This window comes from Falco biarmicus, chromosome 2, assembly GCF_023638135.1.
Source record: "Falco biarmicus isolate bFalBia1 chromosome 2, bFalBia1.pri, whole genome shotgun sequence".
In the NCBI taxonomy this organism is placed as follows: domain Eukaryota; kingdom Metazoa; phylum Chordata; class Aves; order Falconiformes; family Falconidae; genus Falco; species Falco biarmicus.
The window spans coordinates 82,975,667-83,047,755 of NC_079289.1; the positions used below are offsets into that span (position 1 = coordinate 82,975,667).

Here is a 72,089-nt window from a genome sequence, read left to right on the forward strand (position 1 = left end):
CTAGCTAAGTGACCTTTCCCTGAGCAAGATCACAGGAGGGATCATGCTGTTACTCTGCATCCTGGAGCTCAGTGAAATATGCTTTTATTGTATGAGAGGACACAATCATCAACACTTCATCTTAGTTTGCAAATAATTCCACCTCTTATGTGCAACTTTCTCTGATGCTACGGTAACTGTTGACGTGCAACTTGGCAGTTTGCACAATGGAAAGCAACAAAGACTTACTGCTAGATTTGGATGCAAAGTTTGTATTGTATGTACTGTATAGTGAAACAAACAGAAGGTTCTTTAAGTGCTGTTTTCTTTTGTTCTATGAGGTCTTGAACCACAGTACTGAATGCTAAAGAACCCAAACAGTTTGTGTGCAAGATGTGTTACAAGTTTATTTATACTGGGTAAATGTGGGGTGCTTTTGCAGTTACTTGTAGTTATTTCATTTTTCTGTATACCAAGGCATCTGTAAATATAGCAGCTCACCTACATTGGGCAGACTGGCAAGAGCAAGGTGATCTTCCATTCAGGGTATCTGATGGCTTTTTTGCTCAAATACCCCTGCAGCCTACTGGAATGTAAGCTTGGCTGGTAATCATGCTCATTCCCAGCAGAGGAGATGCTGTGGAAGAGCTTTGTTGCTAGCAGCATTAGTTAGCAATGCTGTCTTGTAGTCTCTTCCCTAAGGCTCAGGCTCCCTTTCATTATGCCCCACCACATACCTTCTTGAAAATCCTGGTTGTGCTACTGTTGATTACTTATTCTGAATGAGCCAAAGTGAAGCCACTGGCCAAGGGGGAAGCCCATGTTCCTGGAGTCAGGGGTCCTGAGGCTAAACATCCCAGCAGTGCATAGGCTGATGACAAGAGGCCTGTCTGGCATGGACACAGCCTTGGATTATTCCTCATTTATGTCAAATCTGTTCCAAGAGATGGCTGGCTCCCCCACCATGCTCTGGGAGCCAGCCACTTCTTGGAAAGTAATTTCAATAAAGCCACCATCATCTCTTTTGAGGGGAATATTCCAGCTCATTGGCCTTTTGATTTGAGAATTCAGCTGTTACTTCTGGATTCTCTGCCTTCAAAGAGCTATGCAAGAGGGGCTGGTACATCACATATAGAGACAAAAAGGGGGCATTCATATTCTTCAGCTGTAAGTCTTTTAATAAATCACATGCTTTCATATTACTTTGCTGGTTTTGTCCTATTTTCTGCTTCTTATGTATGTAGCTAATTGCCAAAGCCCCAGAAAAAATAGTTCACTTATATCAAATCTGATCCTCCCATGTGCTGAGCACTTATTAGCTTACAGGCATTTTTCCAATATCACAAAAAGAGATTAATGTAGGGATATTAGTCTGAGGTGTTTTAGTAGCAGCTATCACTGTAATTTCCAAGGCTCCAATAATGAAGACATTACAGGTGAAGCAGGTAGTAACTCTTTGACTTAAGCTCACTTGACACCTCCCACTGTAACATTTTTCAGACCTTTTAACCAAACTTTAATGGTTGGGGTTGCAATTTTCCATTCTACATAGCCTAAGTTGCTTATAACTTCTTTGTGAGAGGGAGACAGGGATGATGAGGTATCATATAAGATAATTCAGCCATTTATGAAAAGGAGTCTGGCCAGGGACACAGTATTAAATGGGGGAGATCCTTCCTGTGGCAAGGTGCACTTTTTTATTTTGCTGTAACAGAGTCATATTTTGCCAACTTATGAGGCCCTAAGTATTTTCTGTTTCTGATCTGGGATGTTCTGGAGTGTGAAAGGAGATGCAAAGCTGGATTTTTCATGTAAAATGTTCTGTGAAATTACTTTGCTTTTTCTATGGTTGGGGGAAGTAAAATGTTTTTTCTTCCTGCTGGAAACTCTGAGCCTCCAACGTCCAGCTGATAAGGTGAGAATTAGAGGAGAATGTAGAATATGGAGATGTTAAATTTCTAACTTACATCTGGATCAATACTTGAAATCAGTTTTTGAATATATAAGTGATGTAATATTAAAAAATAAGGTGTCATTTAATATTTATTGGTTAAAAATATGAAGGATTTTACTGCTTTTCGAGGATGGAATATACCCCACTGGATTAGTGGTAGATCTGAAAAAAATAAAACCAAAGGTGGTATTATGATGAATTACAGTTTATCAAATACCTGGGAAGAAAGTGCTCAAGATACCCAGCACTGACTGATCAACTAGAAAGATGCCTGCAGCTGAATGTTTTTAGGGCTATCCAGGGAGAAAGGAAAAGAGAAGAGTAGAGGTCATTAAAAGTCCTCTTTATAGTTACTTCATTTGCAAATACAAGCAAAACCCCAGGTTGCATCAGGCTGGGCTTTGTCCCATCTGCCCCTCCACCAAAGAGGAATTCATTGCATTACATGGAGGCATTCCTCTTGGTCACTAACCAAAAAGATAATTCTGTCTGAATTTATCATCTTTCACTGCTTTTTCTACTGCTTTCCATCTCCATTGTCAATCACATTTCCAAAAGAAAGATCAGCGCCCTTTAGCTTCCGCAGGTGGGACTGGTTCATTGTGAGATGAGCCCCCTTCAGAGGCCAGGAGCTGCTTCTTCAGTTGCTGCCTGCCATCCTCCATGTGCGAAATGCCAGAGTTCATGCACAGCCATCCAGCTGAAATTTGCTTAATGATTCAATCTGTGCATGAACATTTCTGGTGTAGTTGTAAAGGCTGTCTTTGCAAATGTGTGGTATGTATTTGTTTACTTGGCACAATGCAAGGCCACACAAAGACACCCAAAGTGGTTTCCAGTGGGGCTAATTGGGCCAGGTGGAGCCGTGTAGTAATGTAGCTACGCTTCCCCTGCTACCGCGCTGGCTCTCTTAAAACTAGTTCGGTAGCTCTGCGGGGCATCCTGTTGTGCAGCTCACTCAGGCCCCTGGTGTCCACAGGGTGCCTGGATTAGCAAGAAACAGACCTTTAAAAGACTCATGACCTCCTGCAGGTGTTGGGGAGTGTGAGGGTACCTCCTTCTGCCAGAAAAGTTCAGCTCTCTCCTGGCAGGCTCAACCTGGATGGGGGAAGAGTGGAAATGTTGCCTGGCAAAGCCCTGTGTGGAGAGAAGCAGCTTTTGTTTCTGCTGAGCACTCCAGGAGAGGCTGTCTGATAAAAGTCATTGAGGCAGGGAGGGGGGGTTACCCTGGGGAGCTGTAGGCTGTCATTGTATCTGCTGGCCACCTTCAGCATGCCCGCCTCCTCCCTGGTTAGCTTTGGTCACTTTGCAGGTTGTTGCTTGCCGATCCTTTGTTAGATCCCTGGTGGCTGCTAGGCTGGGGTTCATGTGGATGGAGAGCAACCTCAGTGGGATTTCAGCACGTGCTGTGCAAGGCTGCTCTTTAACACAGACAGATGTTGCAGTGGGGAAGGCTGGAAGATAATCTGCCTGTTAACCTCCTGCACACTCTCACTGTGCTGTCTGAGGTCTGAGACAACTAGTAGACAAGTCCCGCATTTCACATGGGAATTACTCTTTTCTTATGGGAAACAGGCAGTTTTCTGGCAATCAAATGCAGCCTGACATTTTCACTTCCTCTTTTACTGCTTTAGTGTGAGAAAAGATCATTCTGGCTGAAGGCTACACCATGAAAGAGAGTTGCACTCTCCCCAGTTTTGCAGCCTAACAGTTAAAACTGAGTTATAGGTTTTTTAAATAAAACAGATGCCACTATAAGGTTGAAAACAGAAGCTGATTTAGATGCATGCTTCCTCAGATAACAAACTGCTCCTCTGTAGATGTCTGTCTCTGGTACCTGAAGCTGGGACTCTCAGAATGAATCATATGCATCGGAAACTTGGCAAGGTAAAAGTAATGCTTCTCCTGGACTCTATACTCACAAATGGTACTTTCAGTATATTGTAGCTTTTTTTATTTCTATGTTTTTAAAACTGATTTGTTCATAATATTTTGTGTCTTAAGCTATTACCCCTCCCTTTAATTCCACATGCATTGCTCCCCTGAAAATAAGAAAATGTAAAAGTCAATGCTGTGCTATATAGAGAAGTGTTAACTGAGTGTTAATGAGCTGCCACATCGGCTCCAAGCCATCTCTGTAAGCCAGCACAGTAAAACAGAATTTAAAGGCTATCAAGTCCATTTCATGGCTACAAATCCTGACCATGTTTTGCAGTGAAGTAGATGTGCTTATTATCTGGGTGCCAGTTAAACACTGCCAGCTTAATGTGTGCATGGCGTAAGTTGCCTTTCTGTGTCTGGAGTGATTATTTTACTGTACACACCTCAGCTAGATACTGGTCCTCATCCAGACCACATCTGCAAACTGAAGAATAGGAAAAGCTTTTGGATCAAGAGGAGAGCAGCAAGTGCAGAGACCGCTGGTGCTTGATGTGAAGTAGCTACAGAACACAAGGAGAGAAGGGCTGGCACATGATGGTGGCTAACAGCCTTCAAACACATCTAAAAAGCTCTTTTAGCTCCATGTGGCAGAAACATCTCTTCAACTAAAAGTGAGCCATGGAAATTCTGGAAACAATAGTGAAATCAGAAAGAAGTTCCATTTACAAGCAGTGCTCCCTCCACATTACGCTGCTGACTGCCACGTTCACGAGCACAGCCATTCCACAAAGCACTATTGAAGGCAACCATGTGTATATTCTGGTGAATATCTTTTCTATTTGCCTTTTTTATCGAAGTGGGAAGGGTGGAAGTTGTAACTTCACCAGACAGTAGAAGAGCAATGGAAGGAAAGATGGTAAAAGAAAGGAGGGCCAAACAAGTTGCTGTTCCTGGCAGCAGGAATTAGTCAGTCAGTGAGCAGGATGGTAGTAATCAACCTTGGATTTCTTTGCAATAGCTCCTCTTCCTTTTTTCTGGATGGTGCTCAGCTAACAGTGATAAACATGTTTGAGGAACCTACATAGGATAAAATTCTCTCTCTTTCATGAGTTAGAAAAAGATGACGAAATCATCTGTTTGGACTCTTCTTTCTGGGGAAGACTAACCAAAATACAGGCACTTGGTGAATTTGATGTAGAGAGCTGTCAAATCTCAGTTTTGTTGTGGTCATCAGGTGGGCATCACTCATAACTGCATCACTGCATTGGGTGGACTGTGGGTACGTGGTGGTGCAGACATAATCTGCTTCCACCCATACCCATTCTAGTAGAGGAAGATCAGGTGAAGATACGTGAGTCAGCCCTATCTGTGCCAGCTTGTTTCCAGAAGCTGTACTGTCTCAGTGAGAGAGGAAGGAAATATTGTATTGGTTCTCTGTGTTAGGATACAGCACATTGTAACTTCTCTGGTCCTTAGCATCTTGGAGATTGCTGTCCTGTGCTTTGTTGCACTGGGTGAGTAAGACTATTGAAGTACCAGGGAGAGCTGAAGGAATTTGTATTTGGACAGTAAGTTGAATGGATCAGGAGCTGAGCTGTAACACGTGTGAGCTGACTTCTCCAACCCACTTAAAGTAAGCAGATGTGGGATGTCTGCTGAGACTCCATGACTCTGTAAATAGCTCTTACGGCTCCATGTCTAATTTAGTTGGCAAATTTTATTCTGGAGGTAGTTTTTTTCTTAGTTCACCTTATGTAGCCAGCAGAAAACTTGTCACTTAACACACCTTTGATGCTACACTGCTAGTTTTACCTCTCTTCAAACTTATTCAGAAATACTTATTCAAACCTTGTTATAAAGCTTGGTTTTTTCTCAGTTTCTTGCTGCATATACAGCAAGAAAATAATACAGATTCAAACACTTTGAGTACGCTTCCATGGAGGTGAGATTTAAAAGAAGAGTTGCAAAATCTGAGATGTAAAATCCTAGATAAATGCAATTGCTGAAATTAACAGGTAGGGTGCTTTACCAGTTTGAGTTGAGAAAACAACACTCCATTAAGAAGTCTTCCCAGAAAATGAAGGGTTAATCTTCTTTTCACCTTCTAAGGAAAAAATAATTCCAGCCTGAAGAACCAGTTTTTAATTCTGTGTCAATCAGAGATTTCCTAACAGAAAACAATGATTGAAGATTTCTTGTACACACACTGGAGAAACTGGTATCATCTAGAGAACAGTAAATAAAACACAGTTATCTGCCTTTTAGCCCTTTGGGCTATGATTTTTTCTTAGCATCAAACTATAATTCTCAAATAGTTTAAGAATACAAAATAGTTAAGAGAAAATATTTAAGAACCTTTGTGCATCTTATTGAAAACAGCTGATTTCAAGGGTATGTTTTTATGAATAGGGATAGTTTTATACCTGTGCTTGGACACAGTTCTGAATTAGGACCTCAGGCTCATTTACATAGGAGATTCAACTTAATTAGTCCAAATTCACTTAAAGTGTAAATTGAAAATGGATTAAGCTTTATACAAAGCTGAATTAAGACTACTTTAATTTTGAAAAGTCTTTACAGGGTTAAATATGCTTTAACTAATCTGCTTTAAATTAAGCCTTTAGTTAATTTGGATTAATTTTCCTGAATATCTTTGTGAAGACCAGCTCAGAGTTAGGATCCAGTCCTGCAAATACTCACAGAAATATTTCATATTAAATTAATTATTCCCATGCTTAAAATTAAGAATGTGCGTAATGCTAGGTATGCAGGTAAGGTCAGCACATGCTTAAAGAGCCCTGCGCATCTTTGCAGCAATCTCAAACACCTGATTATGAATGAGTTTTCACCGCGATTGATCAGCTTGTCTAGTATCAGCAAAGAATATATAGTCAGATTCCTTGCTTGCTTTACTGTTTGAATGCATGTACAAATACTTGAGGGACACAGCCCATTTGGTATCGTCTCCAACCTCATTCAGACTGGACCTGGAAAGCTATACTAGAGTATTTGCTGTGTGTTGATTTTGCATTTCCTTCTGATGTTTGTGATAATAGAACGTTTTGTTTCCATATCCTTACTAGTGATGAGTTTATTTAAAATTATTTTTAAAAAAGCAACCTTGTGCCCATGCTCTTGAAATGGTTGATATGTTCTTGGCCTGTTTAATTAGTTGGATGGAAAGGATGAGGTCTGCTTCCATTCCAGTCAAATATGAAGTGTTTCTGTTGAAAATGTCCCAACAGAAGGATTCCTGTGAATAATTTTTGGTCCACAGTTTGTCAGTGAGAAGCTGACGTCAAAGAATTTGTTTCTGGTTAGTTCTGCTTTGAACGTTAGTAGACATTTTCATGCTTAGGCTTAAAAGGAATGTAAGTTCTGCAGTCAGGTGTCCTAGGAAAATAATTATTTCCCAATTCCAACAGGTGACATAGGAGTCCAGTAAATTAATTTGCTTGCTGGAACAGGGCGAAGCTTCCCTTTCGCTCCTTCAGAAACAGTGGAGAACACGAGGATTCATTCTCTGTGCCCATCTGAAGAGCCCCATGCCTTGAGAAGGGAGAATGTGTACCTGTTCTCAGCAATGCATGTCCCTGACTTTCAGGTTTGGGCTTGTCAATGTTCTCCACATGTTCCTCATATATGCTGGGGAAGTGGGAAGCTCATAGCTGTCTTTAGGACAACCCTGCTCTCCAGGTGGTACGGAGCTGCTGCACTAACCTCAAGGCAAGGAAATTTGCTATCCCAAGCTTTTGGTTGCTCTTGATATTTGTGACAAAGTGGACTCCGGCTTTCTTGCTTGAGGCTACACAGCCTTGCAGTGCACACGCTGCAAAGCAATTAGTGCCCACAAGTAGATACGAGGAGGGAGCTATGGGAAGGACCTGGCAGGCCCCAGTGCCTCCCAGCAGCGAGCTCTGTCAGGGTGGTGAGCTCGGTGCCAAACTGGGCAAGGTGCATACTGCATGGCCTCTGGACTCACTATGTATATCTTTTCTGCCTCTTGAAAGGGACCCTGTGCAAGCTCACCTGGTCAGATCTACCTATCAGTGCGGAGGGTTAAGCTGGAAATATAGCCTCTGGAGGGGTGGGAGGATGCCCTGCAGCACTGTATCCCCAGGTGTTGGAGGCCTGTTACCCTGGTGGACATATCCCAGGCAGGCTGCCTCTGGGCTGCCTGCAGTGCTCTGCACATCTCCCATGGTTTGCCCGTGACACAGACCCACACGGGGCAAGCAGAGGCTGGGAGAGCACACCATGCTCGCGGCCACGCTTGGGGGCAGCCACCAACAGCTGTGGTCCTGTAGACTCCGGGAAGGGGAGAAGGACAGGTCAGGCCTTGCAGGCTGATGGTTTCCTGCAGGTTCTGGCAGTGATGCTGTCTCAGTTTGCATTCAGCTTACAGGTTTTCAGTTCTCCTCACAATGAAAAGGCTAGAAGCCCAGCTAAATGGAGATGCCAGAGTATAGTTGCATAGGAACGATTTTCACAACTATGGGACTGCAGGAGATATATATATTTATTTTTATATATATATTACTCATTATAATGAAATTGTAGCTAGCTGTAGTCTCAGTGAAGCTATCTGGAGTATTTAAAGTCCTGTTCTGGCTGACAAACGCAGTGCAACACTGGCTCTCCAGCGCTTGATGCACTTGATGTGCTGCATGGGAGGGACTCTTGCTGGAGGCTGCTATCCCTTTTGGTTGTTTGGGTAGTTCTTTGCTTTTCTGCCTGCAGTTTTAGTGAGCTGAACGCAGCGTGGACAATACAGAGGTCATATGCAGAGAAACTCGTGCAGGGCAACCAGGAGCAAAGGGTAACAGAGAGAAGGAAAAGTCATTACCATCTGTTTGAGGTAAAAGGGAGGAGGATCTGTGGTGCCTCACTGTCTAGTAAAAGACACGATTTGGCTCTGGTTGATCTTCGTTGTGTGGCTGCCAATGCTGCACCAACTGTGACAGGTAAGATCTTGCCTTCACTCCTGAAATGAGGAGACAGGCCTGCTACTGATGCAGTGAAGCTCAGTGTTTTCTCTCTGGGGTGAGGAGGGAACGAGGAGAGCAAAAGGCAGTTTGCTGCAGCGTGTCTTATGTATGGCCTAATTACTGAGAGCCAGCATCACCAGCACCTCCTTCTGTCATTGTTCACAGCTGCAGAGGCAGACAACCCCAACTATTACTTCTAATACCTGACAGATCACAGACCTACCCAATTTTGCACAAAGTGCATAATAATGTCATAGGCGGATATTGGCAGGAAAGGTATTATGGGATGTTTCAGTTTATGCTTTCTCAACAAAAACACAGATATATATTTGTATACATGCTTATGGTGCTGACTGATAAACAGCATGCATTGTTTCAAAGTAAAGGTTCTCAGGGTGTGTAACAAAATCTGAAGCTGCTCTTTGAGAGTCTATTGATAAGCCACTTAGTGCTGAAAAAATGTGGTGTGATATCCCACTTACAGGTGATAGTAAGGAGATTGTAATGTTTCTGACTTTCTAGAGCCTATGAAATTCCCTTACCGCAACCTTGTAGGCCATATGTATTTAACTTGGCTTACTTAAATGGAGTTATACAAGGCTACAATTTGCTACATTACTGCCTTTAAAAAGCCTGAAATGCTCACACACTTTTTTTTTTCTCTCTCTCTGTGAGTGAGAAACAGTGTTAGTCTTATGGATTTTGAAGGCCTTTTATGAAATTGATGATACAGGAGAAAAGATTATTTTCATAAAGCTAGGGTCCCTTGTGTTGCTCTGGTTTTGATTAGCCTGTGTGCTTTGAGACAGACTTCATGGTGAGTGACTCGTTTAAATGCTACTTAGTTTTTAATATTTCATTTGTTGCCTTTAGAGAAAGTGAGATGTCCATAGGAACTACCATTAACATCCTTTACTGTGTTCCCGAAGGTTGCCTTCTACAAGAGAGATTATTGATTGTGACTCTTTGAAGGAGAATTGGCCAAAATTAATCCTTCTTGACAGGATTTCTTCTTGGGATAGGACCTGAGAGGGGGCAGTTTAACAAAAATAGCAAACACAGTTACAAACGAAACAGAATTTATTTCAATCTCATGAAGGAATTTCGTGAATTTCTCTGGTTCTAATAATACATCACCTTGCTGTGCAAGTCTGCTTCCCACCACAGGGCAGTAGAGGAAAAGCTGCTTTTTTCATACCAGGAGCCTTTTATGTCAGCAAATGGGCAATAATATGTTCCTTAAGAATTAGTGTTTCAGTCGGTTGGCACAGGGAAGAGAGGAATTAGAGTTCTGTGTCTAAGGACAAGGTCTACTTTTGTGAATCACAAATTGTAGTAGATTGGCAGAATTGGCCTATGAAGCAGAGGCACAGCGTTCAGAGCATTACATTCATTTTCATATGTCACTATGTGTCTGCACTGGAGATTGTCTTTGGGGATCTGTTCAATGTAGACAGAGTTCTTCCTTCAAAAACACACACTAAAAATAGTGACAGGTATGAGAGGGTTTTTTAATTTGAAGGACAGAGAGGGCTGCCAGAATGGTGAACAAAGCCAAATCCCTTGAGACAAAAGGAGACACAGCTTCCTAATTTCTTAACATGATATGCATTTCTGAAACAGCAAAATCAGGAGACGCTGTGGAATTAAAATTCTGACCTCTGGGTCCAAGAGGTGGCTGGTCCTGAGCTAGATTAGCACCGTTATAATGATTTCCCTAGGCTTATAAATACTACCTCAGATCTTAACCTCCCTCCCTCTACCCTTTTCAAATATCTGCAATAGATACAGGAAAAGTGCCGCAAGTCACAAGCTATTTTAAGCTTTTTGTGACACCCACAGGGAGGAAGAGAGGAGGAAATCCAGGCAAATGTGGAGGTGTAGTTTCCTCAAGTTCAGTTTATGCAGCTTCTGTGAGAATTAAATGTTGCTGGGAGGGGAAGAACGGACAGCTCAAAATCTCAGTCCTGAGCCCTGGACAGGATTTGGTCTCTGCATTTGACTCCGTGGTCCTGTATATAGGTGAACTTGGGCACCACTGGAGTTGTGCTGCAGGAATCAGTGTTTTCTCAGAGCAGATCACAAAAAGGTAGTAATAACAGTGGCAAGCAATTGGTTATAGACTCTGAGCTCGAGAGTTTGCAAGGATTATCCTCCCAGTCCAAAAGACCCTGAGTGAAAAAGCTGTGCCACGTGGGTTCCTCACATTGCCCTCCCCATGTAAGGATCAGTTCCCAGGAGTTCCCTGAATGTTACAAAGAAATACATAATTCAGAGAGCTTGAGAGATAAGATGTGTGGCATCTTTTTCATAAGCCAGTGTTTATTACTAGGACTGTATACCATTAATTTATTTATTGCAGTCCTACCTATTGCAGGCTCTGCTAAAGCAGTTTTTTTGATAAAAAAGCATTTTTCTGGGCACATGTGTTTTAGGTAAGAAACTGTCCAGTGAACATCACTGAGTAGTTACCATAAAAATGAGTCATTTCCATAGATCTAGTAAGTGCAGAGATTTCCAAGCCCAGGCCTGCAGACAGGGTTTTTGTAAAGGTAAATGTTTGCCTCTCGTTTGCATCGAGTTTGGTTAATTGTTTACTCTCCCATTGCATCTGAGCACAACGCGGGGAAGCAGATGCTGTGCATGTATCCCAGGTCATTTTATTCCAAGCACACCAAAGAGAAAAAAAGAAATCATTAATATTAAAAAGGACAGCTCACTTCTAGCAAAGGCTTCAGCATGCCATCGTGTCCCTGTTCTTGCTCAGGAAATACTTGCTTCACCTGCCTCACATAATCCGTTTTTAAGTTGTTTCATGAAATCTTGGATCTTACTTCTTTCTGATTCTTTGCTATTTCCCCAACTCATTCCTTCAGTAACTCACAGTGCTTTTCATCCAAGGTAATTTTGTTTATTTTGGATAAATAACTTTCAGCTATTCTGCTCCCAAAGCTTTGTCCCATGTAACCTTTTATGGCTCCGTGATAACTTCCTCCTATTCAGCTTTAAATTGCTCCCTGAATCTCGTGGTAAAGTCTGTTGCAAAGAGGAAAAAAGAACAGTTTGTTCACCAGCTCTGGGCTGGGGCAGACAGGATGTAAGGGTTTGAAACCGCAGCAGAGACTTCCTCCCAGCCTCATGGTAAGGAAGCGTTAATGGTAGATTACTTAGGGAGGTAGGTCTTAAAAGAGAGAATAAAAAAAAAAAAAGTCAGAGATGTTTGTAGTTTTGCCTCCTGGACTTTTCCTCAGTCCTATTTTCTGTAAATCCATAATTCATCCAGAGATTCTTCTCAACTTCTTCTCACCTGCTGTAACTTCTTTTTTTGGTGGCTTCTCCCCCAATACTCTGTTGACTGTTCAGTGTATGTTCATGGCGTAGCAACTGTATCTATATAGTCATATGGATTTATTATTAGAAATCCTTATATAGCATTAATAATTGCGATACAAACCATTTATATCTGTGAGTAGTAGACTTTTGATCAAGACAATGGCAAGATATGTTATAGAAAGAAGAAAGTCTTTTGGTGGAGATATTTCTGGTTTTTTATAATATATTTGAGACTTTCTGTCACTGGCAACAACAGTCAAATGTATTTGTTTGTTTAAAAAGCATTTTTAAAAGGCCAAATTAACAAAAGCCTTTTTTACCTTCCACTGACAACCAATCCCTTTACATACACTTTTCTTGAAATTAAGTTATTGCTTCAACATTTCTCATATTCTGGAGTCTTCCCCTAAAGCTACTTCATAATGTTTATGATTAAAATAATACTAGGATTATACTTAAGTATCAGAGGAGCAGGTCGTGAATATTTTATATGCATATGTGCAATTTTTAAATTGTTATGTGTACATTGTATGACAATATGGCATGATGATATATTGTATAGCAATTGTTAAAGTTATTATATGTTGCTATGGTATTTTATTTCATTTACAGGAGATTTGTGTAAAAATGATACCTGTTTGATCCTTGTATTTTCGTCCTCTTTGTGCATTGTATATTGTGCAAACCCTACTTGTCTTTGATATCATTTATACATGGTATAAATATAATCCTTACTTCACTGAAAATAAGACTTTTTGCTCAGTTTTATTCAGATGTTTAAAATCTTTTCATTTGGACTCAGGTTGAAAACTGAACTGAAATTGATTTCTCTATGAGATGGAATGTCCTAAAATATTTCAATTTGTAATGTTTAATTTCAAAAATTCCTCTCAAAAAGTTTGGATATTCCTGATCTGAAATGCTTGGTTTGCACTTGGTGAAGGAGGAGGACCCGTTGCCACTTAGTTCACTGTGACATTAATTTCAGTCTGTCTGGCAAGCTGTGGCGCCCATGGGACACGTCTTAGGTATCAGATGCTCAGATTCTGTTAACTGCTTGGCTTTTGGCAGGACCATCTGCACCTCCTTGCAGTGCCTCGGTCTCTGATGGAATACAAAATCCACATCACATCTCAGGTTACCATGTGAAAGGTGTAGCCTGACCAACCTGTAACAGTTTGATGTGTGGTGGCTCGGCTGGGTCAGGGAACCATTCTAAGTCAAAAATCGCTATTTTTTTTGTTGCATTGGTTATTTTTAACTCATAACCATTCTTCAGTCTGGTTCCTAGCATGGCCCCGTGAGTAGCTGTTCTAGCACAGTCAAGATGTAGCATGGTATAGGGGCATGCAGCAAGGTGCAGGGGCTGCTTGCATTGGCACTGAGGCTGAAGGAAATGGTCAACAAACTGTGGCAAGGGTTTCCTTTGCTCCCTGACTCCCCGACTTTGCTGCCAACCATGAGGGAACAGCGTTAAATCATGAGTTAACGGGCAGTCTGCTGCTAAGCTTGAGCCTAAAACCATCCCAAGGTGCCAAGGAGAAGACTTGACACTGCACTGGTAGGGTAAGTTCCCAGCAGGTAGATTGTACAATATGTAGGGGGATAGGGAGAGGTTAACTTGAGCAAAGGCTAGAGTAAGTTTTAAAAGATGACACAAAAAAACCAACAAACCACTCCCGAATCTGTGTCTTGCCTAATCCTGTCCATCCCTTGTCTTAACTGGACTAGGAGCTAGAGGGGTGGTGGTGATTGTTTAATCACATTCTTACATTCTTAACACCTTGCAAGCCACATTTCCTCTCACCAAGTAAGAGGGGGTGCTGTGCCAGGCACAGAGAAGCTATAGTATCAGCAAGCTTCCTGATCCTGTGATAGGTGTGATGAAATCAGTGTTTCCTTGAGGTCTGTGTAGTGACCCAAGTGCATGAGAGCAATGTAAGCTACCTAGGATAGTTTTTCTCTCATCTTGCATTCCTTTTGCTTCTCAGTGTTGGCTGACAGCTGTGGAGCTGAGGTGATCGCTCTACAGGAGCAGAGAGAACAGGAGATAGAGGCTGTGGTCCTAGTCCTTGCCTATGTTCTTCCTGAAGGGTGGGAAGCAGAGAAAGCCTTCCAGAGAAGCAGCAATAAGGCATTGCCTTAGAAAAGCCAACTCTCTGTTTTTTAGCAAATATTTGGGTTTGTACCTTGAGGCCAGCAATGTTTGAAATGCCTTTCTTACCCTGAGGCCAAAGAAGTTTGTGCTTTGATTTGAGCATTCATTCTGGTCTGTATTTAAGCCATCACAGGGTAAACTATCACATAAGGAGGGCTCTCAAAAATGCTCATTGTGTCTCCACCCTCTGGTTTCTATTTCATCACAAGTGATGAAGGATTGAAATTTCGTAACAGGTAAAGTGTAGAGGTGGCCCAGAGGGTTAGCACTGTCACCTGGGCTCTGAGTGCCTGGTAAAGGACTTCTGATCAGCATGTTTCTCTAAGGCTTGGAAAGCCTACTTCACTGTGCTGCAGTCAAGCAGCAGCATAGATAAGCTCCAAAGCTTCCTCCAGACTTTCACAGCCAAGGCAGATTGCTGTAAAGAGAAGCCTTGGGGAAAGAAGTCTTTTCCAGCCAAGTGGATCCCATCAAATAGTAACATGTTTGTCCATTCCACTGAGTCCTCCTGCAAACCTGAAAAGTGGGAAGATCCGTTTCTCACGCACAGTCCACCTGCCTTTCTGAGGAGCTCCAGAGCAATGAATATGGGCTGCAGCCTATGAGATACTCTGGGGTTTATTGACCTTAAGGAAATCCAATTGACTTCAGCTGTGACGTCAGATGAGTGCTGTATTTTCAAAACCCTTTGCAAATGTACCTCTGCATTCCTAAGATGGTAGCCTTGTCTAATGGTTATGATAATACCCATGTGTCAAAACTGAAGTGTCATCTGTTACCAGTGGCTGTGTGACGGAGTCTCTTCCTATATCACAGCATGCCCATTTGTAAAATGGATAATATTTAGTTACAGCAGAGAATGGTTTTGTAGGACTGATAAAATGTCTGCAAGCAGTGCAGAATCTTTAAAAAGAAAGATTGCTCTTTTCTTGATTAAGCTGTGTATCAACAATTATTCCATTTCTTTACACACACAAAAAAGCTATCGCTTCTGTACCACAGTTGTCAAAGCTTCAATGTAAAGGCAAGGATGAAAGAGTTTATCTCTCCTTCCACGGTGAATGGAGTAATACAAATGTTACTATATACCTAACATTCGGTCCAGCCACAGTCAGATTGCCATCTAATTTTGAGAAAAGCAGATTTAGTGTTGTGAGATGGAGTGCTCTCTGGCAGATACCATATTCCTTAACTGTTACTGACTGCTTGCTCACAAACGGCACTTCGAGCATCATACACAACTAGTTTCTTTTTGTAAGTGATCAGGAGACCTGGAGGAGGAAGAGGAGGAAAGGGCTGCTTCATTGGAAGGGCTTTGCTCAGAAGTACCTAAATCTTTCTCTCCCACTGAAATTACTGATTTGACTTTTTAGTTTAAATTAGTATTTGACTGGATGTGGTCATTCTTTGCCCTTGTCAGAGCTTAAAAGTTGCACACAAGTAACGATGTCAGTTGTGAGGGTGACTTCTCACCAGTGTTGTCATATCTGTAAAAAATACCATTATATATGTAGTTACATGTAAATAATGAAGTGGCAGAGTGTTCCCTTGTCCCGCAAGGGAGCATTTCTACCAGAGCAAACCACATCTGAATACCAGCACAACTATGTCTCCAGTTAGGAGAATGTACTGCTTTGCAGGTCTCTTACATTAACTGGGGGAAACTGGGAAGCAAGGGAAAGCATCGTGAAGACTTTCACCATCACAAGACTGAGATTAAGCATTACACCAGGTAGCACTGATGTTGTATCTCTTTTAAACCCATGCAGCTGGTAAATTCCATCTGGTCTTACACCACTTGAAAGTAAGTGCAGATGAACCCTTAAATTGTTTTTGAAACAACTCATAGTAATAATTTTTTTAATCTACATGATTGCTGTCTTAAGTTAAATGGATACCGGCCATTCTTGAATTGGATTTGAAAGTGCCTGTAGCAGATAGAAAAGTCAACATTTGACTTTTTTAGACCACTGACAAAGATTTGTTTGGGAACCACAGTAAGACGTGATGCTTTTTAAAAAGCCGACAAATACAGATGTAGGGTGTAGCACCAACCATCCAAAGCATTCAGGCTGAGCTCTCAAGCAACTGGATAAACTGAGAAGCTCTTTCTGAGCATGTACACCAGCTGTAGGTGTGTTTCTGTCTGTGTGGATTTAGAGACTGCTGGCATAGCCAAGAGAGAAGAAAATACTGTTCTTTGGAGTCAGCTCACCAGGAGCTGAAGAAAATGGAAAGGCACAGATTACACCACCTTACTTTACCAGTGCCGGTTTTCAGTCTTTATATAGGTATGCTTTATGAACTGTCATTTTGCAGGTTTCTCTAGCTGCCTGTGCCTGTAACCATACTTTTCTTTTATGGTGTACGGTTCTGCTTCTCTTCTTTTCTATTTGCTGTCCTGAAGCAATTCTAATGTATGCTGGTGCCATGATTTGGAGGTTACCTGCTGCCCATGAAACTTTGGGATCACAGGATCTGTCCTATACTAAAAGATTAATTTGGAAAGTAACTGAGCAATAGATCGATTGTTAAACAGTGTTCTAAAGCTATGCTCACCATTTTAGGTCAAAGTTAAAATAGTCAAGTACCAATTGCTGTGGCTTTCCTTAGCCTTCAGTCACTTACTTCAGTGCAATTCAGGGGCATTACCCAGTATTTTAATGCTGATAACCCAGAGGTTCGGAATGTAAAGACATCGCTGCAGTTTCAGATACCAGCAAATATTTATAGCGTGTGTCTCAGCAGTTTTCTTTCTTCCCTACAATTATTTGAAGGCTGTAAGCCAACTCCAACACCCACAGCAAACTGGTTTAAATCGAGATTTAAATCTCCAAGCAGGAAATCTTGGTTTAAATAATAGATTTTATCTCTTTTTGCAGTTGTCAGTTACGCTAGTTATTTTTTAAAAGAAAAGTTAGTTTTCATGGGTTGGTAACCATTAGAACACCTTGATTTATAAAAAGAGGAAGTACTCAGTGAGTGAGGTCTTTCTTCTTGTTAACAAAAGGTATTTATCTATGCATATTTATAATAGAATCATAGAATCATAGAGCCATTTAGGTTGGAAAAGACCCTTAATATCATTGAGTCCAACCATTAACCTAACATTGCCAATTCTACAACTAAACCATGTCCCTAAGTGCCACATCTACATGTCTTTTAAATACCTCCGGGGATGGTGACTCAACGACTTCCCTGGGCAGCCTGTTGCAATGCATTATGATGATAAATTAAGAATCACTTTATCAGATTCTTAGTTTTGTCATATTTTTAATTGGAAAATGAAAGATGGTTCATTTATTTCCAGATTTGTTTTCTTGGTTTTATGAACCTATGTTTGCATGAAAACTAGAATTCAATCAAAATTTCCCAGAATAGCCTAATACTCTTTTTGTTACTTAAATAAACTACCTTAAGTGATATCTCATGAGAAAATTTAAAAAACAGACATTTTTTTCTAAGTTTACAAGTAAATAACTGGATGTAAGTTATCAGTCACTGAAGTAAGTCATAGCCAAGCTATTGCAGAACTCATTTTTATTCATAGATTGGAGAAGGAAAAAACAAGTCGTCCCTTTTTTTTTTTTTTAAAACTTCTCTAGGGTTTCTCAACTTGAAATGCACTTGTTGAATAGAATTGACTGAATAAAATAAAGTACTTAAATATTCTGTATGTGCAAAAGCCTACTGCTTCCAAATCTGGTTTTCTGCTTCAGCAAATGCTTGTCCCAGGCAACCCACCTAGTTCACCTGTCTAGAACTTCAGCAGTAACAATATGTTGCTGAATGTTATTTAAACAAATGATATAATTTTAAGCCTTGATATGATTTGTTTTAATTTCACATTTCATTTAAATATGTTTATCTTTGAAGTCTTTATTTCATGTAATGTTGTTTAGTTTTTAAGTGCTTGGGTTTTTTTGTCAGCTATGTCCACTACCAAGGAGGGTAGGGAAGGCAGTGGCTTGTGTTCTGCGTAGCCCTACTAATTTAATTCAAGTTATGCAGGTTGTGAATTGGCACAAAGTTTGTGCTCTCAAAAACAGCAAACTGCATTAAAATGACCTGGAAACCTCATTCTCCAGATGGAGGAGGGTATTTTGAGCTCAAGCACTTAGAGGGGAAGGGAACCAGCCACAGCTGCTCTAAGAGGTTTCCAACCTAAGGATTTTGCTGTGCCAGGGTGGTGTCCCAGGAGAATGGTGGGGCTTAAAGGGGAGGGCAGAAACTGCTCTGTTGTGAATGAACACGTGCAGCAGGTTAGCATGTGACCCATGGCATTACATGCCCTATAGGAGCAATTGTCTTCCAGCTAGTATTACCTGGCGTGGCACGTATTCTGTATCATGCAGCAAGTAAGATGCTATGCATCTCTTCTACTACCATTGCTGCTGCATTTGGCTTTAGAGCAGGAAGATGTCCCCATCTCCTTGCTCTTTCTGAGACTCTAGACATAGGGGACATGCACAGGAGAAAGAAGAACTAATTCTAAGGGTGTTCTTCTGTAAAGCTTGTTGCACTTCAATGTGGCGGGCTCTGTGGTCCTTGCCCAGCTCTTAGAGCACTGACCATTGCACTCCTGGTGGCTCATACCTTATCTTTCAAAACAGAATTTACTTCATTGCTATCTGTGCATTTTGGACAGACAAGCACTTTTCCAGCAAAATTCTAGAAAACTATTTCTTGATTGACAGCTGAGCACATGAGCACAGCTGAGCACAATGTGCTGCTAGTGTCTCCTGGCCTGGCCAGGAATTCCCTGGGCTGAGAAATACTCATCTCTGGCAGGAGCAGCATCTAGCATCATCCCTGCTCAACATCTTTTTTTCCTCTGTATAACAGTATAAAGAAGAGGATGGAGGTCACAGCAGCAAATAACAGTTGAGGCATAGGGCATTTCCCAGGGAATTAATGGCTGGCTGGGGTTAATGGCCCTCCAGTTTGCTTTGGGCCATCAACTCTCCCAGCTACTCATTAATCCCTAGGAAATGCCCTGTGACTCAGTTGTTATTGCTTAAGCGGGTAGTATGAATCAACAATATTCTGCATCTGCTCTAGGTATTTTAGACAAGAATGGAAGGTAATAAATGTGCTTTTATTGTGAAAATCTGCTGTATTTGCATCCAAAAACCTTTAGTTCTCCCTCTTAACATTGATCAAATGTACTGGAAAAGGATTCCTCATCAGTTAAGTGATGTCAGAGGCTAGCAGGATACAGACAAAATGGCTCACCTCTTCACTCCAAGATCTATTCGCTTTAGCTTTTTCACCCCCAGCAGCCCATTTGCAGGTTGTTTTATACTTTTGCCTGAGTGGATTTTAGAACATGGACAGTTCTTCATGTTAACTAGTAGGAACTCACTTAGCAGGGGTAGCTGAGTATTATGTTCTAGACAGGGGTTGCTGAGCAGGAGTCCCACTTACACCATCCATCTGCTTTGATTTTGGACAGGCTTGGAAGCATTACATTAGCAGAAAACTCCTTTGAGACAAGTCAAAAGGAAGACACTTAACAAGTGTCTTTGCTGCAAGACAGGGAATGAATAGATATGATCAAGACTGAGTTGTTTGTAGAGCAGGTAATACATAGGTAGAAGAAAAGGACATGATACATCTTTGTTGGGAAAAAAACCACTATGTTTTGGCTCTTCACCTATCATTTATTTATTACAATTTTGAGTTGTGCATTGCAGGTGATGGACACAACACATCCTGAGCTCCACTGTAAAATGCAGTCCCTTCTGCCTTAGGTAAGCTGAATTCAAAACCTTATACATGCATAGTCTAATTTTGTCATGCACAGATTCTGCATATAACTTACCATTATATGAAATTCCATAGCGTTGCTATGGAAGAGCTCTAATTTTATAGTAGCCACACACACTGCAAAAATAAAAAAAAATTTCTCCATCACTCATATATAAGGAGGTAGGCTCTAGCTGGACCTGTACCCATCCTTGTATGAATGGGTCCTAGTAAGTTCTGTGGGTTTGCTCAGAGCCTATTTATTTCATCTCCAATGTGGTATTTGCAGGCATGCCCCTTGTCCCTGAGCTAAGCAGCAGTACACCTCAGAAGAACAAAACAGTGGAGATGACTCACTCCCAGACCAGAGACTGACTGGATTGATCTGAATGCATGTCAAAAAGCATTCAGAGGAGGCTAGTTACACACAGACGGGTGCTGGAAAAAGTATTCACAGACATGCTCTAAACCATCTCCAAAGTCCCACGCTGGGGTAGAAGACTGAGTGACGCAGATACCTGCAAGTAAAAGCAAAAGACAGATGCCAGGTCTACCTCTTTCTGACAAGGAATTGGAAAATTTGTTCTTGTTCCCAGCGCACTGGGAATGGTTGCCCAGTGTTGCAATGTCCAAGCCGATTGCTTGCCTGTCTGAGCAGACAATCCTCAGATCAAATAATCATTTTTTTTTCTATTTGTAGGCTGATATAGGAAAACAGCATGGCTTGCTGTCTTTTTCGGCAGAGGTTCCAAGCCAGGCTCAGACAGCCTGGGTCTGGCTCGCTGTTGGGTGCTCTGTGTTGCAGACAGACAAAGTGTTCCCTGTCCAGTGCCTTGTGCTGCTTCTGTGGAGAGGCTGCAGGCCATCAGGCCTCTGGGAATGCTATTCTTCAGGAGCAGCCTGCACATTATTACCTGCATTGTGATCCAGTCTCCCACATCTACCCGCCCAATGCATTTAAAAACACTCTTGTGGGTTTCAAAAGTTCATATGACTTCTCTGATACTTCTGCAGTCTACAGCAGATGAGGGAGCTGGGAAAGGAGGAAAGTGAAGCCAAAAAAGTTACATATACAGGAAGGAAGCTGCTGAATTCACATAAGACAGATAGTGGACGTACATCTTAAGAGAATCTGTCTCAGATACCAGCAGCTTTGATATATGTCCATGGTCCCCCAAACTGAGGTAGACAGACTGTTGCTGTTTATGAGGCCATGCACAACTACATCCATGTTACCATGTTTTTACATAGAGTGTTCGTAAAAAACAGTGTCTGGTGGACTCTGAGAAATCAGAAGTTTGGTACTGGTCTGCAGTCCAAATTTTCTGCAAGCACAGGTATATGCTATCCATCACCCTGTTGGGAGTCCAGTAGTATCTTGTTTAATTTTTGGATATCACACTTGCACTGTGGACCCATATGCAGAGGAGATAATCTTGTTGTAAAGAAAAACTTTTCATTCAAAAACAAGACCCAAAACAATCAGCGCTAATATGCCCAGCAGTTTCCACATGTTTGATGGTGGACTCACCTTGAGTTTAGTGAAATTAGCTGTTGTGCTGACAACATGGGCAATGATCCTCTGAAGAACCTCCTTATGGTTGCCTTTGGATCTCATGTAGATTCCACATCAACAGAGAAATGGTTTCTTTTCCAGTATTTCACTGTGTGTTTTAGTAACTAAGAAGTAACAACTTCTCTTTACCTTTTTTTTTTTTGAGGTTTTCACCTCTTGCTCTGTTGCTGTCATCTTTCACTTGTAAATGCACCAGGATCTTACAAGCCTCTGTGGTTTTGGAAAGGAGGAGTATTCTTTGCATGCCACCCTAATAAGCCTGGAGGAGCTGCTTGCTTTGCCTACACCACAGGAGAATCCTTAGGGGCAAGTGTACAGCTGTGATATAGACCAGAACTTGACCTGTAGATAAGGAAGGAGCTGGAGCACTCAATGGCCAGCAAAGTAACAGCTCCCGGTTGTCTCTTTGGTCCCTGTCTCCTTCAAGGCAGCATGGATGCCTGGGAGCTTGGGGACCCAGGATGTAAGGGAAGAAGCTGGGATCTGTCACTGGCTCCAGTTGGGCTTTTGGTAAGCTCCCCTGCTGGCTCCTTGGGACAGGCAATTGTAACTAATGGCATGAGCTCCCTTTCTTTCAAGGTCATCATTTCTTCACAAAGTGCAGGTAAAAGTAGAGCAGCATTGTTTTCCCAAGCTGATTGCTCTGGGTAGGAACATCTTGCTCCAGACCCTCTGTGCATGTGTAGAGGATCTCGGGATGACATGTACTATATGGAGTAAATATCAAATCCACAGCCTGTCTGCCAGCACAGTGGGTTTTTCTGGTCCACCTTCTATTTTTCTGCAATAGTATGGCTTTAGTAGTTTAAAATGTGTTTTGTATGCACTTTGAGGAGGCAATTCCAGGACAAATGATAGAAGAAAGGCACCGACTGTTAGCAGTTCACTGAGTTTACCACTTTTCACCTCTGCTCCCTTATATAAACAGCAAAGCTTTAGCTTTTCTGTCATATCAGAACACAAGAGTACTTTCATTTTTTCAAAAATAAATTATTTAAAATTTCTCTGCAGTCAGCATTTTCACTAACTTAATAAAATATAATTTTCTCTCTGTGAGTCTCAAATCAAAAGCTGTTCCTTTGCCCTGTACTCCTAGGCTCTAAGATTTAAATAAAAATGAACATATTGAATTTGAACGATTGTAAAGCTGAATTTTACTACAAGGCTTAGACCAACACATACATGATTTTAATATCTGGAATGTGTGGATTTATTCTACCAGTTATGTAATGGCATGTTATTAGCTATTTCATTTATATGCTAGACTGGGATGTATTTATGAAATTCCTAAAGGTGACCTGGAAAAAACAAAATATAATGGACGAAAATGTAATGATTGGTGCCATAAACAGCAAATTAGTACACAGATCTGAATTGGAGAGTTTAAAATAAACTACGCTCTTTAGAGATACATTAAGTGAATATTGATGTGTTAAAAACACGTGCATGTTGCCCCGACTTTGCTATCAGGCTCACAATATCTTCAAAATAGGTGCTCGCAGATTGCAGCTCTAACTACATTTTCAGCAGATAGTCTTTCATGTGAAAAAAAGAAAAAAGTCAAGGAGACAGATTTGGGTTTCTGTTTATTTTTGAAAAGCTACAAAAATACATTTCTATAGAAGCCATATGAATGTTATTCCTACACGGTCCCTTCCCAGGCATTGCCTGGGCTATAGACAAAGGGCTGTGTTGCTTAGCAACCCCCCTAAAGCTCATCAGCACAGCCTTGGTATTAATATTTATCCCCCCCTTAAAAAAAGCTTTACTCTGAAATTTGAAATGGGATCTGTCCTCCCTCTCTTTTGTGCAATTAAAGTAATACTGCTCACTTTTCCCAATTAACATTACTGGCTAAGCCAAACAATTTCTGCCAGGCACACCAAATCCAGCTCTTGGGTAACCAACTGAAATAAAAGTTATGGCAGGGATGAATTTCTGTAGCCCAGTGTGTCTTCTGCTGTCAGTGTTTTGTGGTACCTCTTTCCTTTAGATAACCTAAATCCATATTTTCCATCTTCCCAGCCTTTCTTTCTGAGTTGTCTCCCTCTGTGCCCATATTGAGGAGCTCCCTCTTGGCTGCATGTTCCTTGCTGCCTCCAGCAGCTCTGGCTTTCTTGGTGGGACACTGCAGGGGCAGAAGGTGTTCCCCAGCGGCCACCAAGGACACCCAGGCACCAGAGTAGGTGCTGAACAAACCGAAGTGACAAAAATCCAGTAAACAAGACTAAACCCTCAACTATCTACACTAGGACTAACCAAGACCCAACTGTTACTTGGTGAAATACTCCTCTACACAAGCAAGAGCCCTTTGCGTTACGTGAGTCCCCTGTACAGCCCATTTTTGAGAATTTCAGTGAATGTAATTAGCACATAGGCCAAAAATAGGAGTGAATGAAAATGTCTCTGGAGGGAGCAAAGCAAATTTTTCAATGCCATGGAAATATTCTGGTTCAGCTGTGGCTTTCTGTTTGTGCTAAATGGCCATGAGATCCAGGGATATTCACTTTTCTACCCTTCAGCCTTTCCAGAAAGTACCATCACAGGATTCAGAAATACAGATCTGAGTCTACCAGGCAGTAAATACTCCTGCCATTGTATCAAAACACCATGGTCATGTTGGGACTTTGTGTGAAAAAGAGTAGCAGAAGGAAAAGAAGTCAGCTAGAGCTACAACACGCTATGCACTGCTGAAAAAAAAGGGCGCTCAACACACATACCTAAATATGGGCTTGGTGCTTGAAGTTTTGGTCCCATTTGCTTTCTTCAAAATCTTGGCCACAAAATGTGATGCTCAGCAAGGCACAGATTCTTTCTGGAGTAAGCTGGAATGTACGAGACTGCCTACCAAAGCCACTGAAGGTTGAGGAAAGAACTGTGATTCTGGAAGCAATTTCTTTACAAAATCATTTTCCTTTGGGGGTGGAGGGGAGATTATTTTAAGGTCAGGAGCAGATGTGTATGGAAAGCTAATTGAAAATGTGATAAAGGAAGAGAGGCAAAGGGTCCTTCAAACAGAAGCAGCAACCCTGAACAGCAGGCAATACTGACCTCAGGCTCCAGCAGTGTCTTAATACTATGTTTTGGGGTTTTTTCTTAACTTCTCCCCCTTCTCTCATGCTAAGCAATAGTAAGAACTGTTCGCTAATACCAGTGAAACAGGAGTCCACAAACACATTTGTTAGGCTAATCCGGACTGGAGAGAACGTTGTGCAGATGCCTCACAGTCTGCCTTTCTTATCTGTGAATACAGAACGTATCTCAGGCCCACACTTACCTTGGAAGGTTACACCAAGACCTGTCAAGTGGAATTTTCTCTGCTTGTAAACTCATGCAGTGCTGCTCTTTAGAACAATGTTAATTCCACCTGGCCATATCCTCAGCTGGAGCCAATCGATACATCCATTGCTTTCATCGTCTGCACTGCCTGTGACAGCCAGGAATGATCAGTTCTTTATGTCTAAAAAATTTCTTTTGTAGAAGTCCTGAAATCTGGAAGCTTCTTAGTTTTGATTAGGTTAGCCTCCATTCAAAAGAAAATCAGCTTTTAGCCTCTATAAATTGGACCTCCTTTCGATTCCACTTGTTTTTCACTGGTTTTGCCCTTATGAATTTCCTTTAGGATTACTCCTGTCTTATACTGGTATAAGAATGAGAAGATACAGGACCACTAAGTGCATTTACAGCCAAAATGTGTGTATCAATTTAGGTGCAAATACATCTCGGCACATTGGGTACAAATACAGGAAAGGAGAGAAGGGAGATGGGGCAGACACGAGCAAGCTGAGTGACAGCTATGCAAGGGGCCGTGCCATTTACAGAACGGTACTGCAACACCCACACCTCCTCTTTTGCCAGTTGTTGATTATATAGCCTCGCCTTTGCTAGCTCTCACATCACTCAGGCTATAAGCAGACATCATCTTTTGGACCCAGTTGTGTCAGTGAGCAAGTACTCTTCAGCATCTCGCTGATAAACTTTAAATCTCTTCTTGACTGACAGGTCTGGTAAGAAAACAGCTTGCGTAAACTCCCCCCCATTTTACTGTAGGCAAAATAGGTAGGCAGCTCAGCCTAATTATGCCTGACCTTTCCTGCTGTGTGATAGAAAGTATACACATGGGGTACTCCTTCAGCACATCTGGAAAGACCACACTCTGGTGAGGAGGCGAACCTGAGGGTAATGATGCCTCCCAGGGACTTTAATACATGCAGAAGAGACTGGCTGTTGTCACTGTGGACACCCTGTTAATGCTGCCTTTATGCCTAAGCTATAGCGTCTTGAGAAGCTGCAGAACAGCACTTCCAAGGGTAACTAGTGTAATTGGGTTCGTCCTGTTTACCACTTTAAATGGCACCTTAGGAGAGCTGTTGCTTTTCATTTACTTCCTTCCTTTTTTCTTTTTGTGAGCTAGTGCTGCTGTTCATCCTAAACTCCTAGGCAGATTCTTGTCTTCTCAGTGACAGTAGCTCCTTTTGTGTCCTGGACTTTTACTTTTGAATTCATTTAATTTAATGCTGGTGAGAAGCAGGAGGAATAGCTGTGTGATCCAGCATTTAATTCCAAAGGCTGGACCTAGCCTGGGCAGGGAAAGTGCAGATTTCCTCACCTTGCCATGGTGAACTTGCAGTGTGAACTTGTTCGCTCTTCTGGAAGCCCAACTGGGATAGTATCTTTTCCAGTAAGGCCCATGCCATGCCTGCTGCCAGATTGACTGGATTCAGAGGCCACCAGACAGTCAGGACAGCTGGCTGCTGACTCCATTGGGCTTGAGCCAAGAGCCAAGGAAGAGATCTTGTCCACTTGTCCACTAAAATGCTGCTCATTTTCACCTCATCTGGCTTCCAAAGGTCTGAAAGGTTTCATGTTTGCAGCCCTTTCCATATTAGGATGATCTCCCTTCATCAGCATTCCCACATCCTGCTGGTTTTGAGTTAGACAGTATCCTCAGCTTTTCTTTTCTCTGGTTTTAAGCTTTTAAAATCACTTGTATAAAGCGGAGGGAGGGGGTTTTGTCCTAGAGAAACAACAATACTTAACATGTGTAAAACGCTTTTCACCTTTCAAGCAAATTCAGTTAACTAATTAATCCTTGCAATATCCCTGGGAGGAAAGTAAACGTTATCTCACTTTTACACATGGGGAAACTAAGGCAGAAAGGTGAATTGCTCAAAGCTAGTGAAAGATTTAGTGCTGCAGTCAAGTTTATAAACACAGGAGTTTTCTGCCTCCTGGTTCTGCATGCAGGCAATTAGACCAAGTCTCCAATGGCCAAAGCAGGCTACAAGGCGTGACCTTCCCTGTGAAGCAGTAGCATTGCTCTGGGGTCTGCAGAGAGGCCGAGGCTCAGAGCTAGGGAGAGATGAGGTAGGGGTAAGCACTGTCCTGGTTTGAGCCTCAGCCCCTTTCTAACTGTGCTCCATCACTGCCCCACAGGTAAAACGAGCTGCGTAACAAGTACAGCAAGCAGAACCGCAGAATGTAGCAAGAGTTGAAAGAAATTTTGCACCAGCTGTGTCAAATCAGGGACTGTAATTTGGAAGCTGTGTGGAAGACATGAGTGCTGCATGTCCTACAAATGAGTCTCCGTATGATGGAGATAGGATGTGCCATGCCTGTCATCCAGGGTAATAAATGAGAATATTAATCTGCCTAGTTTATCAGTTCTCCATCTCAGGAGAGGGCATGGACAACTTTTCTGATACGTATTTTGTGCTGCTACTGTGCTTATTCTGCTTAAAACAGTTCCACTTGTTCCAGAATTACACTGAGCAAGTGAGCAGCCTTATCACGGCAGTAGACAAGGAACTACATTCTGGTATCAGTGACAATGGTGCAAACAGAGAAGCTGCTTCAGTTTCGGAGGAGCTGCTTAAGCTTTCTGCTGCTGTATCTGAGCACTGCACTAGCTGAAAATACCTCTGTTTGGACCAGCTGAGAGAGGAAAATCAGGGCATCTGTGCAGCACACAGCAAGGAAACTTCTCCGTGTCACCAGCCAGCACTGTCAAAGGCACTGCTCTAGGGAAGCTTGCACCAGCACTTCAGTCTTGCTATTAATAATGAGCATTCCTGCTTTTTCTGAGAAAGGATTGGTGACTGAGGAATTAACACTACCCCTCCAAACTCACCAAACTTTTCTTCTAGTTAGGGGGTCGATGCTTTAAAACAAAACAAAAGAGCACCAGAAATACAGCAGGTGAGTGCCAGTAATTTTTATTTCTGCACTGGAACAAATTGTGCCAAGCATTTTGTGAGAGAAGGACAAGAGAGGACAATCCATCAGTGCAGAGTACATCAACGTATTAAAAAAATGCAAGTAGTGGGGAAAGCTTTTAATTTGAATGATATCAGTGCCCACAAGCACGACAATAATTAAAGGTCTGCCAGCATGGCTATTATACATTCTGGTTTAGTGCATTTAATATCTCAGCTGCTTCAAATCACATCAGCCTGATGGCTGGCAAGCACGATTCCACTCTGGATGCAAATCAAACTCTCACACATTGTTCTGAAGCCTCACTTTTAAGGTAGGACTTTTTCGCATCGGGACAGGACAGGCTGTCCTTTGTCCTTGCAGTTCTGTGATGCTGGTGCGCTTCCGCTGCCCAAGGAAGAGCAGAATAAATTATTCTCCTTAGGGTTTGTCTGAAGTGATATTGTACCCTACTTCAGGGCAATTTTTCCAGTTCTCAAAACTTTCCTTCTCCCCTGGCAGGTGTACGCTCTGTGAACCAGCTGGGATGTTCCCTCCCTTTTGCGTTGTAATGAGGGTAAGCGAGGGGACAGTCCCTCCCGTCTCTCCAGCCCTAAGCTGGTGGCTGACAGGACACATTGGGCTACATTGCATTCAGCTTGCTGGTGGCAGGCTTATTACTAGACTGCAGCCGTCTCTGATGGGGTGGGTGGGCAAACAAGTGTTTTTCCTTCATCTTCTGGTGCTTCCGTGCTGTGCTATTCCTGAAGAGCCACAGGACCTCCTCAGGAAGCGCAGCCTGGAGCAGCACTGGCACAGAACCAAGCTGGATGGAAACAGATGATCACTTTTGCAAATACTAATTTACAACACTCCCAGAAACAAGCCAACTTATTTTATTTTCATATCAGGGGGGAGGGAAAAAAAAAAAGAGAGACTAACAAGCAATGTGACTAGCATCATCATGATTACTCCGCTTACGTGTATCCCACTCGCCTTCACTCTGCCTGCTTTCCCTTTCAGCCCATAACCTCAGGAGGACAGGACCTGTCTCTCACTGGCTGTTTATGCAGATCGGAGCGCAAGGGGGCCTTGATCCTCCCTGGGTCCTTCTGATGCTACTGCAGTGCAGCTGATGAGGAGGTTTTAGACCGAGGTGGCTGCTCGCTTCAGCTCATAAGAGATTGAAAGTGCCCTGGAGGTCAGGGGGAGGTGCCACGTCCTTCGACCTTGAAAGCATTAAGGAGTTGAACAATTAGCTGGCTGGAGTTTGGCAGGAAGAGTGCTGGATCTGAAGCCACGAAGCAAAAGTGCGACCTTGTTAGGATTAAAAAGTGGAGAGTTCAAAGGGATACAGGAGGGAGAGTGGGAGGTCTAATGAAGGATATAGGCAGACAGATAAAAAGCTGAAGGAAAAATCTGATGGCAGTTTTCTTTGCCAGTTTAGCATCTGCTGTTGTACCAACTCAGTCTCTTGGAAATCACATTTGAGCAGGTTTTTCCCCTTAAGAGACATGGTAAACAATGCTGCATGCACTTCTAGACCATTTCAAATGCAGGGTGAAGTATAAAAGCATTTCAAGCAAATGTTTTACTGTGTATTTGCAGTGGACCAGGAGAGGATGCATCACAGATTTGTATCACATCAGCTGAGGGGCAGGAACCCCCTATTTTAGGGGTCAAATATTTCTTATGCTGTGATAATTTGATCACTCAGGGCAGCTTCGTTTGGAGGATCCTGTCATGTGTGGATTCACTTCTCTCAGAGGAGGTGCAAATTCATACTGCAGCCTTCCCTTCAGTGGGAACATTAATACAGCCCTGTCTGCCTGCCCCTTTGCAAGCACAGTTTGGAGGCTGATTAACTTTAAAGACTTTCATACCTTGTCAAAATGTTCAAAAGTTATTTGCAACAGGCATCTACCTTAGCAATTTAGTGTGCTGGAAGGGTTCTTGCTATAAATACTCTTTGTGTCTTTACTTTGTCTCTTGCAGTTGCACTAAGGCATTCACCTGATCACAGCAGTGAATAGCTCAGGGCCATTTCCCACCTATTGGACCCAAGGCTGGAGTCATGCAGTGCCGTGCCACCCAGGACGCTCCACTTGCAGAGTAGACAGGAGATCTGCCAGCTGTTAGCGCTCTGAATTTGTGTGGTGCGTTGCACCAGAGACTGCACTGGCACAAACCTCATGGCTGGTAAAGATGTGGTGTGCATGTGTGGTTTTGGAACCATAATGGGAGGCAGCAAAATGAACTAGAGTCCTTCCCACTTGGCGTCAACTCCAGTTGGTTACTTCGATGTGTCCACAGAGCATTGAAATCAGGTAAGCCCTGTCTCCAGAAGACATAAAACTAAAAACAGCACCAGCCCTGATCAAGTGCTGTTGGCTAGATTTGGTTGTTAGCTATAATGAATAGCTTGAAACAGCATCAGTTTTAGTGACTGTGTTGTTAATTTTAATAAGAGTTTTGTTTTATGCTGATCCCCTTAATTATTAGTTTAAATATTGCTGTCTGCTATTAATTGGTAACTGTGCTGTCTGCCTGGCTACGTCCTGCCAATGCAGAGTGTGTGATGCGGTGCTGGCTCCCTGCAGGACACCCTGCCAAACAGCCCCAGTATAGGCAGATTTTTACAAAGAGCTGCAGCCTGAAAGGAAACCAGATCGAACACACTTTCATTTGCATTGTGCTCCTCACCCACAGGATCCTGCTACCCAAACCTGGGCAGCATTTCCAGTTATCACTGTTCTCTGATGTCGTATCGCACTGGCCCAGGCTCATACTTCCCGCTCCATTCCATTCCTTACCTGCATCCAGTGCGCTGGGAGCTACCTTCTGGCTTTTGTACATTGGAGGTTCCCTGAGCATGTTTTCCATGAAGGCTGCTCCTTTTCCACAGCATCCAGCTCTCATCACACAGACTCAGATAAAAACTCCTTTTCCCCTGCACTGTCCATTGGCCGCAGGAGCACAACAGATTGCTAGTTAATATCTGGCGAGAGCCAAGTGTGAAACCTGATTTGGGAAAATGCATCCAAAACCAGTGTCTGGATCAGAGCACCTGGAAGAGGCTGTCTAGTAAAAAACTTCAGGCCCAGGGAATAAGCTGGACACCAAGTCGGCCTCCCACCACCTAAATGATGCTGTTTGGAAACACAGAAAATCCTACTCTACCTGCCCTCCTGTAAGGGTTTTGACAAGATGCTACCCCATAACCTTGGTTGCTTCAGCTGTTGGGCATCCAAATGGTTCTGGAGACAGTACCACGTTCCTTTGTCCTGCCAAGCATGCCAGTGCTCCACAGCCACTCTCTGTAATGAAATCTTTTTCTGCCAGTCCTCTGAGGTCAGAGTGGTCTCATTAGCTCACCGCTGGGCAGCAGCCTCAAGCCCAGCAGAGGGCAAATGGTGGGAAGTAAACACCAGGTCCTGCCATTGCCTGATGCTCTCCTGATGCATCCCGTGCCAGCGTTCATGAGCACACTGTCCTGGCCGGGCAAGCTCTGCACAGGGAAGAGGAAACACACTTGCAAAGCTTGAGCCCACAGGGATGATGTGGACATGCTGCATCAGTGTCCCTTGCTATCTCAGCCGCTTCACTTAGGTCCTCTGGGCCAACAGAAGTGTCAGTGACCTCCAAAACCTCCCTCGGCCCATGGTTTATCAGTGCAGGCTTGGGCAGGGTACTAAGGAGCCTCTGGTTCAGGCTGTGTGTGGGAAGCAGTGGTGGGCGCTGAGGAGGAACTGGAACTTAAGACAGATGGCATGCTAGGGGGTTTATCCCAAAAGGAGAGATGTATTAGAGCAGCCTGAGAGGAGATCACAGCAGCAAGAGCAATAATGCAGCTCTTTTTTTGCTACAGAATAGAGAAAGGGAGTTAGATTGACATGCAGATATCACTGCTGGCAGATATGCTTCCCAGGGAGTTTCCAGCGCACTATCAATAAATAACAATTTCTCTTACATGCTTTGCACTTCAGAAACATTCTGATGGTCACTGCTTGCTTGCTTTATTTTTGAAGGAACACCACCACAAGAGTGGCATTTGGGCACTTGGGCACACTCTAACATGTAAACTTACCCTTGTCTTCTTCTACCTGCAGATTGCCAGTTAGGGGTGAACAGTACATTTTGAGGGTAACTTCCATAACTTTCAGCATTTGGACATTGCATTTGCTTACACCCAGCATCAGAGACAGGCCATTAGTGGAAATACCAGGGGTTGGGGAAGGTGGAAGGTGCAGATTCTGCTGGTTCCTGGTGGCATGGGGATTTTTATACTCCCTTCAGGCATAAAATAGAACAACCTCCAGGCCGGGCTAGGTCAGTCCCATCCCTGTCTGGTCTGTCTCCCCGTAGACCATCAAAGCTCCCCAATAGCTTCCCATTCTCCAGGGTAGAAGTGATAGATACACGTGGGCATCTTTGAAACAGCATACCTTTGTCTTTCCAGTTCATTTTTACTGCTGGAGTTGCTGATACCCAAAATTGATGTTTGGGAGCAGCAGGACATGAATGGAGCAGCATAGCCAGAGGTTCTACTCTCGGAAAATGTTTGGGGAACTGCAGCAAAGAAAATCTAAACCCCAATAATCCTACCTGAATGTCAGCATTAAAGTCACATCAGGACACCACATGCTTGTGGTCAGAGTTACTTCCATTCTTTTAAATGTAATGGTGAAGCCAAAGGGCAGCACAGCAGCTGCATGGGAAATTGATCATCTCTTCTGGACAGATCCCACTGTATCCCAAAATCTATGTGATCGGCCCAGACACTACAGCGATAAATGCTTTGGAGACATTTATACATTAGATGAGACTTGTGTTGTTTAGGACACAGTGGTTGAATCCTGGAGCTATGCCTTTGGAGTTTATGACTTGCACCAAGTTTTCTGACCAACATAGTTTATTCTTTTTTTCAGGGATTTTAGTCCAACAAATAGCACTAAAGGCAAGCAGACTTAAGGTTCACAGATTAAGATTTTCTGGCACAGATTGGTTTTATTTCTTAAATCATTTATTTCTAAAGGTCAGTATATAAAAATTCATGTTATCTAAGATCACTTTCCTATCAGACAGGCATATTCAAATATTTGATACATAAGTCAAAGTACACTGCCTTTAGATCAATCACCCTTTTCATGCCTAAACCTATACAAACTACATCTCTGTTTCATAGCAATGCTTGAAAAAAACACTCCAGATTTGTTTTTTCACAGATCAGCAGCAAGCTTATACTGAAATCCAGACCTTTGAAACATGCTCTTCCGGCCAACTTTCATCCAAGTACCCGAGATTAAAATGGTGTTTGCTACCTCCTTGAGGAAATCTTGCACCTTTTCTCCCATGGGGCTGGAAAGCTGTCCAGTCAGTGCTGCAGCAGGCTTGGTGGAAGTGAAACAAAGCCCTCTCCAGCCATCACCCAGGCTTCTCTCCATACACCATTTGGGAACCCACCTCCCAGCTCAAGATCTTGCCAAGACCCTTGGGGAAACACTTATGCTAAAGCAATGTAAAAGTCTAATCCTCACATTCCTGACATTTTGTTGGATCATGGCACCATTACGGTGTAGATTAAAAAGCATTTGTTACCTTTATTGTTTATCTTATGGGCTAGATTAATGTCACTATGTCACTTACTTTGCCAAATTGAACTGTCAGTTCAAAACTCCAAAACAGGCATGTGAAAAATGTCCAGTAGATTATTTTCTATCTAAGATTAAGTTCTACCCTATCATCCAGGGTTAATTTAGGACCATTAATTATGTGTGGGCTGGACATAAGTTTTCAGGCATGTATTATTTTATTACCTGGTCACATAATTAAAGTGTCACCTATCAAGGGACAAATTTTAATGAAGTTAAAAGCACCTTGATGACATACTATTATTTGACCTGTTATATAAGAGGATTATTTCTTGCCTGTTACTGATTTTCTTTGACAACATGAAAAGCACTGGTTTTAAATTAGCTTTTTCTTCAGAGGGGCCAAAGCCTTACGCTACATTCTTCTTATTACCTCCAAGACCCCCACTCACTGAGGTACACTGAGAAGACCCCCTGTTTTTACACTTGGAGCTCATCAGCTTGTTCAGCTGCTAAAGAAAGGGTAAACATTGCTAGTCTGCAATAAAATGTGCGTAAAGAAGGTCAGGAGAAAAAGGCTATAATTGCAGTGGTATCTGCTGAAGGTCAGTGAGACTGAGCTCTGACTTAGGAGACAAGAGAGAAATGTAAATTTCAACAAAGTGACAGCTAGAAAGGTGACAAAATAACCAACAACACACTTCTGACATATGTGAATACCACTGGAAAGAGGTGAATGCGGCGTGGGGCAAGATGCTGTAGGGAAGGATAACAGAGGCACTAGAAAAGCACTGGTTTACTAGTAGGTGCTTCCTGCTGGTACCACTGAGGTGACAAACAAGTGGGACGTGCGGGCAGGGGTTTGCTGCTGCTCAGCTAGTCACAAACTAGATGTATCATTGCTATTCCAGATTCTGAAGCCTGGCAATCAGGTTTTTTCAGGTACGTGCTCAAAGCATTCATTATGAGTTTACTTAAAAAGAGAGCCTGACATAATTTGCCAGGATTTCACCAGTATTTCTAATGTCCAGCCAGCTTGCTTGCTTGCAGCAGGAGCAGGCTGTGCTAGATGCTTTCTAGCATCTAGAAGCTGGATGGAGCAAGAAGGGATGGGGCTGTTCCTTACAGCAGTGTACATTCCTGCACTCCCTCCTTAGACTTATCTTGGCTGAGATCACTCTCAGCTTCTTCTGAAGATGCTAATAAGAATTCATTGGTTCTTGTGAAAGGAACCAAGATCAAAATATAACATATTTTAGGATGTGTCCTTGTTTCAGCTGGGATAGAGTTAATTTTTTTCTTAGTAGCTGGTGCAGCGCTGTGTTTTGGATTTGGTGTGAGAATAATGTCGATAACAGATGTTAGCTGTTGCTAGGTAATGTTTATACTAAGTCAAGGACTTTTCAGTTCCTCAGGCCTTGCCAGCAAGAAGGCTGGAGGGGAACAAGAAACTGGGAGAGAGCAGAGCCAGGACAGCTGACCTGAGCTAGCCAAAAGGGCATTCCATACTATAGAAAGTCATGCTCAGTATATAAACTGGGGGGGGGTTGTCCAGGGTCTGCTGACCACTGCTCCAGGACTGCCTGGTCATGAGTCAACAGGTGGTGAGCAACCGTATTGTGCATCACTTGTCTTTTTCTCCCTTTCCTTTGGATTTTAGTCCTCTCCCCTTCTCCCTCCTTTTCATTATAATTGTTATTATTGTTGTTATTATCAATATTGGTTTGGGGTGCGTGTCTCCTACTTTTATTTTATTTATTACAATGTTCTTATCTCAACCATCGAGTTTTACATTCCTTTCCAGTTCTCCTCCCCATCCCTCAGGGTGGGGTTGGCGGGGAGTGAGCAAGAGGCAACATGGTACTTAGTTTCTGGCTGGGGTTAAACCACAACAGGGTGAAACAGGAACTGTGGAGTTAATTCTAAGGAGGCAAAATGTAAGACTAACTAGCAACAACAACAAAAAAATTCCCTCTGGAGAGTCCTGCTAAGTTTCAAGATAATCTCTGAAGAGTAGAAGTTCAGTCATTCTGGACACTTAAAATATATACAACAAAGCACTAGTGGGACTTGCTAAGCCACTATCCATCATATTTAAGAAGTCGTGGCAGTCCAGTGACGTTCCCGCCGACTGGAAAAGAGGAAACGTAACACCCATTTTTCAAATGGGAAAAAAGGAAAAACCAGGGAACTACAGGCCAGTCAGTCTCACCTCTGTGTCCTGCAAGATCATGGAGCAGATCCTCCTGGAAACTACGTCTAGGGCACATGGAAAATAAGGAGGTGATTGGTGACAGTCAACATGGCTTCACTAAGGCAAATCATGCCTGACAAATTTGGTGGCCTTCTACAGTGGGGTTAGAGCGCTGGTGGATAAGAAGAGCAACTGACATAATCTGCCTGGACTTGTGCAAAGCATTTGACACTGTCCTGCATTACATCCTTGTATCTAAATGGAAAAGACATGGATTTGATGGATGGACCACTGGATGGATAAGGAATTGGTTGGATGGTCGTACTCAAAGAGTTGAGGTCAACAGCTCGATGTCCAAGTGGAGACCAGTGAGGAGTGGTGTTCCTCAGAGGTCAGTATTGGGACTGGCGCTGCTTAGCAACTTTGTCAGGGACATGGACAATGGGACTGAGTGCACCCTCAGGAGGTTTGCCAGCAACACCAAGCCATGTGGTGTGGTTGACATGCTGGATGGAAGGGACGCCATCCAGAGGGACCTTGACAGGCTTGAGAGGTGGGCCCATGCAAACTTCATGAAGTTCAGCAAGGACAAGTGTAAGGTCCTGCACCTGGACTGGGGCAATCCCAAGTACAAATACGGTCTGGGCAGGGATTGAGAATAGATGGAGGGCGGCCCTGAGGAGAAGGACTTGGAGGTGTTCCTTGATGAGAAGCTCAGCATGATCCAGCAATGTGTGTTTGCAACCCAGAAAGGCAACCGTATCCTAGTCTGCATCAAAAGAAACATGGCCAGCAGGTCGAGGGAGAGGATTCTTCCCTTCTACTCTGCTCTCATCTCATGAGACCCCACCTGGAGTACGGCATTCAGCTCCAGGGCCCCCAGTGTAACAAGGACATGGACCTGTTGGAGCAAGTCCAGAGGAGGGCCAGGAAGGTGATCAGAGGGCTGCAGCAACTCTCCTATGAAGACAGGCTGAGAGAGGTGGGGTTGTTCAGGCTGGAGAAGAGAGGGCTCCGGGGACACCTCACAGCAGCCTCCCAGTGCCTGAAGGGGCTACAGGAAAGCTGGGGAGGGACTTTGTACAAGGGCATGTAGTGACAGGACAAGGGGAGGTGGCTTTAAACTGGAAGAGGGTAGATTTAGATTAGGTATAGGGAAAATATTCTTCACTGTGAGGGTGGTGAGACACTGGCACAGGCTGCCCAGAGCAGCTGTGGGTGCCCCATCCCTGGCAGCGCTCAAGGCCAGGCTGGATGGGGCTGTCAGCAACCTGGTCCGGTGGAAGGTGTCCCTGCTTGTGGCAGAGGGGGTGGAACTAGATGGTTTTTAAGGTCCCTTCCAACCCAAACCGTTCTATGATTCTATGACTTAACAGGGAAAGATTCTGCAAGGGATGGAAGATGGAGTAGATTACCTAATGCTCTCTTTTATCTCAGTTTATGATCTTGAGACTAGGCAGACTGTCTTATAGTTACATAGCCTCCAGATTACATAGATGTACTTATACCAGTCTGGTCCACTTTAGAAAGGAATGAATATAGCAACTTTGACCATACCTAAGTGAGATAAGGCATTAAATACTGCCACTGCTACCTTCAGTCTCATAGCAATGGTGGGGTTTTTTGATGCCACCATCTTACTCCAGACTGGACGTAAATCTTTTATAAGAGGTGCAGGGATAACCCTGGCGTTTGCCCGAAGTCCAGTGGTTCTCAGAGCTTTGTTTCTTTAGTGGATGAAGCATTGCAGTGGGGCATCATGTAACAAAAGTTATTTGCAGTGCAGTAAGTACTTCCATCTGACACAGCTGGCAACAGCATAAATGCAGAATTTTTCTGTTTATTCTGGATCAGAGTTCAGCCTGGGGGTGAGCACTGCCTCAGTCTGACATGGGCTGCAACTTGCAGGAAAAGCCCTGGCCACTAGAAAATTCAGCCCCCTCGTACCCCCCCTGAGAAGGGAGTGTCAAGCTGTACATCTCCCACCCTCCATCCCCTGAGAGCAGTGTCCTCTAAGCCTCAGTGGCATGGCACCCATGAAGCAGGGCCTGCAATGGTTTCTCATTGCCAGGTAAAATGCACCCAGAATGATGGAGGAGCAGCGAGGAGCAGGAACACGCTGCTGCAGGGTGTCCTGAGCTGTGGTAACTCCAGGGGTGCAGGCTGCATTCTGCTCAAACCAGCTTATTGCTCCAACCCTGGAGTGCCAGGACACTCATCCCAGTGTAGCCCCTTGCCTGCTGCTGCCAGGCAAAATCACTACAGCCTCCAAGATCAGCTGGCTTTCGGCTGTAGATGTGAAATCCCTTTGCCTGGCAGCACACAAAGGTTTGGTGGGCTGCAGCTGGCCACAAGCCAGGCTTCCCCTCTGCTTTCCAGCCCCACTTTGACCTCACCTAGACAAAGCTCAAGCTATTTCGCTTCTACAAGTCTCCTCTGCTCACATAATATGGCAAAATATGGATGCCACATTATCCACAGTAACACAAAGTTTGATAAAAGACCTCACCTTGTGTTCCAGTTCCTTTCAGAGCCCTGAGACCTATACGGCACAAAAAAGAGCAAGGGCAGGGAACCACCTACAGCCACTTATTACACATTATGGATCTTTCCATTGTGAAAAACACTCCCTTTTTCAAAAAGCCACCTTGCACTCCTTCTCTCACAGCTATTGATTCCATAGACCAAAACAATAATGTGCACCTTGCTGCAGTGAACTTATGAATGTCTAATTTTGAATGGGAAAATGTCACAGACCTCCACTCACAGACAGGACTTTGAACTGAAATGTGTATCCTGTCTCTTCATCCATGGTGTCCTGCAGGGGCGCATTTAGTCCCTCCAAAATTTGCTATTAATGTAAGCATTGTTAATGATACCTAGTCTCTTGCTGGCAGAGAGAGGAGGATGCAATTGTCCATTTTGGTTCCCAGGAGGTCCTTGAATGGCTGTGACAAGCACCAATAATAGGACTTAGATAAAAAGAGAAGTTGGTAACTTTGTCCAAATGAATCACAGTTATAATTTCCTTGAAAGATGAAACGATTGTTAAACTGACGGGGAATACAAAGCAACTCTCCTCAGATTGAACTGAATCATCTTTGCACATTTCAAGTGTATTGTTCCTTTTCTTATCTGCGTATGGTAAGAGTCCTAATGATTCTTGCAAGTAGATTACTCTCAGACATGTGCCTTAAGTGACACAGATGCTGGTTTGTATGGGCTTTAGGCACATTGAGAACCTGATCCTTGAAGGTATTTAGGTACATAAAGATGCAGAGATGCCTAGTGACATTTTTCTCAAATGCCCAAGGTTACAAATCCACCTGGACTATCATTTCAAATATATGAAAATCAAACTGTCAGTAAGATTCTGACCACAGTTGCTCTTACAGCAGGCTGTACTATTTTACGAGAAAGTTTCTATAATATTATATTCTTATTATGCATTACTGGCTAATTCTGGATTTTGACCCATTTAAAATCCCAAGATTCCTATCAGAAAATAAACTCCTCCAAATTATAGGGCTTTACAATAGGACTGCTGTGTTTCTTTTAGAAGATTACCATAAAGGTTGATTCTGCTGAATATAAAGAACATATGTTTGGGGACAGGGACAAATTTCCCCTTAACAGCTTCAACAATTCTTCCTTTATAATGATTAGGAGCTTTTAACAGAGCATACTAAACAAGGAAGATAAATTTTGGATTCACTGCTACTTTCTATCTATTTTCAGCTTCACACAAAGGCATTCTTGGTGTGGCAGCTCTCAGCCACGCAGGATGTAGCACCAGAGGATGCTGACAGGGGAAATTGCCGGTGTAGGAAATTATCTTTCCCCAAGGAAGGGAAGCCAAGAAAAGAAGTTCATGTTTTGCGTCTTTGCAATAGTAAAGCAAGGGAAGACTTGCACTGGGGTAGAGAAATTGAGTGAGACCTTAAAAGAACTAAGGGCTTTTCTTCTTGGGGTGCTAAGAAAAATTGTAGCCTCTGCATATCAGAATTAAGGACCTAAGAAACTGTCAGGCAAGAGCTTAGAAAAAGCAGGAGAAAATGGGGTAAGAAGATGTCAGTGCAGGAGAGTGGTTTGGTTTAACTGTTGGGAAAGTAAAATGTGGGAAGTATTCCCAGGATAAGAAGCCCCTGAAGTCAAAGAAATTCTGTGTGATATGAGATTGGAGACTGTAATAGGTCTTGTGTTCCCATGAAAGACACATGATCAGAGCAAACTGCTCTAGCCTGTCTTACTTCATGGATAATTTCTTTGTTTTAATTCTTTATTTCACTACTTGAAGACACACTTTCTTTCCCTGGTATTTGTATGGGATTGTCTGCACGTGCATGTACATGTTGCATTTATGGGTAGGTATACTTATCTGGATTAATTTTGTTATCATGCAGACTTAATTCAAAATACATTGGAGGAAGACATTATTCAATAACTAATAGATGTTATACCATCAACATATTCTAATGGGCTGATTAGCAATTTTATTGTATTCAATTTGCAACGTGGCAATTCTGTGTCAGATGGAAGAGCTATCACAATGAAAAACTGCATTAAAATTAAAAACCAATAGTCCAAGTTGCAGTCTGAATGAGCTTCCTGGTGGAATGATGAAGTGCAGTTATCTGTGAGTCTGCCCTGGATGCCCAGTAAAAATAGGCGATGGAAATCCTTGGATAAAGGTGGAGAAATTAGTTGTTTTTATTTCACATCTAAAATTGGTAAATATGTCACTGGGGTTTTAGGATTTCTTTTTTTAATCCTCTCTGTTCTCTCATGAGAATAGCACTGAAGAGTCATGACCCTGCGGATTTCTGTTTGGAGGACCTTTTGTCCTGCCTTCAAAAACCGTCTGGTTTGTCTGCTGCTTTCTGAAACACAGGGATGGAAGCAATAGTCTGTTGTCATTTGCCTCTTGTTTTCACACTTATAAAGCGGCCACCTCCTCACTCACTGGCAAAAAAATATATGCTGAAAATACAGCCAAACTGTCCTTCCTCTTAGAGCATTAGTTCTTCTGCCACCGGGGAAGACATTAGGATGTTTCATGCATTCTGCTTAGTCCTTCACAAAGCCTAGGCAAGGGCAAAGCTCCTTGAAGGGAATGGGTAACACATTTATACACTCAAATGCAAGAGGGAAGCCTCTTCCCTCCTGAACCTTTCCAGAGCCCTATGTTGGTGGTGGTGGCCCTCACAGCACGGTGGCTCCGTGGCAAGGCTGGCCCAAGGGACTCCCCTGTCCCCATGTTCTTCCAGCTTGCTTCCACCTTGTTTGCACTGATGCAACTGTTTGTGAAGCTGCACTTCGACATGTTGGGTCACTGAGATGATCCAGTTAAAAACAGCCCTCCCAAAGAAGGAAGCAAGAAGATGGATTTGCAGCAGGTGCAGGTACTGCTGCCATCCTCTGCCCTTCTCTCTCTCTGGTGGAGTGTCTTGTCCCCTAGCAGAGGCACTGGTGAGTCTCTGTGGCTGCAGCACTGCCAGCCAGCCCCAGATGCCAAGGAGAACCAAAAGCTGACAGCAGCTTAAATTACCGCTCAAGCAGTAAACTCAAAATGTGACTTTGCCATCAGCTTAGCTGAACTATGAGGAATGGACTACTGAAAGGGAGAGATCCCACTTCTCCCAGCCATGTGCTCCTGCCACCTCATTGCAGGGTGGGACAGCTCATCTTGTTGACCTGGTGAAAAAGGATCTTTTTCTCCTTTTGCTGGGTGAGCTTTCAGCCCTGTCGCGCCTGGCTCCCACTCCCTGTGTGGCTGCAGGATCAGCAGCACCAGCATGGGGGCACCAGGAGCATGCAGCCAGGTTGGAGGAAGGCAGGACCATCCCTTTGGGAAGCAATGTGGTTTTAGGTCAGTTTAATCCACTTGCAGGACTGTGCCTTGAGAAAGTTGTGGAGAGGACACCCAGCCCAGTCACCAAGTTCTCCTGAGTGACGGTGACTGCCAGCCAAAGGCCATGGCAGACAGCTGGGACAAGAACTGCTTCAGCCCTGGCCATTAAACCTGTCGGGGGTGATGAGACAGACCCCCAGGCACACAACGTAAACACCCACGAAGTTGGTGGGGATTTGTCTAACATGAATTTTTTCACCTGATGTTTTTGCAAATGCATCCCCTTTTGGCACTTTATCTCATAAAGGCAGTGGAAAAGCTTCCCGCCTGACACAGCCGTGACTCCTAGGAATGAAAAGCTTTTGGAAGTGATGCCTGGATGAGCCCTGCTGAGCTGGGCTCCCTGCAGCCTGCTGAAGGCTGTGTGAAATGCTGCCCAGCACAAGCGGCACTGCTTTACACCCCCTTAGCAAATCGCAGTAGAGGGTGCAGTGCAGCGAAGCATCTGGTCATCTGCACTTGGGAAAAGCCTCGGACAAAGAGGGAGGTGGCATGACTGAACACACAGAGTCTTGTTACAAACCTATTTCTGCAAAAGAGATGAACTGACTAAAGCAGAAGCTGCAACAAACTGCAGGACAAATTCTGTGAGCCAAAGTACACTGAACATCATGTGACATCCTTTTAAATCTTATTTGGAACTAAAATATCCTTTTTTTTTTTTTTTCCCTCCCAATGAAAAACACGTTCTATTGTTACTTAAATAGCATATATTTCTGTAATAGTCTTTTAATGCAGAGCTGTTTTTCTTTAGGGCCTTGAATATATGCAAATGACATTGAAGAAAAGAGCTGAAGTATAAAGGAAGCACAGTAGTCTGGAAAAAACGGAGGGGCGAGTGACTGTAAAGATCAACTGGCAAAGCAAGCTTATTAGGCTTCTGGGGGAGGAAGCGGGGGTTATTAAACGCCTAGTGTCTCATCCTATGTGAATATAACTACCTTATTACAGCAGCTCTGCAGAAGTCAGAATATGTGAAGGAAGCAGCCTCCACTGAAATAAGTGATACAAATCAGAGCATTTCCATTCCCTCAGCTGTGATGCCATCCGACTCCAAAAGCACTGTTTAAATATGAATGGCATCCTGTTTATGTGCGTATTAACAATATGTATACCCGTAAAGGCTTGCAGAAATGCAAATATTGCTCTGCACACAAGTGTCTCCCACTGAGGCTGCCTAGAAAAATAGCATCAGGACACAAATTGGTAATAATAAGTACAGCTGAAGCCAATAATGAGGTAAAATACATATGCATGTGTGAGGAGTGTAAAACTTTGGCCCTGAATCACGTGCCTCTTAGTGTCTGGTGATAACAGTTCCCTAGTGCCTCTGCCCTCAGTTGCACATGTGACAGGGGATCCCTCCTTCTGCTTCCAACACCTCAGACGAGTGTCCGTTTTACAGGACAGAGGCTGCCAGAGCAGATGGGCTAGGAACAGCTTTGTCGCACATGTGCAGGTTTAAGCAAATACAGCGATTATGCTGAAATTTGCTTAAAATGAAAATTCCGCTGAAACGTAGGAAAGAGTACACAAATGGAAAGCCCGCAGTGCAGTATGAAGTGGATACATCCTGCCTGATCAATGAAGGCACTGGTGCTGCCCAGTTTACAGCAATATCCTACGCACAGACTTTTAAGAGCTCGAGGAGACACAGTTCCCAGTGCGGAAGTTTACGGTTTTATGTGCTTAGTCATTTCTGCTGTGTTATCACTGGGAGGGTCATGGAAGGTCCCCATGACATTTCTGTACATAGGGTGTATTTTTTCCAACTCATCTGCTGTTTTAGTCTAGTGTCCCTAGCTGTGCTGGAAATTCTGACTAGATAGGTTTTGTTCCAGCCAAGAGCTCTCCAAAGCATTATTTGTGAACATTCATTCAGAGAAAACCTTAAGATATGCCTATAGTTGTTTTTCACCAGCATTTGCACAAGTGATACCACTGCATTTGCCAGAACATTGGTGGAAAACACAAGCTCTGCAAGGGCTTTTGTGAAAGTGTCTGCACACAAGTTCACGGAGGAGTTTTCTTCCTTCCCCTAATATCTTTGGCTGGTTTTGCCATAGCACGGTTAGAAATTGATCCTCAGCAAACACACTCGGCAGGGAATTTCTTCCTATCACATATCTCTGAATTCTCACCACCTCCCAGACTGCAGCATATGACTAGTCCTACGCCTTCATGACAAGTTTCTGTTAAAGTTCACTGAGACTTCAGAAACCAAGTTGGAAACAGGTCATTAGACCACTTTCATGATGGTGAGAAAAGTGTTGTGCTTTTTGGTTTAGCTGGAGAATAGTTAACCAGGAGAAAGTCTCCCGAGTGACATGTCTCTGGAGAACTCCTTAAAAATCACTTATCTTCTGAGAATGGGTAATCTCAGCCAGCAAGCTGAACCTCTGAATAGCTGGGAGATTTTTGTACAGAGAGAAATCAATTTCCAGTTTCAGCTCCAACAGTTACAAGCCAAACTAGTTACAGAGAATGCAAACAGATGCAACACTTTTTAATTAGTCTTTGTCCAGGTCAGTTTGTATTTGGTTTCTGTACAACAGGCCATCATCTCATCTACAGTGAGGCATCTTTTGGTCTTTACAGTGACCTGAATCTTTTTGCTATAACTTTTATTGTTTACCTCTGAAATTTTAGTGAACTGGGAACTTAAATGGGGGGTGTGGGGGTGTGAGTATAGGTGTGTTGGTGTTGGTTTTTTCCCTGAAGTGTTATCTTACCACCTTGCATTCAGAGGACTTCCATCTTCTGATGTGTATCGCCTGAGAACAGAATTAATAATTGTATGATCTATCACAGGGATTTGACTGTTATTTGTCCTGAAAAGGAGATATTGAGCTCCGCTCGGCTGTAGAACTGAGATGGTCTGGTGTGTTAGCAGGTACAGAGTGCTACACTCACTTTCTTCCCCGCTGTTTCTTAACCTGACCTCCAAAAGGTCCAACCAAGCAGCAGAGAATTGGGCAAAATGCCCATGCAGTTGAACGGGAGATTTGCTCAAGAATGGCAGGATCAAGCATCTGAAATGATGCAAGCCAATGCTACCCAGGATTCAGAGGTATGTCCAGTTCTAACAGGGGCCAGACACTACAGCTAAGATGTTACCCTGTAAAGAGAGATAGGTAGGGCTACCTTTACCCCTGAGGCCACATGCTGTGGATATTTATTATCATATACCTATGCTTCATAACCCTGCTATATCCTATATCTTATACATGATGCAGTAGCTTTATATGGTATTTCTCCTTGTGTTGAAAGAGTCAGCTCCTAACAATTTACTGTAAACATGAATGCCCAGGGAGGAGCTCCCCAAGTGGAGCTTTAAGGATGCGATAATGCTGGGACCATTTACTCTCTCTGTTATTATCACAGATTGTGTTTGAGTGCTTTTCTCCTTGCCTAAGTCTATTGATGGATTTACTGCAAAGCAGTAACAGGACATGTGCAGGGTTGCATGGTACCTGGCATCATGGAGGTGCACAGGATGAGGTGGGACAGCAGGGTTCGACCTATTTACCAAACACTGGTTAGCCTCAAGCAAGGCAAAATGTCTCAGCGTCCTGAGTCAGATCCTTTCCTAGGCTAACTGCTCTTGTCTTCCACTTGTCCTTGGCCCATGGAACCAATTTCACTGCTATCCATACTCTGTATCCCTAAGGATGTTCCCCCTGCCTCTGAACACCCACATCATCTGTTCACTCTGCTTTGCCACATGCTGAGACATCATATTTGGTGCTTTTATGGGATGGTGGCAGCAACAACAGCGTTTTCTGCCCTCAAGCCTTGAACATCCACTAAGGACCAAAGCTGCAGCGGCCTGCCGCTGTGTAAGGCTGGGAAACTGGGGGTGCCCAAGGCTCACAGGCTGAGAAACAATCTGTACTCACACCCAAAGCTGAGCCTACCTGGTGGGGCAGGAGCTGGGCTGATGATTCATTGCAGTGGGGCCACAACCCTGCACTTGCCTGTTCTGACATCCTAACCTGGGTATGTCACTGCCCTCTGGGATGCACAAAGCCTGCTTGGCTGGGTGCTGCTGCATCAGGAGGCAGCCACCTCTCATACCCCCTCTATCATTGCCATCCTGCCCAAAACCTCACCCAATTCCCCTGCAGCCTGGCTGCGCTTTTGGCCAGGATCACAGCAGGTAACAGCTGCAATGTATCTGTCTCCAAACACATAGAGGACTTGATCAGTTTATCCATTTATAACAAAGCCCTGCTCTGAGGTTGAGCTTCACTCTATTTTATTTTTTTTTTATTTCCATAACTAGTGTGCTGATTTCCTGTCATTGTGGAGTGGGGGTTTTGGGGGGGTTTGGGTTTTTTTTCCAATTAAAATGAGCTTATGTTCTTTGGGGCACTCAGCAAGAAAGATTTCTAGAATCCCTGGGAAGATGGAGCTTTTCCAAACCCTTATTCTTAAATTTTGGTCATGGATTGGATTGGGCTTCTGTTATATTAGCCAGCAGATGTGGCTAGTGGGACACATCAGTAGCACCATGATCCTCTAGGTAGTGTTGCTGTGGGTGACTGTAAGGTGCAGCCGGATCCTTGCCAGCAGTACTGGCACAGTGCAGCATGCCTTGTGTCCTGCTTGGCTCTTGAATTCTCTGGAAGAAAGTAAACTCTTGCCACTGCATCTAGTTATTTGTTTTGACTGTTTTCATGTAGTGTTATCTCATCTCTTTCACTGTGAATTTTTTTCCCGGCTTAGGGGTATGGCTAAAACTCTGAAAGCTGGAGTGATTTAATTACAGCTGTATAGACAGCAAATGAGAGTGTACTCTCAGTCACAACCCCTGCAGTTGGGATGATAAAAGAATTTCCATTACCCCCTTCTTTTCCATCTCAGGGAATTCTAAATAAAATCTTTCATTCTCTTTGAATAGTTGTAATTAAATCAGCACAGCTTTCAGGATTTTAGCTGTACCCCAAGTTGAGGGGCACTGTCTGCAGAGAGCATTCGTACCTCTGAAAGCTACTGTCATCGGACTAAGACACAGCTTTTGAAAACCAAAATGATCAATACACACTGGAATAATTTCACTCTTCATGGAACAGCTACATGAAATAATGTAATTGGCCTCTGGAAAACTGATATTATACATTCATGTCTAGGCTGTAATCAAGCCACATCTTCAGGTAACATGTTATGACTTTAAAGGCTCGATCCAGTTGTCAAACACCTGGTGAACATGCTATGATTAAGAAACAAAAAATATTTGTTTACTTCCATCTGAACGCCTCTACTTTCTCTGCTGCCTGTTTTACGTGCTGAAGAAATTCCAACTCAGTTATCAATTTAACCCCTCAAATTTTAGTGTTAAAAGCTGTTTTTTCAGTGGCTACAAATTTCTGTAAAATGGTATTTATTCAGCCTTTGGCTTCCCAGCGTGGCAAGAGTTATGAAGTGGGAACAGCTATCTGTGCCTGTGCTGGTCTCTCAGGTACCAGTCTGCACACCAGTTCTGTGATCTGGCACCCCTCAGGCCACCTGGGGAGGTCCTCAGGACTGGGCTCTGCCTTGTTTGCATGTTTGTTTTATCCTAAATGTGGAGAAGCTGGGAAGAGTTGCACATTGCTGAGGGCTGTTGAGTGGCTGCTGGTTCTGCCCTGCAGTGGAGGCACTCTGCCTGCCCCTGCCATGATTAGTTTATTATCCCAACACAGGCTATTCTTATTGGGACTGGAATATGGCTATGCTAACTTTAGTTTTTCATTAAACTAAACAAATGAGACCCAAAAGATATACTAGGATCCAAAAGGGGCATTACCATTCTTTAGCCAATTTTCTTATCGCTGCTGTAAAAGTATGAGGAGATGCATTTAAGGACTGTAGTTTAAAAATGTGCCAGCAGAAGAATTTAGATGTTGTCCAAAATTAACAAATCCAAGCTGTTATTTCTCCCAGAGGTTAGATAGTATAATTTTATTTTATTTTCCAGCATGCCTAGGTAGCACCTTCTGTAAACTCTGCTGCCAAGGAAACTCTTAAAACATTTCAGTTGTTATTAAACTTAATTTTAGAGACAATTATCAAAGCGTGATTAACACATATAGCAGGGTGAGGGTCTAGTGTGCTTTTATTGGACAGCTAGAAGCCATTGCTTGTTTTTCCCAGATTACAAGGACTCTGGGTCTCAGTCATGCAGATGTGTTCCTGAACACCTTCATTCCCAGGAACCTGCTGGCTTTCCTCTGTGGGGTCTCTTGTGTATGCCTAAGTGTCTGCAGAATTTGGGCTATGGTACATAATGGTGTGACAGAGGGAAAGCACGACTTGCCTCAGGTGCACTGGCAGGTGAGGACAACAGGCAGAAGAGAAGCAAACCTCTCCGTGGGGCTGTGTGGGTCGAGGCAGATGTCCTCTTAGCTCAGCACTAGGGGAGCCAGAGCAGTAAAAGTTGTGCTTGTTCCCTAAACCAGCATAGCAGGCAGTCAGCCACTTTATCTCATTAGTAACACACACATTAATGCTCCTTTGAACTAAGGCAACGTGGAAAACACAAACTTCATGTGGGCACCAGGCTGCCAAACACACAGATAAAAGCTCTGCTCCTGCCCTCCCTGCCTGCACCCAGTGGACTGGGGCCCCTGGGAGTTTCAGAAATGCCCAGTTACCTCCTGATACTTGCTGCTGATATCATCTGCAAGGGATGTTCACTGTCTACTCTTCAGATATCTAGGGACTGTTTTATCCTGCCAGCTGTGCAGTGGGAGGCCTCCATGCATGTCCGTGGACGTAGCATGCGCAGAAGCTGCTGCAGCCTGCTTGGCAGGGCACTGGTGTCTCCGTTGAGAGTAGGGACCAAGCCATGTGTCACCAAACTTAGCTGAAAAAAGGAGCAAAGGGAAAGGGGAATAAACACCCTTAAAAAGCTGTTCTTACCTGTGAGGAAACAGATGTAATACTTCTGACGCTACCTGTGCTATTCACAGCCTTGGTTTTGTTTGAAGTTTTTGGCTAGGTAAGTTGAGTAGCTATTCCCCTCCTGAAAAAAAACAAAAAGGTTAATCTCAAACTTCATTTCAGCTCTAGCCTCAAAATGTTGTCCTATGGCAGCATGTGAATGACCAAAGCTTTACTTCTTGTCACAGTACCAGAAAGGCGGGAGGATGGTAAAGTGAAAATCAGTTTCTGATTACTAAATGTTTTCCCTTCTACTTACCTGTTTTGACAATGGGTGGATTATGTCAGCTGAAAGGAGTCTGAAGATACGTCAGCATCTTACTTTTTTTCTGTCCAGCCAACTGTGTTGGCAAGTCAATTTATGAAGGCTAAATTATAAGCAGTAGACCAGAGATGGAAAAATCTTTATTAGATAAAATAGGCAATGCGGGGTACAGTTCTCTGCCTGAGAACTTATCTGATGGCAGGCTGACAGTATTCCTGCCTGGCGGAAATTATTAGTCTTTGAAAGGGGTATGTAGAGAAACACATTAAAAATGGCAGCACAAAAGGCATCTGTCTGCTCATCGGTTATCACAGGTAGCTAACACCGCACTCTGTGACAGCTGTGGAGGAAACCACCCAGAGCTAGGGATGTGCCAGCCTTTAGGACAAATCACAGAGCATATCTGATGCCAGTGCCACATTCCTTATAGGCAGATGTGATGAATCATAGAACTAGGTATGCAGGGTGACACCGGCATAATTAGTTTTCAAAACTCTCGGAGGTCATGGAGTGTACATATACAGTTTTGTCCAATTAACTAAAACTAGTTTTGTACATTGCATGCCAGGGGTGTTTGTAAGGTTTTGGGGATAAAGACTGGAATGATCACTCTGGTTCAGCAGACTATTAGGCTTTGAAGCGCTGATTCAGCAAGGTACTTCAACACATGCAGAAATTTAAGCATTTGAGAAGTCCTGTTGTTGACAGTGGGACTACTTAGGTGCTTCAAGCTGAATAACTGCTTAAAGGTTTTGCTGAATATGACAACACTGAATAAATGTGGTACTGGTCTAGAGCTTTTAAATGTCATGTCAGGCAGAGCAAACACCATTAACGAACACCAGGTTCCTGTCAAAAGGGTACCCTGCTCCTCCAGGGTGAGGGAAATTTTGAAGTGGTGCTGCTGTGTGGGAGTGAAGTCAGATCTGACTGTAATTCACTGCACATTTACTTTTCCTTGCTGTAGAGACTGCCTCTCATCTCTTCTTTGGTAGCAGCTTTGTATTACTTCTCCTTACTAGAAACAAAACCCAAAAGAGTAGCACACAATCTAAGCTCAAATTCTTGCACTTCTTGCACAGCTTCATTCAAATGAGGGTCCGTCAGCATGTCCAAGATGTATTGATCTGCTGCAGAACCTCAAAGGCTGCAAAATCCAATGACAATTCATTTTTTGTTTCAACAGATTGAGTCAGAAGCCGGGGAGGGGCAGGGGTGGAACATTTCCATGGTTGATATTGCATTCATGAATCCAGCCCTTTGTTCAGCTGGGGGCTCCACGCTGACAAATGCGCTGTTTCCTGAAAGCTGTAACACCTTTGTCACCCGGTGTCCAGGTGCAGGAAGTACAGAACAGACTGGGACAGCCTTTTCTAAAAAGGATTTTTTAAAAATAATTTTATGATTAAGAAAGCAACCCAAAATTTCAAGACATGCTTAAGATCAAAAGGACTCTGGCTCAAGAAAATATCAGAGTTGCTTTTCATCCCACAGCTAGCCATCTTTCTCCACTAATGAAGCCTGGTTGAATCAGCTATTATCTATCCTTTTTCATGGATGCTGCCTTGTTTTTCCTTTCTGAAATCTTCTTTATGGTCAATAAGTCTACTGCAAGCTACAGATTAGGTAGTTGTGTGTATTGAGATACACCATGTCAGCCTTCTCCTTGGCTGTGATCAACAGAAGCCTAGTTCCATGGCACTGGCAATTAGTCAAGAATGATGATACCTTGAATGCTGAGTTCTGACATATTGTTGCATTAGATTATTTTACCCTTGAATTGCCTCAAGAGCCAAGCTAACACCCAGTCAGGCTATCAGTTTCATACAGCACTTCCCAGCTTCAGAATCAACAGGAGGTAAGCAGAGGGTGGTAGGGTCCCGTGGAATTTGACAGCTTAGCATTGAAGCACAGTGAAAACCTCTTCGAGCAGAAAAATGTGGGACTTAGCTTGCAATAAAAGTCACTTTTTCAGTGCAGCGTCAGAGCTCAAAAATCGAAGGAAAAATACTCAGGATTGACCTAGTCATTTTTTGAGCAAACAAAAGATTTCTTTGGGGTGTTTTAAATAAGAATGGAGATTAAAAACAAAAGACTAGATCACAAGTCTTAGACATTAGCTTAAGTACTGCTCATAAAACTATAGAGGAAAAGCTGTCCTTCTCTCTTCAGCTTAGTCTGATCATCCGCACTGCAGAAAGCCATTCATCTGACTGTTTCTGATTCAAACCCCATGAGCACTATCCATATCAGCCTACAGAGTACTGAGTCCATGTTAGAGCTCTCCAGCACTTGGACCAACAAGTGAGCGTCCTAATTACTGACTTATAACGTCCTTTTCTTTCTTCAGTTAAAATGGATATTCAAGTGGCTCTGCTGAGAGCAATAGCTCTGTCAGGACATGGAGAGCACATCCCTCTGGACTGCTTGGTGGTTAGGAGCTGCACCTGGCATGGAGAAGAGCCTGGTTATAATTTTTATTCCAAAATATGCAGATAAGGCTTGTATACCTAAGTGTCCCACCTCTTGGATTGTGCTTTATCCCTTGAACCACCATGGATCAAAGGCTACTCCCAAAAAAATAACAAGATGGCTTGAATATACCAAAATTTCAACATTCCCTCTTCATTCTTTTTAATTAGGTCATAACTATTTCTCAAATTCAACTTGAAATGGAAAATGGCTTCCTTTGATCTGAAACTCCATTGTTCTGCAAATACACTTTTTTTTTACAGAAAAAAACAGGCCTACAGAGAAGTAGCTAGGTATGTTTTTACAGCTGTACCTATTAAAGGACTCATTTACAGCCCAAGTAGGATCCAGCACTCAATGAAGTTGACACAAAGCCACTGAATTAAATGGGCCTTGGACAAGCCATGAAACTCCCTGCAGATAGCATACAACTGGATATCAGAAACAGAATATAGCCAATGTTTTATCATGGCAAATAAAATTAAAACCAAATATGTTCTTGTGTTTTGTCACACTACTGTTTTGTCACTTATCTTCTGACCAGCCTTAGAGGAACAGACTCTGTGTTAGGTGTCAGGAAGAGCTGGGCTGTAACTCCACTGCTGATACAGATGTGCTAGGCAGTAGTTATTTAACTGTCATGGCTAGTTGCGACAGTTACAACTTTCTTAAATACCTTCTGTGGAGGAAACTGCGCATGCAGTACTTCTCAGCAAGCAAAGATGCCACCACACAGGGAGGGAAAGGACAGTACCTCACAACAGTCAGAGGAGCACAGCTGGTAAGGAAGGGCTGAGGGCAACCTTCCACCAAGCAGAGAGACTGCCCTCCTGCTCTGCTCCCTGGGCACCCCCTTAGCCACCCTTGGTGGAAGGCGTGGCTGGATGCTTCTGCCAGACAGGGATTATGGAGGCCTTAGTTGTAGTTAAGAAGCTTCAGGATTTGGGGTGTTTTTTTCATTGCTTTGGGGTTTTTTAATTGTAGTGTACTCTGCAGCTGCTCCTGCACTTTGCTTCTCCACCTTTCAGTTGCATATCATACAGGACACTAATCCCTTGGGAGGCTGACAGGCCATCCTCAGTGACTCCTGCTACAGCAGTTATGAAGTAACTGCCCACAGCTTTCCACTGTGGCAGTCAGTTTAAGTCTTTGGCTGTTTCATGGAAGGAGTTGAGTTGTCTCTGTCCACATTGAAGTCTGAGATGAATGACCCTGGGAGGGGAAGGGACAGATGGGGATAATTTCTAGTGCTGACTGAGGTCCCCCATGACTCGCCTGTCAACAGTGAGTCTCACACCACCCTTGGAGAATACATGGAGCATTGCTGTTCTGGTCTTAACGGAAAAGAATGTTGCAGCAAAAGGGACCGGTATCACGATCAGGCCCAGACTCTGCAGTGCCTTGTTCCAGCTCCTGTCCCACCTCTGCTAGCAAGGGGCCATCTCCAGAGAAGACATGAGCACTTGGAGCATGCCTGGAATCCCCAGGCGTTTTACATGCCCACTGCACGTCAGGACTTAGGTCTATAGAAATAACAGGGACTCCTTTGTAAAAGGTAGGGGCCTTCAGCACTGCAGAATTGTGACCCTGTCTGATCTCTGCTTATTTATCTAGCCTGTTTTGAAGGGGGGGTGGGGGCTGCACAAAAAGGAGGTTTCTGGACATATAGATTATGCCAGTATATAAGTCACTGGCTTTGCTAAGCAAAGACTCTCCCCTAAATCCCGTGCTGAATCTCTCATGCTGCCTGAGTCATCAGCTGTGTCACCCCTGAGGGATCTTCCCAGGCAAGGCAGTAAACCACCCAGCTGCTGAGCACCTTCTTGAAGGTATATTTGTTATTGTGCATTTCACATGAATTGCTCAACAGCACCTATTTCTCTCCATTCAGCAGAGACAGTTAGGAAATACTACATATTCTGAGCATACACTCAGGAGTTTGCAGTTTTCATGTCATGGCCCCATTTTGCTTAGGGCACAGGGCACCCTGGAGGCAGAACAAAGGGCATTTGTCCATTCGATCCAGTCTATTTTCCCTTCCTTAATCTCCAGGGATTTGTTCTTTTATTCCCCTCCTCTTCCATGGAAGATCATATGGTTTTTTCAGCGTGATGTTTTTCCAGTGTGAGGATGCTGTCAAGAATACTGTAGTAACTCATTCATGCAACTCTCCTGTCCTAAATCCTTCTTCCACTCATCAAGGAAGAAGAGAACAGAGCCAAGATGGCTCAGCAACATTCAGGCACCTGAACAAATTTTGAATGCATACACTGACCACTGTCCATTTTCTGCCTCAGAGTCATCTACGTCACTTATTTTTTCTTCTAGTAGGATGCCGGGATGTCATATGCCAACACGGCCGTTGTCATTTCGCTGGTCTTGCACAGATACGCTTCTGAGGTACTGTAAGAGTTAAATATTGGAAGCCCTACCTTACAGGACAGCCGGCTCCAGGGGGAGATGATGATCTGCTATGCATGCAGTTGCCATTAGATGTCCCTAGCCCCTTGGTCTTGGAAACGGAGGCAGTCAAGCATGACAGCTGGTCGTTGGTAGCAGAAGATGGAATTGGAAAGTGGTCGTTAATCCTTCTAGTTAGCAAGCAAGGGCTGATAAAAAGTGTCCAACTGCTTGGGAAGGAGCTCTTGGACCGCAAACTAAACTCCTTATAAATAAAGGTCCTCTCTGACCTCTGGTGGACTTGGACTTTCTAAAGGAAGCAGCCTAGTGCTCCAGTGGAAACAGAGGCAGTGGTGGAAAGCGTGTTGAGATCAGGATGCTCCGCGTGTTATAAACATGGGCCTACAGAATTTGCTTCTCAATTGTTGAGAAGGCTGCAGTTATTTTCCTCAGTTGATTTTGCTTATTTAAACAACGCAATAGATTTTCCCAGTGATTAATGGTGGGTTTTTTTTCAAAACAGTAAGGCTTACGTTTCCAAAAAGATTTACCAAGCCAAGCAAAGCTAAGCAAAGCCAAGTTTCTATTATCTTAGTTGGGGCTGGAGTAGACCTTTAATATGGATCAGTTTGCTATTTCCATTTTCTATATGAATAAAAAAACAGCCCAGAGCAAAATGAAATGACTTGCCATGGCCGCCATGCAAGTTAATGGCAGAACTGGAATTTAACTAAACATTCATCTGGTCAGTTTGTGTCTTTCTAATATTTTCATGCAGCAGTCACAGAAGAGAATGACATCTGTTCTTTGCTGTAGGCTCACTGAAAGTAATTAGAATGACAATGGGTGTTAAGACTAATGAAGGTCTCAAAAGTACATGGATAGAAAACCTGCAAAGTACTAATTACATTAGTTGTGATCAATTAGAGAAAACTTTCCCCTCCCCCTCTTCTCTGAGCGAAAGAGTCTTGGAGAACTTGACTCATGAACCGTGCCTGGTGCTCAGCGAAACCTCATGGGCCCGAAGCTAACTGGAAGAAACCAAGTAGCAAAACTAGACCAGCTGCAGATGTAAGAATGGCTCCACCACCTCAAAGCAGCAGTCTGTTTCCCCCAGAGCACCCAAAAGTAAAGGCCAGGGTGCAAGTCCATGGCAAAGGTCTGCTCCGTCCCAGAAGGCTGTCCTCCTCCTCCTCCTCTGCCTGCTGCTGGTGCCTGGCTGTGAGAACACTCACAGCGGTGCTGCCCCTGGGCACCCATATTGCATGTGCCTGTACCATTCTCCTGCGCACCCCGGCCCTTACTCACGCGATCGCTGCAGGCACTGGCAACCCTCCTAAGGACAGGACGCCCACAGGCAGGCTCAGGCTGGTCGTGCTGTGTTTAGCCGCATCAAACTTTAAATCACTAGCTGTGAACAGCTGCAGGGCCACATAAATCAATAATAATTTCAAATTTTTCTGATAGTTGCTGAACTTCTTGTAAAAAAGAGTTAATGATGACGATTGAAGCAAATTCTAACTGTTGGAGATTTATGGTCTACACGATGACCTTCCTTTGAAACAGTGTCAGTGTCATTCCCCTTGCTGGCTGGGTGCACACATGCATGCACACTGTCATGCAGCTCTCCCAGCCCATTTCTTTTCTGTTTCTATTTTTTCTCCATCCTGATTTATAAGGATGTGCCCTATCTCCATGTCTCAGGGAACACAGCGGACTTTCAGTAAACATACACAGTGCAATTCCTTTTTTCCCAAGGGTCAAAAGGAAAAGTCTCCTCCCCACAAGATAAACAACCCACCCACCCGTTCCCGCAAGCAAATACGCAGGGGAAGAGATGACTGGCTTTGCATTGTGCCCTGTAGGTCTTCAGGCTGCTGCCTTCTGCTGAGGAGAGGTCCATTGGTGAGGACTGTGTCCTAAGAGTGCCATGCCATGGGTCACCCCAGGTAAGGCCTGGGACTCTCAGACCCAGCAGTGCCTGATGCCTGGCTTCTCCCTTACCCCTTGCCAGCGAGGCAGGCATTTTCCACCAGGGTGATTTAACACCCAAGGAGCCAGGCGTTGTGGACAGCATGACCTGATCTGGTTCCTGTTGAACTGGTACCAAATGATTTCTATGGCTGATGGCTGAAATGTCTTTCTAAACTAATAGCATGGCATGGTTTTGATTTAAAAAAAAAAAATAAATCCATTGACCTAGGGACCTTGAAACTTGTCCAATTTGCCTTACAACCTGACCTCAAGACCATTAAAGTCAGTTTAAAGTCCCCCTTTGATTTCATCAAACTTTAGATTGGCCCTCAGCAAATGTTTCAATTAACCTTTGCCAGGTTCCATGTTTGTAATGAAATCTAAATTCATGTTAGTTTTGTGCAGATCGCATTTTTATAACAAATGTTCTTCACTGCCTTATTTTCAATAAAAAAATGTGTTCAGGGCCTACAGACCTTAGGGTACAGGGCCTTAGAAGATAAATGTGGCCACATGAGACCTACATTTTAGAAGGATGCCATAGTAGTGTCAAAACCATGGTGGTTATTTATTAGAAGGTCCCCAAATCACTTTTCACCACAGGACAATCTGCTTATCCCTTCACCGTCTGTACAGAAACAGTCCTGTTATTGGGGAGCAACACTGGGCTCCCTAACTTGGTTACCTGAGGAGGGAGGAAAGAATTACATCACAGTAAGAAAAGCCTATATGGCCAACATACAGGCAACGACACACTCATCCATGCTCAGCCACAGCAAGAAGAAACCACAGGAGAACCAGTTGCCACCAGTCAACTTGCAGAAGACAATTGTCTTCACAACCACTCTTAGGCTGCAACAAACGTGAGGTCATTCATGTTGGTGTAGACCTCTCTCTTGTCTTCCACAGAGGCTGCAGAGATCTCAAATTATCCCACATATGCCACCATGTAAATTAGCAGGGACAGTTGCCATGGATCAGCAGGCACCTGATAATTTCTTACCGAGCAGTTAAGTTCTTCATGTGTTCAAACCTGCAATCTCCCTTGGGACTGAAAGGTGCTTTACAATGTTTTGGAGTGTGCCAGGCCTTCTGCCTAGCACTCAAATGCTGTTTACCTCTTTTTAACTCCCTTTTATTGTTATTTATTTTTAAGAGTATGGTCAGAATTGCAGTTCCTGATGCCTTTTATTAACTGGCAATTTTTGTTATTCACCTGCTGATTGGAGTGATTATTTCAGAATATCCTTAGCACTTGTCCCACTCTTCACTCCAGTTTGAGGCCTATTGTTTTTGGGGCTGCTCATTTCTGGAACAGGTCTGTGCTTGGGAGTATCTCCAAGTAGGGATAAATCACTTTCAGATGGGCTGTGAAAATTCTTCCTTCAAAACACTAATATTAGTCAGGCTCCAGCCCTTATCTTTTATATTGCAGATGCTTGTCTCCCTCATCCCACCAGAAATGTTTAAAACTAAACCAGAACCAAGAGAGCCTAAATTAGCTTTCAAGGACACAAGCTCTACATCATACTCACTTCCATTCAATTTTGTTTACGTTCTCAACAGTGTTGGCTCGACAATATCCCTGATTCCTGTCCAGTGCTTACTCAAGATCAGTCTCCAAAGCACATCTGATGACAAGTTGGGTTTCCCATTTGTATCCCACAAAGGGCCATGATGAGAAGGTGGTAACCGGCTTTGATGTCTTCTAGAATAAAACCTTGCACAAGCAGAAGCCACAGGACATGCCAGCCTCACCATATCTGAACAGAAAGTCAGGCTGGATAGCACACGGCATATGGGAAACCTGGAGATGTTGATTTAGTGCAAGTCTAGCTTCCACAGCAACCAGCAGCAGTGTCACATCCTTGGGGTATATTATCCCAAGGAATCTTCTGCTGATGTGATGCTCAGACCTTACTATCACACAGGAGTCTTCTGAGAGTTAAAGCAGTGTGGCACTCCAGTTGACATTGTCACCCTTCTGTTTTGTGTGCCATTTCAGTCCTGTGTGCTGTGTCCAGTGTGGGTTTCCACAGAATTAATAGTACATGCTAATAGTTAAATGATGATGGTCTGCATGTTCTGCAGAAGGATGACTGAACACATTGGAGTCTCTTATTGAGCTGCAGTTTGGATGCTTTTCTGATAGTCAACTGCATATCCTGAATTAACACAGATAAGCTCAGCTGAATTATAATTCCTTTCACACAGGGTTTAAAGCCCCATTTCTTGAGGAGCTAGACAAATGTGTACCAAAAATCCAAGTCTTATCCCAAAGTATAAGCTATCTTGGCTAGTATCACACTGCAAAAGACAGATTTAGGAAATGTATGGTATTATTTACAAACTCCAAAATATTGTGTTGTGTTAGAGAAGTTCTTCCAAGAAAAGAATGGACTTGACATAAGACAAATCCTTATGTCTGACTCAGGGTGGTTAAAACAACAACAAAAAACCCCTATAAAGCAATAATTAGAAGGACAAGCAGGAACAGAGAGCACAAGTAAACGCAAAACATACAGAGCCTTGGAAAATACAAGAGAGCAGAAAAAGCCTATAAATACTTATGTCAATAAAGCAAGCCACTGGCCCTCATTTAATTAGCAATTTTTATTAACAGTGGTTTGTTGACTCTTGTAATGTTTACCTAGGGCCTGCATAAAAAGCATTACAATCAGGAGATAGTGGCATTTTAATCCCTCTATTCCCGGTGTGGAAATGAAAGCGCTAAACTGGTCATTTGTGTCCATCAATAGACGAGGAGCACAGAGATCACTAGTCTTTGTATTTTCTTTGGTGGGCAGGATGCAGCCGCGTATACCCATGGACCTAGCTGAGCTGCAGTTCGCAGAGAGGCAGGAGGTAAAATGACTTTGGCTGATGTTGTTTCATCTGTTGCACATGGATTCATAAGACCACAGCTAGAAAAGCAACTGCCGGTTCACAAATACTCCTCTTCCCACTGGTGGTGTATCAGGATGTGAGCCCAAGGTCACTTTTTTTTTTTTCAGTATTTTAACTCAAAACCCAGTAATTTGAAATCGAAAGTCTAGTCTACATCTAAAATGTAGAATTCCATTCCAGCAAAGCAAATTCACTGGAGATTTTGGGTTGGAGGTGGGGGGCAGGACCCACCTCACCAGTTTATTTACCACAGTGCTGAGTACTGGAGTTATCCTCCTCTCTCTGTTAGCAAAACAGGAAACAAGGCAGTCTTTGATTTTTCTTAGGGTTTTTTTTCCCTCCAGAAGATCCTCTCTAGAATTCAGAAAACATTGCTCTGTGCCCCATTTCTGCTTCCCTGAGGTCAAGCAGAGACTAAGCTAGATCTAGAAATGGCTTAAAAGGATCAAAATGAAGTGTTAGTTAGGGCTGTTTATCATAGAACGGTTTGGGTTGGAAGTGACCTTAAAAACCATCTAGTTCCACCCCGCTGCCAGGGGCAGGGACACCTTCCACCAGACCAGGTTGCTGACAGCCCCATCCAGCCTGGCCTTGAGCGCTGCCAGGGATGGGGCACCCACAGCTGCTCTGGGCAGCCTGTGCCAGTGTCTCACCACCCTCACAGTGAAGAATATTTTCCCTATACCTAATCTACATCTACCCTCTTCCAGTTTAAAGCCACCTCCCCTTGTCCTGTCACTACATGCCCTTGTACAAAGTCCCTCCCCAGCTTTCCTGTAGCCCCTTCAGGCACTGGGAGGCTGCTGTGAGGTGTCCCCGGAGCCCTCTCTTCTCCAGCCTGAACAACCCCACCTCTCTCAGCCTGTCTTCATAGGAGAGTTGCTGCAGCCCTCTGATCACCTTCCTGGCCCTCCTCTGGACTTGCTCCAACAGGTCCATGTCCTTAAGAGTGACCCTAAAGAATCAGTGCTGAAGCCTGCTGGACCATCTCCACTCTTCCTTGCTGCCCTGTGCCTGTCCAGAAAAGCCTGCGCTGCCAGGGGCAGCTCCCTGCTGGGGACACTGGCGCTAGGGACAGAGAAGGCTTCCCCTACATCCCCACTGTTCCACGTGAGCCCTGTAGGAGAAGCCAGCAGGAGCAACGTGGCTGGCTGGTGTAGGTAGGGGCCAGGATATTGTCTGCAAACCTGGCCTAGACCCATCAGTGGGTTGTCCCCATCGCTGCTGGACCTGCAGCCCGCTGCATGGACTCGAGGTATTTGTGCAGGGAAGGCTGGGGTAGCAGGAACGCAACCTGCCTAGGTTACATTACATACAACCCCTAATTAGTCAGATATTTCCAAGTCAGACGCCGGTGACTAAATGGGTGTGGACTGAAATCCTCTTCCCAGTAGTCGGCCAGGCTCCAAGGAGGCTGGCGTGCAGCCGTGACAGGGTAAGGCAGCCGGGCAGCCGACTGACACATCGTGGGGTGTCTCTTGTGCCTGCTCCGTCCCTGCTCGCTCTGTCACCCCACAGCATGCAGAGGTCGGGCTTTCCAGCCGAGTCCAGCCAGGACACCCCAGCATCTGCTGGGCTGGGGCCATCGGCAGAAGCAGAGCAGCTGCTGGCCTCACCTGGGGACACGCTCACAGCCCAGCGTGCCCTCAGCCCACCCTGAGCAGGCATGCATCCTGCCCCTCTACACAAGGTCACCCTCCGGTTGATGCAGACACCTTTCTGCTTCCTCAAGTAGCAAAACTAACAACTATCCCACCTCAGCTGCTGCATCTGGCAGTAAAAAAAAAAAAAACACCTGAACTTTTTAACTTTTTTTCCAGCTTACATTTTCCTCAAAAATGAAGGAGGCTGAGCTGCACCATGCTGCCAAAGCAGGCATCAGGATCTCTGGCTTTCTGCCTCTGTGGCTGCGCAGGGTGTGAAGCATACCTGAGGGCTGATGGCATTAATGACCTTTATCTCCAGGAGAGGAGAGGAGGGATAACTCACAAGTGGCTTTAATGGGTGAACATAAATATAACGGGAGACTCGCAATCACATAATTATCTATCTAATCCATCCATCTGTTGTACACACACTGTATTGATTGCACACACACACACACACATAACATATATCTGCAATATGTATATATATTTGCAAAACACTTAACAAATCATCCACAGACTGGAAGATTTATCCTACTTGTCACGACTGTTAAGGCTGCCATTATAGCTATTCTTTTCCAGCGTGCCTTTCTTCAGTGTGGCACTTTTATTCTGGCATTTAAACATTGTGTTTCAGCAAAGTTTGAAAGGAAAAATATGAAGAGATCTTGTTCAACCACTTTTAGGTTCAGTAAAAATGAAAAATTACTTTCCCCACATTTTTGTGTTAATAACAAACTCCTCTACTCAGCCTGACTGATGATGAGACAATTTACCTGGGAGGCATTGCAATTCTCTCAGCAAAACAAAGCAAGAAACTTTGGTAACTCTCCTTGGTCCTCACTGCCTCAGGGGAAGGGAAGGGGGAAAAAAAGCAAATAAGAATTATCTCCTTCCCAGGGAAGGTGGGGGAAGGGGGAAAGTATGCAGAAGAAAAAAACCCTACCTTTATATGTGGGTCTCTCAGCATTATTTGTGAATATTTGCCATGACTGAAGCTTTTTCCTTCTTTCTTCTTAATAAGAAAAAATGTGGGGAGGGGTTTTGTCTTGTTCCTTTATAAGAAGTGAGCTGCTTCATTGCAGACAAGGATGCCATTGCTCTGCTAATCCAGCACTGCAGAGCAGCATTTCCAGACAAACAGGAGAGCTGTGAGGGTATGATGACACTTACCCAAGGCATGACCCACACAACAGCATTCAGCTGCTCCCTCAATAACTCTCCTCAAGAAATAAACAGGATTTTTGACCCCATTCTCTCCCTCTGGCACAAACAAGCAACAAAATAAAGGCCCTAAACTCAAAATTTGAGGTCACATAGTTTTAAAAAGTTAGGCTATATATAAAATGAAAGAAACACTATTGCATTGTATTTTGCTTCTGTTATCAATGAAATGTGTGGAGGTAGGGAAGCTTTTAAAGGCATACAGCACCTGTGGGGTGCTGCTCTCTGCCCTACCTTGTGCAGGAGCTCAGAGGGATGCTCAGGCAGTCTGGCTGAAGAGCTTCAGATACAAAAGGTGTAAATGAACACACCTGAAAGCACTACAGGTGTGCCCATGGCCAAGATAACGTTGTCCTAGAGCCTTAACTCTTGCGCTTTCTGGCTTAAAGCTTGCAAGTTAATAGCATGGACCTAACAACCCTATTATCATAGTGTTTGGCAGGGCAGGGCAAGGAAGAGAAGGGAAGGAAAGGAAAATGAAGAAAAGTAAAGGAAGCAGGAAAGAGGGCTCAATGAATGGTAAGAGTAAATAGGCTTTATTACAAAAGGATATGAAAGCCACCTGCACATGGAGCCAAGGTATGGAGTGCTTCTGAAACCAGTCTTGGCCTAAACACCCCAAAACCCTGTGGGTGGCAGCACACCCAGGAAAGCAGAACTCTGATGTGTAACCACAGCCCACTGTGCTCTGGCAGCAGCACGGGGCTGGCACCCTTAGCAGTGGCCTCTGCAGTGGAGGTGAGGTTAGCTACCATGGGGCTCTTTTGTTGAAGACAAATCTGACTTTTTTTGTTCTGTAACAGACCCTGACCCTCATCCTCCATTTGCCACAACACCCCTCTCCTGTAGCCAAAAGCCAGATAAGCCAAGGCAATACCTGTAAGGCAGGAGCTGTTGAGCCGAAGTTCGCTGAGGCTGAGCAGATATTTCTGAGTGGGATCACTGCATGCATGTCTTGCACTTGTACTCCTCCCTCTGCAGCTGTGGCCAGCTGCTGGTGGAGACAAGACGGCATGGCAGAATAGACTAGACTAGACTGGAATATTTCAGTTGGAATGGACCTACAATGATCATTTAATGCCTGACCAATTCAGATGGATCTTTGATCTGTCCTGACACAATGGGTCTTGTTTTCTTCTAAGTCACTCTCTGTTTAGGCATATTATGGCACAGAAGGTGCCTGCCCATTGTTTTTTAATTCCATTTGAAAGCTGTGAAATTTCCTAAACGCTTACCTGGGAAAAACACAGCGATGGTACGTACCACTGCAGCCCCATGTGCCAGGAAGCTGCCTGCATGGCTGTGTTGGTGGAGATCAGTGACCAGGAGGCTGGACTTCATGCCAGGCTGCAGGTGCTGGGAGCAAGGGTGGGGAAGAAGAGGTCTGGGGGCTTTGAAGGCAGTGTGATATTGGTGCAGAAGCTATGTGAGAGGTGAAGGTGGATTGGTAGTGAATTCAGGCTTTGCTGGCGATTGCTAGATTTTGAAGGATTGTCCTGATAAGAAAGGTGTTCCTGTAAGCAGGAACAGCTTGGATATTTTTTCAATTTTTTTTTATAATTGGACTTTCCTGGGTAAGGTATATGTCCATCTTTCTGAGGTGTAAATTAGTCTCAGCTGATGATTTAGACCCACTGATGGTCCATTCACATATCCTTTTGTTCCTTACTAACTTGTTTATGGCTTGAGTTATATTTTCCCCCAGAGCTCCCGATGAGGCCTGGCAGGCTGTGGGATTTGCTGGAATACAGCCATTTCTCAGGCAGCCACAGCCAGAGGCTGAAGGCCCTGTGCCGAAACACCATAGCCGAGGTGTGATGATCACACAGTTTAGCATGGGTGGATGGGATGGAGTCTGGTCCTGGGGCTGGAATGGGCTGGGATAGTGGGAAGGAGGGCCAGAACTGGTCCCACCTGTGATGCTGCGTGCTGTAGCCATGACACTCCAGGGTTAGAGGCAGCTGCCCCAAAAGCTGGCATCACCTGGTTGTCTCTGCCACAACAGCAGCGGCATCGAGGAGAGTGCAAGTCTCTTCACGCCACTTGGCTACTGAACCACAGCCCTCTTCTGAAACGGCACTCCCTCCCCGCCGGGGCTGCGGGGGGCTGGTCAGCCCTGCCAGCCCTGCCAGCCCAGGCACCACGCAGCAGCAGCTCCCGAGGGGCAACAGCCACCAGGGATGGAGCAGGGAGAGGCAGGAGCTGGGGAGACAAAGCAGCACCTCCCGGTTCTGGGGCTCCCTGCTGCACAGGCAGCAAGGTCCCTGGGCATGCAGGAGCCTGGTACCAGCAGCCCCCCTCCCTGGCTGCAGGATTCAGGACTGCCCAGCAGCCCGTCTTGCATGCCTTGGTGCTGGCCACGTACATAATCCCAAGGCAAGAGCCGCGCTTGAACTGCATGTGAACCGTAAATCCCCGCTCCTAAGGCTGAGGGCAGTTCCCGCTGGCACGCCTGCTGCGGCGGCTCAGCCTGGTCCCAAGCACTGCCGCCCAGAGCAGCCGTCTCATTTAAATTGCTTTATAAATGGGCCAAGGAACTCTGGCTCCAGCCTTCATCTCAGTAATAAATACACAATAAAGCAGCCTCCGTGGCTGAGGGAGGCCAAACGATTAACACTTCCAAAACAGGGAGGATGCTCTTACTGAAAAAAAGGTCGGCTTTTGTACTGGTTTAGCCCTTTTCTGCCCCTTCTAAGGATCCCTCCTGGAGGAGATGAAGTAGACGCTATGTTTAGCCAGCTGTATACCCAGATGGTCACAACACTTATGATCACCATCCCCTAGGAATACTTGTATTAAGTCTTCTTCGGATTTCATACTCTTGGGATTTAAAACAAACAAACAAACAAAAACAAACAAACAAACAAAACCCCAAACTCTCTAGAATTAATGGTTTAGCACTTCTGCATTTGATTACTGTATTAAGAAAGAAGCCAGGACCCAACAGGTTTTTGTAGCCACCTCCAAACATGAGACGTCACACAGAACTATGACTTCTTAATGAAAAGCTGCAAAGTATATAATTGAGAATGAGGTAGAACATGCTGACATGCCAGAATGGACATTTGAACCCTGTTATACCAGTATGTCCACATGGGTTAAAGTCTATACTCACCAGTCAGGCAAGAAGCTCTTCTTGCACAGACAAGAAGAGTCAGTGAACAGTTTTCAGCCTCCTGTTAAGCTGTGCACATGGGAATAAATGTATGCTCTATTTGGCTTGCAAATTTTACATCACCTATTGCATTTCCACTCACTGCTTTCTTTGGGGAGAAAGAAAAGAAAGCAAGGAAAGAAAAGAAAGCAACAAACAAGAGAAATCAATGAACCATGGCAGAGCACTCTGCTGCACACACACTTCACACCTGCCTTGGGAGAAGGCAGGGAAAGGCGGGGGGGATGAGGGGATGAATGAAGGCAATGACACACACCTCAGTTAAGGAATGTGCTGGGAGACAAGAGCAATGACAGTAACGTAAAAACTCTTCAAGGAAACCATTTGGAGGGGTATGTAAGTTTTAAAAGTAAACTTGCACTTTCCTGGTACATCCCAGTGGAGGATCGTGAAGTGCTTGGCAAGCGATGTAAACCTGCAGCGCTGCCCTGCCATTACCAAACTCCTGTCTGATGATGTGCCCATTTTACAGGGACACTGAGGCACAGAGAGGTTATCCAGTTTTTGCAAGGAGAAATTAACTTACATTAGAGAAAGATAGATAACACCTGTAATTGCAGAGATTTGACCTTGATGGTCAGGAGGCTCTTGCCCTAAGACTTACATTTCTACTTATTATTGCAGTGTTGGAAAAGACAAGAATAGACCAACAAAGGATCTGCAAAACATCCACCCCACACACCAGGTTCACCAGCAGCTCCCTGCAACCCATTACAAACTGTAGTAAATGATCTGCAGCCGTAAGTGTTATATTCCATAAAAAGAAGCTGGAAAGGGCATGACTGGTGGTCTGGGTCCTTGTGGTGGCAAGGAATGTACAAAATGGCTGAAACAGAAATGAAGACTGCTACCAGCATAGTGCCTGGTCCAGTGAGGTCTGAGTACTGCAAGTAAAGCTTTCCAGAGGTGTCCTGCATGGAGAGCATGGGGAATTAAATCCGTGCTTCCCCAAAGCTATAGCAGCCCACACAACACACCACAGGCAAAACCAGCTGTTCCTGGCCTGGGCCAGTGTCAGAAAAAAGGGAGCATTGCTCTCCACCTCATGTTTGGTAGTTGCTACAGGACTGCTTGAGCTTGGGTGCAACCGTCCCTCAGCCCCAAAAGGCTGCTCTGGCAGCTGGGAACAACAAGGCTGCAGCAATGTCCTGGCCGTGGCCGTTATTCCCTGCCATGGCCCTTGTTGGGACGCCACAGGGGGCTTGGGAGAGTATAAGCATGTGATTCCTGCACAGCCGCTCCGTTGTCACCTGCCTGGTGAAAAGGCTTCACTGCTGCTCTCTGCTCCTGCAGCGCTGCAGGGAGCCACAGCAAACCAATAACCGAGGCCCCTGGCGTTATCCTCCTACCACACACAGGATTCCTGTCTCTAAAATGGAGCAGGGATGAGATTAGCATCTTCTCCCTCCCTTGCTATGCCAGCTTTTGACAAACAGGGAGATGGGGGAGCAGAAAATGGTGTGCAGGTAGAGCTGTAAGTTTTGATAGAAATTGTCATCAGCCTGATAGCAGAAGCGTCGGGTGGGGACAAGGTGGCTGTGACCTGCTGCGAGCCACTGGCTGGAGGAGGGGGTGGCAGAGGAGCACAACACAGTGCAAAGGGGCTTTAGCTCAGCACAGCCCGCAGAGCAAATGGGGATAACAAACCTCTGCCTCTGCCTGCACCCCAACATTGTAACACATAAACCCCTACAAACCCGTGTCATGTGGCTGATCCTACTGAAATCACTTCCGCAGCCTGCAGTATCAGGCACGTACTTTAAGCCCATTTAATGTATCATTCAGTAACAAATTAGGTAATTTTTACTTGTCTTTTAGAAGACACATTTTTTCATTATATATGCACCAAGTAGAGGCTAAAGATCCAGAAACTACGGCTATGGAGTTTTGGCGTTCCCTCTCATCAGTTTGGTTAATTGCTCATTTCATTTACTAGCTGGGCTTTAACTTTCCTATGGATCACTTGGCTCTTGAAATTCCGTAAGTACTGAAAGTCAGCAAATTTTGGAAAGTGTTCTCTGGAGGAAAGTCCTGGAACTCTTACAACAGGCATAATTTTCATTTGTGCAGGTTTAGTGCTCTCACAGAATAAATAAGCATTAACTATCCCACAACTGCGCCAAAATGCAGTGGGTTTGTAGCCTGCCGTGTGTTGTGCTAGAAGGCTAAGCATTTTACCTTGTAGGCTAAATGCCTCCGTGAACAGAAATTGCAATCGTTACTCAGGAGATACTTTCCAGCTGAAACCTCACCCAAGAATAGCTATGTCTGAATTTAATACGCGTAATACCAAGACAGTGGTATTTGCATTTAAACGCTAACTTTTGTGCAAGGGGAATCATAAGGGACAAAGGTAAATTTTTGATTAACCTTTCTAGCCACTGGGTGCCACTAGTGATTTGTTAGGATAACAGAATAGCAGCAATCTTGCAACTTCAGGGGAGCAATTCACATGTAAACCATTGCAATAAACTATTAATACACAAGAAGTTCACCCTCAACCTCTTCAATTTATTTAAAAAGCATCCAGCCTGCATGTCTCTGATTTCCCTCTATTCTAATTCTCAGTGACTGTATTTCAGTGTCAGGGTATCGTTTAAGGTGCTGATTTACAGGCTGTGTACCTTAGAAAGCCTGATGAAGCAAGCAAAGCTCTCAAGCTCATGCTTCCCTTCACAGCAACTGAGTAGTGCCTTTGTAATCAGTGAAACTGCCCACATGCTTACAGCTAAGCATATATTTGACTGGATTAGTGCATAAAGTGACTGGAACTGAAGACATGGTCAGCAAAGAAGCCCTCCAAGCTATTGCCTTTGCTGCTGGTAATCTTCCCCAGATTCATCTTTTGCAATGCAGCTGCAGTTCTGTGCCCTCACATAAGACACACAGAACTACTGTTACTAATTCCTAGCAGGGGACAGGATCAGACCCCCGGTTTTAATGGTCTGCTTTTCATCTTTGTAACCCCCATCCCATCTCTCACTCTGCTTTTCACTTCAAAATTTCCTCACCTGCCTCCCCCTCCTCTATCTTTATTGTTCTGATGTTCCCTGCCATGATTTCTCCAAAGGCAGGATGGCGAAGCGGTTCAGCTCAAACGCTCCATTTCCACAAACAGGCATATACAGATTGAAGTATGCATACAAGTTTACACTACACCTGAAAACATACAGGGAAAAATAAACCGCTGGGATCTAATTGAACGCTGTACCTACAGAGAGGTCTCCACTGTTTTGTTTTTTTTTAATTCCATTTAAATTATTTAAATTAAATTAATTACTTTAAATTCTGTGTAGAGACAAGTCTGAAATAGCCAGGAATCTGCAGGTACACATTAAACCCCTACAAGCCAGGTTTAAATCGAAGCTGGACCCTTGAGTAAGAACCCTGACAGAGGAACAGGTTGCTGAGGAGAGTAATGAGTTACCACGTGTCAGCTGCATCAGGATAATTTGCTGGTTGCAAATGCCCTTAGCCAGTGGTACCTGCAGTGACTACGATGCACCCCCTGCGTCTGCCAGCCCTGCTTCTCACATCTCCAGGGTGACAGCAGGCATGCAGGCATTGTATTAGACTGGCTGATGTCCTGTAGATCCACCCGCCAGTACATCTTGTGATAAAAGCGCCCACAGACCCCCGTTCACCTTCTTCCTTTCATCCAGTGCCAGGCATATCTGAAGTCCACGGATGGCTCTGCTCACCCTTCCTGCGGCCCCCCTCCCCTTCCCACTGCTGCTCCAGCCGCAGGGGCTGGCTGCTCCCACGCTCCCATTTGTATGTCACTCACGCGGCTCTCCCCACTTAGAGCCGTCTTCTGTTTCCTGCTGCCAAGAACCATCTCTATTTGAGACTCCCTTTCAAACCCATGATTACCAGAAGCCTTCCTCTCATCTCATCTCCCTTCAGCTCTTCCTTACTATTCGCTTCTTGGTCCACATTTTATTTTTGCCTGCGAGTGCATGCTGTGGGGCAGGGAAGCCCCATATGTGCTCACTGCATTGCAGAAGTGATGTGACAGCACACTCCTCACCACACAGAAGTGGCCTGGAGAAAAGGGAACCTTGTCATCTGAAGACAGGCAGGACAGCACCGTGACAAGTTTTTATTATCCCTGATTCTGCAGTCAGGAATACTCCCATGTCTTCTTCCCACTGGTGAGACAGCCTCCTCAGGGAGGAGAGGAGAACAGGAGCAGGGGTGTCACACAGCTGCCTGTGTCTCTGCTGATCTATGGGGCCACCTTCTAGCATAGGTTGGGGACCAGGCTCAGAGCAGTTTGGTGTGGCAGGCTACAGAGGAGCATACTGACAGGAAGCTGTGGGTGCAGAGACTGCACAACCGAGCCAAAAAGTTTAAACCAGAGTTTCATTTTCAAGTAGCTGTGCTGGGTAAGTGGGGCGAGGACGCAGATGCGGAGCATGCATGGCTAAGGTCAAGTCCATGGGTCATGTTCAACTGCTTATACTCAGCAGGACCCCTTTTTTAATTAATTAAGGTTTTTCTCCTTCAGACATTTAAAAATTACCCAAACGGTTCCTCCAAGCTACAGGTTTCACACGAGAGAAGGGTTGCAAGAAATCACCATTTAATTAAATAAACATCTCTTTGGCCGATGACCCTTCTCCAAACTTGGAACCTCCTTGCCATCATTAGAGCCCCACATAAACTGTAGCAGTTAGCAGTCTGCTTCGGGATTACAGTGTTCCTAGCAAGAGAAATTGCTCCTGAGATCATTTAACCTCCCCGGGGAGATGACAGGAAGGAATTAATCTTCCGCTGCTAATCCGCCCTGTGCTGCTGGATCAAAAATTGGCATCGATGGGGGTGCCTGCGTAGGGGAGCCTGCAGTGGCATTTAGCATTCATATATACTCCCTCCCACCTCCTCCCCAAGCACAGCTGAGGAATCAGGGGGCAGCTATTTCAGGAAGTCTACGTAACGTACTATTAAACCATTTGTACTGGCTGGGAAGGAGGTTTGGTTTCTGGCGTTACTCTCCGGTCCTATCTATGTCAGCAAGGTGAATGCTACTGAAAAGCTTTCACTTCAGTCCCAGGAATCAGACTCCTCATTAGTTTTGCTGCTATTTGCCATCTTTTTTAAAAAAAAATTTCTGTTTATTAGTGGTTTATATATATTACTCACCAATGCCCAGATATATCTGTGTTTTTTTCCCCAGAGTGCTTGGAAGAAATAAAATGCACGACCCTATGCCCAATGAGAGCCTGTGTATCAGAAGCACCTCTGCAGCTGTCTTGGAAATATCCCTTTTTTTTTTTTTCCTGGTGAGCACAGTAGATCCAAGGAACAATTCAGTATATTTGTGAACAATCTGCAAGCAGAGAGGCGGTTCCAGATTATAGTGCTGAGGTGAGACCAGTCCTGGAACAGGGACAATACCTTGGGATACAGCACCCAACCATACAGCATGAATAGCAAGTAGCAAATGCCCTTAGCGACTGGCTTGTGGAAAAAAATTAATTTGCTAAAGAGCATTGGTATTAAGTCGCCTTGAAGAGTTGTAAATCACAAAGGGAAACCTGCTCCTGCAGTCTGTGAACAGGGACAGACTATTACAGTGGATCAGACTATTACTAGCTAGTATGAACTTAATAGGAAGAGCTCAGAAAATAGTAGGCTCATCCAGAGGCAAAGCTCCTGCTGAAGTTGGCAGAGGCAGGATGGGACCCAACAGGCAGATTTTCCACTGTAGAGGACAGCTGCCCATTTCCTCCTCTCCAGCACTCCAGTTTTCAACCCAGGTCCAGCTGCCTCAGTTGGAACCTTGGCTCCCAGAGCTCCAGCCTCCCCAGGCAGTGGGACTGAGGGGTGGGAGCAGGGTGCCCAGCCCAGGCCCTGTCCCTGGCACGGAAGACGCTGTGGATAGGTAAGCCAAGCCCAGAGCAGGACAAAGCTGCAAGTGCTCTCAGGAAGGCTCTCACCAGCTGGAGGAGGGGGCTGCCCAGTGTGGGAGCAAAGTCAGTCCCTTCTATTGCTAAAACCAACCCGGACACAGGTGCTTTTTGCCCTGACTGATTCAAACACTTGCACAGAGCAGGTTTTCTTTTCACTAGCACACTACCACGTGGGATTCGCAACAAGGAGGTATGAGGGATAACAGCCCATCTCTCACACTCGACAGAGCCTGCAGGCTTCTCTTGCTGCTTTCAAGTTTCCCCTGCATTAATCCCCACAATAACACACAATCACCAGGAAAACCTTGGGAAATAGGGGGCAGGGGGATGTGGATACTTTTCAGAGAGAAAGGTATAAAAGGAAGCAAAGAACATCACAGTGGAAAAACATAGGTTGTCTGCTATTCCATTTTTTTGTTGAATGGTGCTGAGAAGAGAAAACGATCTTTCTGTACCTGTCAGGAAAGGAAGAAACATGTTCCACTTCTCTCTCCAAAAAAAAAAAAAAAAAAAAAAAAAGTCCAGTGAAACAAAAGGGATATTATTTCTCTGACTTAGAGAAGCAAAGCAGTCTTCAGGGGTCTGTGAAGGTTTGTGAAGGTGCCCTTGCAGTTATTGTCCTAAACACTGAAGAAAGCTTGTTTCCCAAATGTGAAGGGTGGCACAGATGACTCCTTCAAGATGCTTGTCAGTTCTTGGGTATCTCCAGCCACCTAAACATGCCTCCAGTGTCTCTCATCTGCAGTTTTGGAAAGTTTTCTGTAGGTGTCCTGCTGATAGTGCAGCTCTCTGAAGCTGCTCCCCCATCTCTCTGAAGATGTCATTGAGCCTCACCAATGCTGTTCCTGATGTGGCTTGCTCTCACTGTACCTTCCAGATGCTGACGCTGGAGGAAACCAGGGCTCCCTCTGAACAGACTTTTTGTCTTCTCTGCTTCACTGCACGATCCTACAGTTAGCAGCCAAGATATACAGAAACAGACTTGTGGAGTGCATAAACTTTGATGTTCTTTATTTCAGGTCTGGGATCATGGGCTATTGTATTCTAAAACAAATGATAGCTCAGATGACACAAACACAAGTTTCAGCTCACCTAACAAGTATATTTCTAGTTCATCACTTTTCCTGAGCTCTTCTGCATTATGATGCTTTTTTTTTTTTTTGTACACTAAGCATTTTCATTCAGGCCAAAATTAATGTTTGAGTGTGTTTAGGGTGACCCTATTCTGCATTTTGTTTCAAGGATAGCACATCTAGGTATGCTGAGGCAAGTCCAAAGAGCCTGCTAATGCATGAGCTGGAGTAATGAGTGCAACAAAACTTAAGCCTGTGACTGAATCCGTGTGGCAGGCAAGCAGGCGCTGGATTGGAGCTGCCGGGTCAATGTGCAGCAATAAATATGTCAGGACACCCAAATGGCTATGTCCCCCCTGTGGGCTGTGGCACTGCACTTCAGCAAGTCCTGGTGCCCAGCCATGGCCTGCCTTGGTTTTGTAGGCACTGATAACATGCACCAAGCACAATACAGTCTGATCTAATATAATTTCACCCAAGGAATCACTCAGGCTAGCGGCTGTAAAAGACATATATTCAACATCACCCTTTGATAGTCAATTCATGTTCCCCATCTAAGACAATATGGTTAAAACCAAACAACCAACCCAGCACAAAACACAAGTA

General features: G+C 44.2%; 1 long non-coding RNA gene across 2 annotated transcripts; it reads left to right on the forward strand.

The window, feature by feature from the left end:
- Positions 1–3,542: 3,542 nt before the first annotated feature.
- Positions 3,543–33,415, forward strand: LOC130144586 (uncharacterized). Of its 2 annotated transcripts, none has more exons than XR_008820173.1 (4): positions 3,543–3,820; positions 4,263–20,046; positions 29,808–30,139; positions 33,038–33,415. It is a non-coding gene; the product is annotated as an uncharacterized LOC130144586 (long non-coding RNA). The 2 variants fall into 2 exon arrangements; XR_008820172.1 differs by having other exon boundaries at positions 3,556–3,820; positions 19,990–20,046.
- The last annotated feature ends 38,674 nt before the right edge of the window (positions 33,416–72,089 follow it).